Source organism: Mirounga leonina, unplaced genomic scaffold (assembly GCF_011800145.1).
Source record: "Mirounga leonina isolate KUSES-001 unplaced genomic scaffold, KU_Mleo_1.0 Mir_127, whole genome shotgun sequence".
NCBI lineage: Eukaryota > Metazoa > Chordata > Mammalia > Carnivora > Phocidae > Mirounga > Mirounga leonina.
The window spans coordinates 79,567,689-79,639,777 of NW_023270316.1; the positions used below are offsets into that span (position 1 = coordinate 79,567,689).

General features: G+C 44.0%; 2 protein-coding genes across 2 annotated transcripts; both read left to right on the forward strand.

Moving 5' to 3' along the window:
• The first annotated feature begins 2,990 nt into the window (after positions 1 to 2,990).
• Positions 2,991 to 9,395, forward strand: GJB2 (gap junction protein beta 2). Its single transcript, XM_035003745.1, has 2 exons — positions 2,991 to 3,425; positions 7,340 to 9,395. The coding sequence occupies exon 2, from the start codon at positions 7,357 to 7,359 to the stop codon at positions 8,035 to 8,037; it is 681 nt and encodes a 226-aa protein (XP_034859636.1). The 5' UTR covers positions 2,991 to 3,425; positions 7,340 to 7,356; the 3' UTR covers positions 8,038 to 9,395.
• A 30,280-nt stretch (positions 9,396 to 39,675) lies between these two features.
• Positions 39,676 to 59,114, forward strand: GJA3 (gap junction protein alpha 3). Its single transcript, XM_035003746.1, has 3 exons — positions 39,676 to 39,847; positions 40,306 to 40,365; positions 56,566 to 59,114. Exon 3 carries the CDS (start codon positions 56,583 to 56,585, stop codon positions 57,930 to 57,932), a length of 1,350 nt encoding a protein of 449 aa, XP_034859637.1. The 5' UTR covers positions 39,676 to 39,847; positions 40,306 to 40,365; positions 56,566 to 56,582; the 3' UTR covers positions 57,933 to 59,114.
• Positions 59,115 to 72,089: the final 12,975 nt, after the last annotated feature.

The following is a 72,089-nucleotide window of genomic DNA, read 5'->3' on the forward strand; positions in this document are numbered from 1 at the left end:
TAAACACCTGGGATTTGCCTGCTTGCTCCGAAGCACGTACATAAAAATATTAGTCATACGTCTCTTGGACACTCCGAAGTGACAAGGTGTGCCTATAACAGGTCCTCCTCAGTTAATCATCAATAGCTACTCACTAAGTGCCTGATTTTTCCTGGGAATTGCTTCATTCGAGATGAATTACTCCCGGGAATTACTTCATTCAAGACCAATTACTCCTGGGAATTGCTTCCTTCAAGACTAATTTTTCCTGGGAATTGCTTCATTCAAGGCTGATTTTTTCCTGGGAATTGCCTCATTCAAGACCATTTTTTCCCGGGAATTGCTTCATTCAAGACCAATTCAGGAGACGCCAGAGTTTTTTCCACAAAGCCAAGTCAAAAAATATTCCCTGTATTGCTCAGTGCCTACAAATTAATAAGACAAATGCAGGCCCATCAAGCAGTAGGTTCAACCTGAGCACCTAGCATGTTCTGTGGTCCTGGGAAGAGGGCAGAACTTTCTCTAGGAGCTGGTATGTTCAAAGATGAAGACATGTGAAAACAGGGCGACAAAATTAAGGCTTATTTTCAATGTTTACCTTTAACAAAATGATGCTTTTAGCCAAGAAGAAAAAAGTCAGCAATATGATTATGTTATTCACAAAATGATTACGGGATTTACAAAAGTATTAATTTGTGCTATGATCTGCTGATTGTATATATGTCTAAGCTCATGTGGAAATAACTTCAAATATCCAAATTTAAGACCCTTTTCTATCTTAACCTCTTCTTCTCTTCCTTCTCTACTCTGGAGGGCACAAAAACATATATTTAAGATTTTCTTCCTTACCAAGCCTGGTAAGGAAGAAAACACCAACACACAGAAAACAACACAAATCACACAAAACAGAACAAGGTTAAGACTTAAGAGCTGAAGGAAGTCTCGCTAGTCCCCAAATAGGAGGAGCTGTCATATACAATTAGCCACACACTAATTATGAAAATCAGGAGAGTAAGTCTGGGAAAACATGGATAAGGAAGTTGAACAGCAACCTATTAATCAGGAGACAGACACTAAAACCTAAGATGAAATTTTTCAATGGGGGAAAGTGAGTCAACTTTCAATCTCCAAACCATCTTTACCAGCAAGCTTCCTACAATGGTTCTAGAGCCTTCCTTCATTCCACCTCAGACAGAGTTCTAAACAGCGCTGCCCCTGCTGCCCCGAGCGGGAGGAGGGGGGGGGACTGAAAGGAGGGGGCTACCGGCCAGCACCCCACCATCCATCCTGAGACACCTCCCACCTCAACTCTGATGTGTGCTCAGACCCAGGAGGTTCCTCTACTCCACCCGGCTTTGCTTTGTAATTTCTAAAAAGCTGATTCAGCACGTCTCTCAGATGGGCCATGTAAAGGCTTTTGGCAGCTCTTGGGGCTTTGTCTCTTCATGAACGACACTCCCTCATATACTAAGACTTAGAGCGGGAAGGTGGAGTAGTAACCGCAGGAAAAAATTCACGTTCGCCCATACAAGAATGGCCTAAATTGGCCCATGGCAATGGCGCGCCAGTTTTACGAGGAAAAGTCAATGCTTTCACGCTAATGCTGGCAATCACGGGAATCCATTTCTGAGGCTAGATCTGCTCTGCCAGGGTGAATCATCATCTTTGCTTCACATAAAACTGACCTAAGGAAAGGTGAGCATGAGAGCGAGTGAGCATGCCTGCACTTCCACACTGGCTGGTCTTTGCAGGAATCATGAACCAAGTTACCTGAGCAGGTAACAGCCACTGAGACTTGATGCTCCTTCCCCAACGTTGCCTGGCCTGCTCTAGCAGTTTTAATTCTCCATCCACTGCATCTCGAGACATCAAAATACCCAAACAAATGTGGACAATGAGATCTCATAATCCGAGATCAAGCTTCCAGAAGAACTGAGCAGCCCAGGATCTTCTCCAAAAAGCCTATCCATGCTCCCCTTTCATGGTGTGTGTGTGTGTGCAGGGGAAGGGGGGCCCATAGACTTCATTCATACTCTTTCTTTCTTTCTGAATAATCAGAGTCTCCCCCACCCCACATTTGAGTAACTGCCTTGTGAAGGGAGGAGGAAGTGGGCAGAGCCCAGGTAGAGTACCCTCTGCCGAGGTGCAGATGGCTGGGCATCCACATCCAGGGCCCTCGGAGAAGCCCTGTGCCATCCTTGGCAAGAACAAAACTTGTCTCCCCCACCACCTCCAACCCTAACCCTTGGCATTTTGTTGAAAGTGGTCCATCAGAAAGGGAAGTCAAGGGGCGCCAGGGTGGCTCAGTTGGTTAAGCGACTGCCTTCGGCTCAGGTCATGATCCTGGAGTCCCTGGATCGAGTCCCTGGATCGAGTCCCGCATCGAGTCCCGCATCGAGTCCCGCATCGAGTCCCGCATCGAGTCCCGCATCGGGCTCCCTGCTCGGCAGGGAGTCTGCTCCGTCCTCTGACCCTATCCCGTCTCATGTGTTCTCTCTCTCTCATTCTCTCTCTCTCAAATAAATAGATAAAATCTTAAAAAAAAAAAAAGAAAAGAAAAGAAAAGAAAAGAAAAGAAAGGGTAGTCAAGTTGGCGTTGGCCTTTGGGGGAAGAAAGAAGCAGGAACTTGGCCAACCCTAGTGGCCCCACCTGCTCGCCCACTCTGAACCCAAATTCCAAGGAGGGAACAGACCCTGTGCCACCGCGCTGCAGCGGAGAGCCTCGCAAGGAACTGGAACCTCCACGGCCTGAACTTAAATCTTCAAATCGTTGGGAACGTCTGTTTTTCTAATAATTAAAAAATATATATATATATATTGAAGCAGAGCTTCAAATACAATAGTACTGTTGAACTAGTCCAAATAGAAATAATAATAACAGCAACAACTATCCTTTAACCCCACCCATCCCCAAAACGCGGGGAGACACAAGGCCTGGGGCTTTGCATCCTCCTCAGGTCACAAGGCTCAACCTCCCCTGGCTCTGACCCGGAGCGGAGGGGCTGGGGTGGCGAGGGGGGCCCGGGGCGCTTGGGGACCCAGGGGAATCCAGGGCTTGGGGGCACCACGGGGCCCAGGATCTCCGGTACCTCGGGGGGCGATCGAGGGATCCGGGTCCCGGGGAAGCTCTGGCTACCGGGGAGGCCCTGCCCGCCCCGCCCGCAGCATTGGGGGCGGCCGGGCAGCGAGGAGCCGCCCCCTCGGTAACCTTCCAAATAGCTTCAGGGAAGAGGCGGAGTGTGGGGTGCGGTTAAAAGGCGTCGCAGGGGCAGGCAGGTGTTGAGGATCCGACGCGCCCGGCGCGCTCCGCTCTCCCGGACTCGCAGCCAGTCGGCGGCGCCGCAGCCCACAGCGAGCGCCGAGGCGGCCCCGGCCGGCACCCGCCCAGACCCCGGGGAGCGCACAGCCGCCACCCGCGACCCCGCCGAGCGCTCCCTCCCGCCCAGGTGAGGCCGCGCCGCCGGCGCCCGACCCTCAGCGCCCCGGGACCGCCTGGGCTGGGGGACCCCGCGCCGGGAGGGACCCCGGGACGGCTAGGCCTCGGGGACCTGACCGCGGCCGGGGCACCCGGGTCCCCCCAGCTGGACCCGGCGTGCACTGAGTCCACTGCGCCGTCCTTGTCCCGGGCAGAGGCGACAGCGGACCTGGGGCGGAGGGCAAGGAGCGAGAGCGAACTTCTGGAAAAGGGAGTGAGTTCCTTCGGCCAAGTCCTGAAATCCGAATCGGGCTGTTCCGGCCGGATTTGCAGCGGCGCGCCGGGGAAGGGGACGTGGTAACCGAAGCCCAGAGGCAGTGATCGGGCTCGGCGCGCAGGGCGGGGGAGGGGAAGCCAGCCCGCCGGAGACGGTTCGACCTCGGCGTGATTGATCGTCGATAATATTCCTCCCGGGAAATCCTCGCACAGCCGCCGGCTTGCTTTAACTGCAGCCCCTAGAAGTTTTTAATGGGCTGAAGGCTTAGTTCCTGAAGAAAAATCCATTTCGTTTGGTAGCAGGAAGCCTTCACAGGAGGAAACTGACCTTTACCTCCTCGCACTGCCTTTGCAAAGAAAATCACTCAGGTCGAGGTCCGGCAGAGATTAACTAGAACTCCCTGCCGCCTGGGAGCCCAGAGCCCAAACCGCAGCCTAAATCTGAGCTGAGACTTTGGTTGCTTCTCTTTTTCCTTAACAGTCAAGAACGTTTATCTCCAGGTGGGCTTTTCCAGCCGGATGGAAAGCTTTAGGACATTTGTTTACAAATAAGGTAGTGTGCAGCTGAGAAGCGGGTTCTTTAGGACGGTTGCTTTAGCCCTTCAAGGTTCCCTCAGTGGAGGGGGGAAATAAGCCTAAATGGTGTGTGTCTTTCAGTTTTCTGACAGCCTGACCCGTCTGACCGTGACCATTTACTTGGTATGACCCTGTCTTGAGATGTTTGGTGACAGCCATGTCCCCATTAGCCCTTTGAGTCTCTTTCAAAACTAGTGCGCTCAGTGAGGCGCAATTACAGACGCCTCTGAGGGGGTGGGGGCGCTCTGTGGAGAGGTCAGCCGTCCAAAAAGTAAGGATTGAGAAGAAGTTAAGGGGTAAAGAATTCCTTTTGCCTTTTCGGCAACCTGGTGATTCACCCAGTGCCTTCCCTAAAGAACAGAAGCAGCTCCTCAACTCACTGCTGGCGGAGCTCCAAACAATTACAGGGTGGTGTGGGCCAGATAGGAGCTTGCCCATGACCCATCTGCCAGGTCAAGAAAGGCAGGAGAGTAGCTCCCTGGATGATTTGAATATTGAGAACAATGCCAGCTTGCTTGGTTAGTCCATCTTGAGCTATTACCCCTGTCTCATCTGGGGAGCAAATTTTAATTTGCTCCTCTTCCTAGAAGGATGTTTTAAAGATCCTTTAAAACATTTTGGTGGCAACTCAACCAAAAGCTTTAAAAAACAACAACAATATAGGGTGTACTTTGAACTGAATTTGTCTCAACTGTTGATGATTGGACTGGTTGATGGTAGAGCGTGAGATCCTTGGTACCCTGGAAGAGGCAAAGGCATAAGCCCCACCCCTCGATTTGTAGCCAGATGTATTGAATTAAACCATGGACAGTTTATTTCAGTGAGTGTTCTGCTTTCCAGTTGGTAAGTGCCGACGAGGAACTGGACTGTCTAATTTCATAAAATTGTTTGGTTAAAAGATGACTTTTGCCTCACCTAGGAACCTCCTAGACAGTCTGTGTCTGAAAGAGTCAGGGCTAAACCGGGACTAAACCCTGGTTTCTTCCAGATGATGTGTCTCTTTGTCAAGCTGAGTAGGGCTAACTGTTTCCCAAGCACATTTCAATCTTACCTAGTTTTTCTGTCTGGGACTCTTCTCCACGTCTCTCCTGGCTCCTCTGGCCAAGGTGGCATTGGATGGCTTCAGCCAGACCTTGGTGCCCCACAATAGTGCCCAAGATGAGGCGCAGTGATGAAAGGTGTTTGTTCCAAGCCTGCTTAAGAAGTCTATCAGGAAACAGGACCCAACTTGCTCAAAATGAGGAGAGAATTTAACATAAGAAGGAGGATTCACTATCAGCTTAGAAGGGGTGGAAAACAGATCACTCACCAGAATCCTAGAGAGGTGAAATCCTGTTTACAAAAGAGGTTGATTGAGACAGACGGGGTATAACTATGAATAAATGAAGACACCTCATATCCTGGGATGAAGAGAAGGCCACTGTCTCATGAAAGATTGATCCACAGGCTTCTCCAAATCCCTTTTCAGTGAGTAGTACAATACCCCAGCACGCTTTGGTTCTAAACTTCAATGCAGTGACTCACCCTGTAGGACCAGTGATGGGGGGGAATCACTGAGTTAAATTTTCTGTCATTTTTCTTAGTGTGCCTCTTTAAAAGGCTTCTAAATTAAAACCAGAGCCCTAAATAAAAATGTACCAGTACAATTACCAAACAGATATCCCTCAGTACTAACCGAGCAATCAGTCCCAGCATGGCAGTGAGGACCACTAATCCATATACAAAAAGTATGCCAAAATCCATGCAGAGTGGCTTTGCTGCATGGAAAGACTGATTCTAACCTGCACCTTTTTATGTAGAAAAAGGAAATGAAGGCTTTTGTGAAATTTTAACTTGGGAGTGCCTTAAATATAAACTTTACCATTGGTACCAGTCATTTTACTCCTACATTCCAAGTCCATGAATGTGAACTGAAATATTTTTAAGGAAAGTGGCTCAAGGGCACCTGGGTGGCTCAGTGGGTTAAGTATCTGCCTTCGGCTCAGGTCATGATCCAAGGTCCTGGGATCGAGCCCCGCATCGGGCTCCCTGCTCAGCGGGGAGCCTCCTTCTCCCTCTGCCTGCCGCTCCCCCTGTTTGTGTGCACTCTCTCTCTGTCAGATAAGTAAATAAAATCTTAAAAAAAAAGAAAGAAAGAAAGAAAAAGAAAAAGAAAGAAAGGAAGGAAGAAGGAAGAAGGAAGGAAGGAAGGAAGAAAGAAAGAAAGGAAGGAAGGAAGGAAGGAAGGAAGAAAGGAAGAAAGGAAGAAAGAAAGAAAGAAAGAAAGAAAGAAAGAAAGAAAGAAAGAAAGAAAGAAAGAAAGAAAGAAAGAAAGAGAGAGAAAGAAAGAAAAGAGGGCGCATGGGTGGCTCAGTTGGTTAAGCGACTGCCTTCGGCTCAGGTCATGATCCTGGAGTCCCGGGATCGAGTCCCGCATCGGGCTCCCTGCTCAGCAGGGAGTCTGCTTCTCCCTCTGACCCTCCTCCCTCTCATGCTCTCTGTCTCTCATTCTCTCTCTCTCAAATAAATAAATAAAATCTTTTAAAAAAAAAAAAAGAAAGAAAGAAAGAAAGAAAAAGAAAGAAAGAAAGAAAGGGGCTCTGCAGGGAGATGTCCCATTGGCCTTTAAGGCAAGGCTGGCCTCAGCTAGTATCAGTCCCACTGGCATCATCCAAAACTTGAGGCTAACAGGCAGATGCAACAGCTGAGTGCTGATCCAGTGCTGAGTAACTCAAGCAGAGTCTGCAGAGAGTGCAGAGTTGGGTCAGCACTAATGAATGCCTTTAAGTTAGTGACTGCTTTTGCTTGTGGTGCTCCTCCCCCACCCCCAAACCTTTATTATGTGCTAAACACTGGGTGAATTATTCCGGTGAATAAGCTGCTCTTTATTAGAGAACGCATACAGACATGTTCCAGGTGGTTTGGGAACTATACATCTAATCCTACGGCAAACTAGGCTGGTTTTGTTTTCACCTTTTTTGGTGAGGTTGTGTAAGAGCTGGTGTTTGCTCCAGAAGAGATTTAAGAATGCTGACTTACCTGGGACCCAGAGAAACTTCCCCAGTTCTGTGCTGACTAGTCACTCCTGTATTGTGTTCGCTTTGTCTTTTCCAGACCGCCAAGAGGAAAAGATGGATTGGAGCACGCTACAGACTATTCTGGGGGGTGTCAATAAACACTCCACCAGTATTGGGAAAATCTGGCTCACGGTCCTCTTCATTTTTCGCATTATGATCCTTGTGGTAGCTGCAAAGGAAGTGTGGGGAGATGAGCAAGCCGATTTTATCTGCAACACCCTGCAGCCCGGGTGCAAAAATGTGTGCTACGATCACTATTTCCCTATCTCTCACATCCGACTCTGGGCTCTTCAGCTGATCTTTGTGTCCACACCAGCTCTCTTGGTGGCCATGCATGTTGCCTACCAGAGACACGAGAAGAAAAGGAAGTTCATTAAGGGAGAGATAAAGAGTGAATTTAAAGACATCGAAGAGATCAAAAGCCAGAAGATCCGCATCGAAGGGTCACTGTGGTGGACCTACACCAGCAGCATCTTCTTCCGGGTCATCTTTGAAGCGGTCTTCATGTACGTCTTCTATATCATGTATGACGGGTTCTCCATGCAGCGTTTGGTGAAATGCAATGCGTGGCCTTGTCCCAATACAGTGGACTGCTTTGTTTCCAGGCCCACGGAAAAGACTGTCTTCACGGTTTTCATGATTGTAGTGTCTGGAATTTGCATACTGCTAAATGTCACTGAATTGTGTTATTTGCTAATTAGATATTGTTCCGGAAAGTCAAAAAAACCAGTTTAACACATTACCCAGCTAGTGGATAAAAGATAGGGTGCAAAGGATGAGGCACAGGTGCTTTGCTGTCAAGGCATGGTCACCAGCATTTCCCAAGATCAAGGTTCTTATCTTAAACGCAACCATCTGAAACTGCTCTAGATCTCAGTGAAACTCCAGATGCCTCCGACAGAGCGTTACTCTCCTAAAGCTTGAAAACAAAGGCATAATTCTATGCCTATACTGATTTTTACTACAATTAGTTCCAGTAAAACCCCGTGCTGGTAGGGGTTATGGGTGTAGGTACTCTCAATTTTTAAATAAAGGACATCAGCGTTTGTTTCTCTTTCTTTGAGGAAAGGAGAGAAATGCCGAGTTCTAAAGAGGACGCTGAGAAGTTTGGGTTGATCCCCTTAGGGCTCCCTTTGCCATAGTCCCTGAACTAAAGGTGGAAATAGAGATTCTTGATTCTTTTATTCGCTTGGGAAGTTTTAGTCTCTAACAATGGGCAGGGTTATCTAATGCTTCAAACTCTGTCACGCTTTTTTTTAAGTGAAAACTTTAAAATGGGATATGTTCTTTTGATCTGCAAGATGTTCTGAAACCATTAGATGTTCCTCCTATTTCAAAGGCTCAGATTATTATATGTGTGCAATTAGATACTATCACTGAATTTAAAATACGGCCTTCGGTTTTGAATAATTTGCAGTGCCTGAGAAGCTGTTTGCTGTATTAATTGTGGTATGTAGCACATGAAAGCATTCCAGCCTCTCACACATGAAACCACCTAGAAGAACTTAGTGATGGCTTATAATAGCAAAGGGCCTCATTTCCAAAATTTAGGTGTAATTTTGCATGAGAAATATGGACCGGATGGACCACCAACCACTACCAACTACAGGCTGGCTCAAGACAGCCTCTTTCCTTTACAGTGTTTGCCTTTTCCATTACTGTGGTAAATGGTAGGAACACTGATTGAAAGAGATTGCTTGGGAATATTTTATTGCCACAGTACAATTTAATGGTGCAGAACAAAATGAGGGGAGCGGTAGTTACCATTTTTAAAGAACAGATGGAAAGACTAGACTCTAAATTCTGATGATTAAAAAGTTTCATCTACTTCAAAAGTTTGTTTGCTTCCCTCTTCAGCATCCAGTTTTCTTAAGTGAAAATAGAATTGGTAGACCTTTGTTTTTAAATAGAAACTAGAGTTTAGATAAATATTTAGCAGTTCTGTAGGACAAATTGAACCCTGATATCATCATTGTGCTCGACATGTTTTCCAAAAAATGGTACTCAGCATACTTAATGAGGGTAAACATTTTCCTGTTGCCAAGAATAGCATTGTAAAAACATTTTGTAATAATAAATAATAGCTTTAATTACATGCTTGTAACTAAAATAATTTTGTAATGTCTCAAATGTCATTTAAAATATTAAAATATAATTAATTCATAAAATAGCTATTTAAAATCTATTACAGTTTTTAATAGAAGAGCAAATTTTAATTTCATCTATAGCCTGTTTTGTATGTTAATATTTTCTATTTCATAACCCCAAATGGGTAAGTTACCAGAGTATCTGTCCACTATTCTGGGATTCTTCTGCCCACTTACAGAAAAGTCTCTGTTACTAGAAAGCTTGGCAGGGGAGGGAGAAGGAGAGATTATTTTTGCCCAACCACATGCTCACCTCGAACTGGTTTTTGACAAACACACGTGAAGTATGATGTGTGGACTGGATTTGTAACCTGGAGAATGCCAAGTTGGGTTCATGTAACCACTTTGGCTCCTAGAAGAATTATGGAAGCTGACACTTAAAAATGTGATTCATGGTGAAGTTTGGCCGAGCCATTAGAAAAATTCTGTAAGGTGTCTTTTCTAGGAGATTTTCTTTCTGTATATTTGTATGTAATCAAAGCTGGTCTTGTGAAACTGCTTTTTCTTCCTTAGTGCCCACTTCTATGGGAAATAAGACCGACAGGTGAGCCTGTCCCTGTGTGTGTGAGTATCTGCCACCGGAAGGCCGGCCTGGCCCTCACGTGGTCTCCCCCGGTCGGCCAACAATGCTTCCGTCCTTTCAGTAGAATGAGCCTTCAGCCCAAGGACCTCAAAGCATTTTACACATATTAATACTTATGAATATTTTTACTGAGAACCATACACCATACACTTATTTTTTTAAAGATTTCATTTGTTAATTTGACAGAGACACAGTGAGAGAGGGAACACAAGCAGGGGGAGTGGGAGAGGGAGAAGCAGACTCCCCGCAGAGCGGGGAGCCTGATGTGGGACTCGATCCCAGGACCCTGGGATCATGACCTGAGCTGAAGGCAGTCGCTTAACCAACTGAGCCACCCAGGCGCCTCATACACCATACACTTTTAAAATGGATTTAAGAGGACAAAAAAAACCAGGGGTGCTTAGGTGGCTCAGTCAGTTGGGCACCCGACTCTTGATTTCAGCTCAGGTAATGGTCTCAGGGTCGTGGGATGGAGCCCCGCGTCAGGCTCTGTGCTCGGGGCGGGTCTGCTTGAGATTCTCTCTCTCCCTTTCCCTCTGCCCCTCCCTTCTGCCCCTCCCCTCCACTCTCTCTCTTTCTCTCTCTCAAAAATAAATAACTCTTAAAAAAAAAAAAGCAGACAAAAAACAGCCAACTTTCATCCAAGTAATAGAAAAGGGATAAGAAATAGTCCCTGGCCATTTTCCACTGTGCTCTGCATGCAGCCTGTTAAAACAACACATGACTTTTTAAGTAGATGTGTTCAGTCTTAAAAGCTATGAAGATTATTACTCTCAAGATTTTAAAAGACTGGGTCAAAGTAATTACAGATTATTGCTGATCACTTTTAAGAACTTATAGAGCCGTCTGGCCACATGCCTGAAAATTGGAGCTTGAACTCCGAACGTGAATTTAAACCTCAATATATACCTCAAGTTTATCCTTTGTGCTAGGTAAGAAAAAGCTTTGCTGGTTGGTTGGTTGGTTGGTTGGTTGGTTGGTTGGTTGGTTGGTTGGTTTTTAACGATTCTGCCAAAGGACCTTGTGTCCGGTTGGCTGCATCAGGGCCACGGCCTCTCTGGCCTCACACAGGCCAGCCTCCAGGAGGGCCTCAGCATTGACAGAGCATCACTGTATGTGACCTCGCGAGCTTATGAAGCAGTGGGTGCAGCCCAGCTGCTAATTCCACCTGGTACTAGGTTTATTAGTAAACGGGCACTCGTGATCTCAACTCTTCCGTGAATATACAACCGTCAAAAGGTGGATTGCAACTGGTATGAGTGAATCAGGGCCAACTCAGGAGGACAAAGGTAGTGTTCTCCCGTGTGGTCTGGCCTGAGCTGCCCATCACTGCTATCACTGACCTCAGTGGTCGACTGGAGAGCAATAGGCAACATGCTGCGACGGGTTTAGGGTGGGTAGGCAGAAGCGCACTTATTTCTCTGGACCTCAGTGTTTTCATCCTAGAATGGGCTGACTGAATACTTCCCAAGTTTACTGGCAACCAAATACAGTAATTCACGTAAAAGCTTTCTATGTCGTAAAATGCTAAGTAAAATACTGCCATCCCTTTTCCATTAGATAGATCCCAAGCTGGAAAGATGATCGGTGGTATTTTAGATAGAAATGACTCCAGCAAAGCTTGATAAACTGGAAGCTGGAAAAAACGCACATTTACGCAAAGCCTGAAGTAAGCACAATACAGAGGGAAGAGAGACTAGCCACATAGGATGGGAGAGGAGGGGCTGGGTGCGAATGTCCCAGCACAAGAAGAGTGATAACAGCTATGTTGCTCTAGTGAAAGAAAAGTCCACAGGGCCTTAAAAGTTTCCATTCATCTAGTTAGAGTCTCTGTGACCAAGTGTTTTATGCATATGATCTCATTTAATCCTCACAGCTGCCCTGGCAAGAATAGGCCTTCAGATAGTACTCTTCCTATTGAACGGACAGGGAAGTCGCCCCTCAGGGAGATAACATATCATACTCAAAGGCCAATAGCAGACAGTCCTATCACACAAAGGAGTGTGGTGGGTTGGACTTCTAGAATTCCCCCAGTGCCCTTAATTCCGGAAGCTAGTAGCCAACACCATAGGGACTCCCCATCTTCCCAGTGTTGATAGGGTTAAGGAGCAGTCCTGACTTCTTGAGACACTCCATTCCATTCCTGTGCATCTTGACTTATTTATTTACTCAGCCAATATTTACCGAGTAGCAACTGAGTGCCAGGAACTACTGGGCACAGAGACTGCCAGCAAAACAAAATCTCTGACTTCATGTTGAAGGAGGCAGACTACAAACAAATCCCTGTCGATTATATATGCTGCAGATAAGTGCAACGGCGAAAAACAAAAGTGCATAACGGAAATAGGAAGGGCCAGGGGCAATGAGAATTGCTGTTTAGTATAGGGTGGTCAGGGAAGGCTTCTCTGCTAAGAGCCTACAGTAAATGGAGAAGCAAGCCAAACGGATATCTCAGGGAAGAGTCGTCCAGGGAGAGAGAAAGTCCCGGACACCAGAGTCAGGGAGAGAATGGGAAGAGATGAGGCCAAAGAAGGGGCGGGTAGTACAGACCGCGTGGGGCTGGAGGCCATCAGAAGAATTCCCTATTGTTGTGCTGAAATCTGCCTGTTTATAACATCTGTTCTGCCCTCTGGTGGACCCAAAGTAAGTCTATTTTCCACTTAATAACCTTAAATAACTGAGAACAGATCCAACTTCAACCCCAACTTTATTTTCCAGCTCCACAGCTCCACATTTCCCAGCTGTCACTCATTCGTTCATTCAATATTAAGTAACTACTGTGTACCAACCTACTAGGTACCAGTAAATAAAAAAGAATAAAACAGAGGCGCCTGGGTGGCTCAGTCAGTTAAGCGTCTGCCTTCGGCTCAGATCATGATCCCAGTGTCCTGGGATCGAGCCCCGCATCGGGCTCCCTGTTCAGTGGGAGTCTGCTTCTCTCTCTCCCTCTGCCTCTCCCCTCCGCTCATGCTCTGTCTCTCACTTTCTCTCTCTTAAATAAATAAAACACAATTTCTAACCTCAGGCAGTCAGGCGCTAGCACTCCAGAGCCAGGAGTTTGCAGACCCCCCCTCAGGGCAGGGGGCATACTCTTCAGTACGTCAGGGTCCTCCAGAAGGGAGATGCAGCACTCCAGCATGGCGCAGCGCTGGGGTGACTCTTCTAGACACACTGACTCAAGTGAGCTTTTTGAACATTCATCACCTTTCTTCACCTTCAGTTACAAAACCACCAAGGTGATTGATGTAATTACAGAATTAATATATAAACATATTTGCATTGAAAATTAAATACAGAAGTATATAAAGTCAAACGTGAACGTCTCATTTCACAACCCTGCTTAGAAGTATTAACCTCTCCATGTATATCCTTCCAGACTTTTCTCTATGCCATTGCAGATACTTATATACATATACACACCAACATACATAACCACTTTGCATTTCCTACATATTTTTTTTCTGTGATAGCTTCTCATCTAGTACTATGCCTTGGAAATCTTTCCGGGTCAGTATGTGTAGAACTAACTTGTTCTTTTTAACAGAAATACAATATTCCATAGAACGACTGGGCCATAAATTGTTGAACCATTACCTTGTTCATGAACAATCGCGCTGGTTCCAAGTTTTCAGACTACTCCCCTTCCCCTTTCCTTCCCACTGTCCCACCCTCACCTCCTACCAAACTTTGTAGTATATGTGACATTCCAACCTACATGCAAGCCTCTACATTTTCCCTGTCAAAATTTCATCTTGCTGATTTTGGCTCATCCCTCTAGTCCATCCAGATCTTTCTGAGCCCTGTATTCAGTTCATTGGCAATTCCTTCCAACTTTATGTCATCTGTCAGTTTAATTAGCCTGCTTTCTCTATAGTCATTTAAGCCAATAAAAATGTTGAATATGGAACAACCACCCAAGATTTCCTTCCAGCTCAATGTCAGTTCATCTTATCGGCATGACTTGAGTTTGGAGTTTTAAGGATAAATGTACTTAGCTGCATCTAATTCACAAGTTTTCATCCTAATAGTAAGGATATTATGACAAATTTTGTGAAGGATCTTACAAAAATACTTAAGAATATTTACCATTTCATTATCCATTTTAAAAACGCATCTATTAGCTTCTCCTATGTGCAGAGCATTGTTCTAAGCCCCTGGCAAATGCAAAGATGATTTTAAAGGGTCACAGTGTAGAAGGCAGATGTGTATGAGCTGTTTACTTTACAAAACAGTACAGTATGGAACCAGCTGGATGTGACAGGCACACCAAAGCACCACAGAAAGAGTTCAGGGTGTGAAAAAGTTTCTTTTGGGGACCCACAGAAACAAAAAGTTAAATCATGAAAGATGGAAGACTTTTGCCAGGAAAAGACCTGAGACTAGTGGTTAGTTTGGCTGTTTCCATTTCTTTGAGAAGCTAAATAACTTATCAAAGACTTTTTCTACCACTCGAAGTTTCTCAGAAGCTCTTAGTCCAGACTAGAACCCCCCCGAGATGTGGAAAGCTTCTCTCTGCTGCCATCTGCTGTCAACCAGGGCAACTACAGGGCGTGGCTTCCCTCAGTGATGGCGGGGTGGGGGCGGCCGGGGGCGCCCGCCCAACTTCAGTTTTCTTAAAAATCCCCTACACCTAAACAGCCACATTTACCCCTTCATAAAAACCTCATTGCTTCCATTGCTCTGAGTTTTTAGTTCCAATTTGTAGATATCCAGCCACTGTTGTTTTGTTAGGGCAACCATAAAAAATTCACACATAAACATATACTATTTCCTCTCCCAAATAGTATAATAAGCAATTTTAGCAGACTTCTATAATCTCATGGTTATAGTCAGTGGCTTTTCACAAGTTTCTTATTTAGGTTTTCCCTCAGGTTTCTCTAAGTATTCTGTCACGTGGATTTTGAAATCTTACCATCTAGGACCATAAATGCCATGGTGAAATTATTTCTTACTCAACACTCATCTATGTGAATAGGTGAATCTCTTATCTAAAAAAAATTTTTTTAATTCATCATCTAATATTAATGCAGCAAATCTTCAAAGATTCAGGGTTATTTGGTTTTACTTCCTTATGTTGTAAGGAAGTATCCACTCTAATTTTTCAGGTTCCTTATTCATCATGATATCTACTTTTCAAAACCTGAAAAAAATGGGTTTAGGGCAATTTTGAGTCACAGTAACTCAAGAAAGCATGACTTTCTCCCACTTGCCCTGCCTTTTCCAAAAGAAAGAGATCTCAATCTGAATAGATATTTGAACACCTATGTTCATAGGAGTATTACTCACAATAGTCAATAGGTGGGAGCAACCCAAGTGTCCATTAGCAGATGGAAGAATAAAAAGAAGATGCCACATACATACAATGAGGTATTATTTGACCTAAAAAGGAAGGAAATTCTGACACATGCTACAACGTGGATGAAACTTGAGGACGTTAAATTCAGTGAAGTAAGCCACAAAAAAAGCAAATTCTGTATGATTCCACTTTTATGAGACACCTAGAACAGTCATATCCATAGAGACAAACAGTAGTATGGTGGTTTCCAGGCGCTGGGGGCAGAGGGGAATGGGAAGTAATTATTTAATAGGTTCAGTTTGGGATGATGAAAAGTTCTGGAGATGGATAGTGGTGATGGTTGCATGATAATGTGAATGTGCTTAAAAAGGTACACTTAAAAATGGTTAATATGGTAAATTTTATGCTACCTATATCTTGCCATAACTTTTTAAAGTGAAAAAAGAAAGATCTCTTTTCTCAACACAAGAGACAATGGATGGTATCCATTGAAAGACACCGATTGTGATCACAGTGTATTTAGAAATATTTTGAACTCAGACACACATCAACCACTGTTATTGTCTTTATTCTATTTTATTAGTGCTATAATGCACCAGAATAAATTCCTAAGCCCATATATATTAACCATAAACATTAATAGGACAAGTCTGAACACACAGCTGAGTCTTTCCCTGCCCTATGAAAAAACAGTCTTGTTCAAGTTTGATCAAGCCCTTTAGGAAAGAAGTACCAGAAAATTACTTTGCCTCAAATTCAAGTGGCATGCTAGAAGTGACCTTTCCCAGTCTCAAAAATATGTATAGTACTCTCTGTAGCCCATACCAGGTGAAATATTATGAATAAAAATTATTGTCAGGAATAGTGATAAAAATGGTGGGGGGTGAGGGGAACATCCCATGGCCAGCTCTTAAAGGCTCACATTTCTCTAAGTTCCTCTGTTGTTAATTCCCCTGGCAACTTATTTCCTGAAGCTGGTATGAATTAGAACTCATTATAGTAATCTGGTCTAGTTTTCATTTCTATCCCAAACAGAAGCAGAAGTTTTAATAATAATCATATCCTTTATATCCACGAGCATATGGGGGATTGGAAGAATTTGCTCCCAATAGCCAGCAAACTCCCAGCTGTATAAATGGTACAACAAATTTAAAGTCATAAATAGAAGTTTTTTTCATAGGATTTTCATTCTTAAGAGTCTTTTACCATCTTTGAGGGGCGCCTGGGTGGCAGAGTCGGTTAAGTGTCCAAGCCTTGATTTCAGCTCAGGTCATGATTTCAGGGTCGTGAGATCAAGCCTGGAGTCAGGCTCTGCACTGGGCATGGAGTCTGCTTAAGATTCTCTCTCTACCCCTCCCTCTGCCCCTCCCCCAACTCCCTCTCTCAAAAAAAAAAAAAAAAAAGAGTCTTTTACTACCTTTGGGTTTCCAAAAACATACTCCAATGGTCTAGGAAGTAGCAAAGTCAACGCCTTTATGAAAAACAGGGAATGAACACCTGTTGTTGTTGTCTGTTTTTTTTTAATGATTTCCTTTTGGCTCCTTCGGCTTTGTAATGAATGTTTTGTTTATTGGTCTGGGAGATTATCAAGGGTTAGCTAAGCTCCTGCAGGGTACTGCTGCCTCAGTGTCTATTTTGCTTGGCCAAGTGGCCTGTGGGGGCCTTCAGCTGACCCTAGCCCCTCATGCAAGCGCAAGCCCCCAACGGCAGCCGCAGAGTCACAAGTAAATGTAAGTTCCTGACGTGACCTTCCCAGCCTTGTGATCCACAGTCTCCCCACCTCCCAGGGCCTCCCCATTTTGTGTGCCCTACATAAGACCCCCATGGAGCTTACCAAAACCTGGCTCTTTTTGGTTTGAACTGACCAATCCAACCTTAGCCCAGGATCCCCAAAACACTCTACTCATGGACTCTAATAAAGGCATGTGCCCCAGGTCCTGCCTCTCTCTCTCTGCCTGTACCCGGCCTTGACTTCCTTGTGTGGCCCCTCGAGGTGTGCTGTGTACATGCCTCAGGACATGTGGGTAATAAGCTTCTCTCTCAATTTTTCTTGTGGTCTGTGGTTGAAATGCAGCTCACCATCTGTCAGGGCGTGCTCCATTTAACAAGTGTTAATTTAAAAAGTCAGAGCAGAGTTAAGATGTGGTTCTGTCAAAAAGGAGGAACACAGACTAGAATTGGCAGATGTCCAGCACATTTGATTTTATGAGTCACTCTGCGTGTGCAGAGAATAGTACAGGAAAGCCCAGAAGGCTCATGAGAAAACTCAGTTGACTCCAAGAATGAACTAACTGAAAGAACACCAAATACTTCTAGATTCATCAACTCAGTCACAGCAAGGCTCTACAGGAGTTTTGAAGACCTGTAAAACTCAGTCCTGGGCTCTGAGACCTTGCAGAGGAAGATGAGAGCAAAGGAAGAAGGAATGGTCACATTCCCTGCGAGGTGGGATGAGATGGGAATGGGGGAAGCACATTTCACATAGAGGAAAGATGTGAGCAAAGGTGCAAAGGGGAAAGGAGAAGCTTGGGTGTGTAGTAGAGGGTCCTGGAGGAGGGCGGGAAGGGGCCTGGGGCTGGGCTGTGGAGCCCGTAAGCAGAAAGGTAAAGAGAATGGAGTTTGTGCTCCAGGCAGTGGGAAGCCACTGAGTATTGCAGAGCTAGAGAAGCAGGCAATCCAAGCAGGGCTCCAGAAAGATAACTGACTCCAAGATGGTTGTAGAAGAAAGCTTGAAGGGAGACAGGCACATTGTTTGGAAAGCTACTAGAATAGTCACATATAGTAATATGTGGCCAAATTAATTTAGTGAAAGAGAGACAGAAATATATATTAAATAGCGGCCCCTGGCTGGCTCAGTCAGTTAAGTGTCTGCCTTCGGCTCAGGTCATGGTCCCGGGGTCCTGGGATCGAGCCCCGCACCGGGCTCCATGCTCAGTGGGGAGTCTGGTTCTCCCTCTCCCTCTATCCCTCCTCTCGCTCGTGCTCTCTCTCTCTCAAATAAATAAAATCTTAAAAATAAAAAAGAAACATATATATTAAATAATCTATTAGTAATAATCATGACTTGCCAACAGATTAATTTGGAGAGTGAGAGAGAGAATAAGACCCAAACATGACTAACTTTCATGCCTGAGCAATAGAAGTCAGAAATAAGCAAGTGGGCAGAGACTCTGGTACACTCTAGGCAGGAATGTAAAATTTCTTGAACTGACTTCATGTGGTACCAACGATTCACTGTAGAACGAATAGTACAAGAACAGCTACCTTAGTTTCTTTCATGACCATTAGGATTCTTAAGTTAAAAGATCTCAAAGCATGTGTCGATCTAAAAACAAAACACAAAAACCATGGAAAACCCTCATGCCTATTTGCAGAGAATGAGAGCTCCACCTCCAAAATTTGGGATGGCAGCCCCAGGGGCTCACCAGCAGTGTTGGTTTGGGCTCTGAGCCCCTTCTAAAATTGATAGTATGATCTAATTAGAGGGTGTATTTAAAGTCCGGGTTGGATAAAAGGATACATAGCTCTTCTGCCACGCTGTCATTGACTACACCACCACCCAGATTGGAAAGATACCCCCCTTCAGGAAGACTGTCCAAGTCATTTGCAAGCAACTTTTTAAAGGTTTACCATCAACATCAGTAATACTAGCTAATACATGTAAGCTGCTTTATAAGTTTCACCTAACACCTTTACTTCTATAAATTTATTCGAGTCTTACACACCCTTTGAGTTTGGTGGTATTATTCTGGATTCACAGGTAAAGAAATTAAGTTCAGAGAGATTAGCAGACTCCTCCCGTGGTTATACAACTTCTAATAATCACCAACATTTGCATTGACTTTTTAAGTGTTCAGATTAATTTTAAAAAATATCAATACAGGGGCGCCTGGGTGGCTCAGTTGGTTGAGCGACTGCCTTCGGCTCAGGTCATGATCCTGGAGTCCCGGGATTGAGCCCCGCATCGGGCTCCCTGCTCGGCAGGGAGTCTGCTTCTCCCTCTCCCATTCCCCTGCTTGTCCCCTCTCTCTGTCAAATAAATAAATAAAATCTTTAAAAAAAAAATTAGCTATGAATTAAACCAAAAGGCTGCCAGAAAAAGAAATGTTAGTAATAGGGCGCCTGGGTGGCTCAGTTGGTTGAGCGACTGCCTTCGGCTCAGGTCATGATCCCAGTGGAGTCCCCGGATCGAGTCCCGCATCGGGCTCCCTGCTCGGCAGGGAGTCTGCTTCTCCCTCTCCCACTCCCCCTGCTTGTGTTCCCTCTCTCGCTGTGTCTCTCTCTGTCAAATTAACAAATGAAATCTTTAAAAAAAAAAAATCAATACAAGAAAGCTCTTGGCAGTAGCCAGCACACAGTAGGTCTCCACAGAGCTAGCTGCTCCTTTCCCTTGCCCGCATTTTCCCTCTACACTGCTATTAACACAGGAGGGACCCCCACATTCCAGATGAGCACACTGTGCCTCAAAGTAAGGCAGCCAGCAGGGGGCCACGTTGGGGTGGGAAAGACCTTAGCCTTTTGTAACCTTCAAAAGTACAATTCAGTTTGAATCTATGCCCAGGAAGCTTTTATGTAACTGTATTTTAAGCTTCCCTAATATTTCAACAACTGACACTCAACATAAGCACATTCCCTGTTTTTAAAGTGGGGTAGCACCAGTGACTGACTAAAGCTTGTTTGGAAGGGAAACAAGGTTTGCAAAAAACCCCGCCATTACAGGGTCAAGAGTACATGTGTTTGAATTCTGAAATATTTATGTCAAGACAAGTAGAAGGAAACTGATCTTATGCCAATCCATACGCTCTCACTTCCTCTTGTCTGGAGGAGGCAGCCACGCTGGCAGAAGGAGGACGGCAGGAAGGGCCCTGTGCTCTGGGGCCCCAATAAAGTGCAGACCGAGTTGTGCTCATTAAATGGTTCCTTGCACCTGGGACGCACCCTAATTCCAGATCTCAGGCTGGAATGATTCAACATGTGGAAGGGAGGCCTTAATTAATGAAAATGCTAGGGTGTTATAGGAAGTGGTGGTGATTCAGCAAGCATTTTTACTTCTGAGTCAATCCCAATCATAGGCAAGCCTGGGTTAGGAAGGGTATTTTAAAAGGGTGGAAGGCTTCATCTTCAACAACCAACGAAGAAGCAGCAAAGTCCTCAGTGAGGAAGGAATAATAACAGGTTGGTGCCTTTAACTACGTGTAGAAGTGACTGGGGAAGCTGCAGTGATGGTGTCCAGGCCCACAAGCGCTATGCCCTGTGCGGACGACAGGCATGCATTCACGAATCCTCGCCAATGCGTGCTGAGGTAGACCAGCTACCAGGCACTGAGCCTAGGGGGCGAACGAGACAACCAGGGTCCAGGCCACATAGAACTTGGTCAGCAATAGACCCGACAAGGAGGCCAGGGCGAATTCTCTGGGATATCAGCAAATCATGTCAACCATGCCACTGCTGTGGCCTCAGGATGCAGCAGGGCACCTTAGGAGCGTCAGCCCAAGCCCAAGCAATTGGAGAATATGAAATCCAGGAGTTCGCAACCCTCGGTCCTGGGAAGAGGTGTTCCTGTCTCCCTCCCATTCCACTCACTCAAACGACACCTACCAAGCATGAACATTGTTGATTCTCCTCTTAAACGCTGGAGTGCAGAGGTGAATAAGGCAGCCTGCACTGCTGGCAAGCCTTCCACTGAAACTGAAAAAAATAAGCCAGAAGGACAATTATCACACAGTGTAAGACATGCTCCAAGTGGGACTCCATCCCAGCACTCCTGTCTCCATGAGGGTGCTCCTGACAGAACAGCATCGCACGTCTTCTCTCCCTTTCTCTCTCTCCCTCTCTCTCCTCTCCCGCCCCTCATCCATGCCTCTCCATAAGAGGACAGACTTAACTCCCCGGGGAGTCGGGAAGATGGAATGGGCCTGATGGAGCTCAGTGCCCTCTGGCCACTCCAGTTTGGTCTGTCTGCAGGCCGAGGAGTGCGTTCTGCGCCCGCTCTGTGCCGGGGGTCAGCTGACCCGGAGGGCTATGCCCCTGCAGAAGAGTCCAGCAGTCAATGAGCAGGTAGCTAATTCTATCCATTTTGGAAAGAAGAAAGAAGTATCAAAAGCCATCTTATCCTGCCTTAAAAAGCTGGCATTTGGGGCACCTGGGTGGCTCAGTCGTTCAGCGTCTGCCTTCGGCTCAGGTCATGATCCCAGGATCCTGGGATCGAGTCCCACATCGGGCTCCCTGCTCAGCTGGAAGCCTGCTTCTCCCTCCCCCACTCCCCCTGCTTATGTTCCCTCTCTCACTGTCTCTCTCTGTCAAATAAATAAATAAAATCTTTAAAAAAAAAAAAGCTGGCATTTTTATTTCCATCTGCCTATCCTGTGTCTTATTTCTCACTTGGTTCTGAACTTGGGAGGGGTGCTCACGGGGTTCCCCTCACCAAACCCTAACATAGACATAGGATTAAGCAAAACTTCAGGAAAGCACAAGGCTACTCTTCCCTTCCATTCAGTGCCAAGTGTCTGTTGAATCTATATCCACAGAATAAAGGAAGGAGTGGTACTCTCTCCCTGGGATGCCTCAGGATGCTTGACAGTGGTATGCTTTGAATGGAGCCTGGAAGGATGCTGGGTGAGGAAGAACTGTGTGCCCAGTAACTGCCAACCACAGGATTTCCCTCAGAGACCCGCTCACTTCCTATACCCTTGCCCAGAATCAGGGTCAGCGTTCCCTAGCTGGAGTCCACAGCCACTCTCTTCTGATGCCCCTTATGGCCACTGAAAAACCCTCTTGATTTTTCCCATTGCCTTTATTTACCCAACTTCGCGTTCAAGTGAAGACTCAGAGTCTTCCTGTCCATCTGACCCCTACCAGACTCAGAGTCTTCCTGTCCATCTGACCCCTACCACCACTTTAGGAGATCCTGGTGTAATCGGATGATGTGCCAACACCCTGATGTCACACGGAGTAGATATCTACTCTAATGATCTCCATCCACCTTTCTGGGTCATGGTCACATGACATGGAGCATCCTTCCATACCTCTGAGTGGTTCCCCTCTGCCGAGAACTTGCTTTGTTTGGGGGGAATTCTTGGCCAAAGAGATACAAAGAGACACACTTCTCTCTTTCAACCCTCAAAGTAAAAAATAGGTTAGTCATTGAGAAAAAAAGCTTATATTTCTAAAAGACAAAAAGAAACAGAAAGCTTTTAAGTGAGCTCTTTGTTTTCTAACTCAGAAGTCATAAACACTCACATGAGGAGCACCTGGGTGGCTCAGTCAACCGGTTAAGCGTCGGACTCTTGGTTTCAGTTCAGTTCATGATCTCAGGGTTGTGAGATGAGCCCCACGTCAGGCTCCACACTCAGCACAGAGTCTGCTTGAGATTCTCTCCCTCTTCCTCTGCCCTTCTCCCCATCCCCCCTTCAATAAATGAATAAATAAAATCCTTTAAAAAAAAAAAAAGGAACAGTCACATGAGGCACCTAGAATAGCAAATTTACAGAGACAGAAAATGTAATGGTGGTTGTCATGGGTTGGGGAGGGGGAATGAGAAGATGACCCTCCTGGCTTTTCAGCTCTCTGATGGCAAGGTGTCACCTTCTGTCAACAATGTTAAAGGGCCAAGTGGATTGTAGGGCCCCCACTATTTCTTCCTCAACTCACCCAGGAGGCCAAGTGCTACAGAAACCATTCAGTCAGTTGTGTGTCCCCTCCTCCAGCTAATCACTGACAGTGCTGACATTTAGTTACCATGCCCCATGTCTGTGGGGCTTGGAGAGGTGAGCATTCTTCGCCCTCTGACCAAGATACTCCAGGTGTGAGGTCTGCAACCCTTCTCAGCACAGGAGGTAAAGCATTAGCCAAAAGAACACTCCAAACCTTTCTGTTCCCTTGTTATAACTTACACAGAGTATCCTCTGGGAATCGAACGGTCTAATCCATACCATTTCAGCTTCTCCTAATAGCACTCCATCACGTTCAACTTTGTCACATGGCAGATGCCCAAGAAAGTCCAAGAGTTGGTACTCTCAGCTTCCACCGTTGCCATTCACTTAGATCTTCTCTTCAAGATCCTCCCAGTCCTCCCTGCCTACCACCCTTCCTAGCTTCACACCTCACCACCCAGACCCCATCGCCAAGACCACAACCTCTCGACTCACTGACCTTCAGACACACCCAGCATGGTGATCCCCAGCAATGAAGTGACTCACCATGCATTCTCTCTGCACACCTGTTCCAGCTGGGGAAAATTGCACAACTTCACTTGTCACCTTCAGACCAACCTGGGACTGCCAGTCTCTGTGTAACCTGGTTTTGTATAGCAGTCCTTTTACTCATTCCTGGCAGGTCTCTCTCTCGTAAATGACCAGTCTCTTGGTCCTGGCTCTTTCTGGGAAGATGAATTAATCCCATCTCTTCACTTCGGGGTCCACATGCATGGGTGGGGAGTGGGGGAGGATCCTCCCAGGATTTCCGGATTTCCTGTTGCCTGAGAGATAAAGTCCTGCCTCGCTGCTTTGTCATCCAAGGGCCTTTTGCATCTGATGCCAGTCTATGCTTCCAAACTCATCTTTCCTTGCTTCCTTAGTGAAGTCCTTCACACCAGCCCAAATGATCTCTTCCTGGACCTGTGGACATGCCCCGTTATCTTTTTTATCAAATGTGCTAAAATACACACAACATGTCATGTACTATTTTTAAGTGTACAGTTTAGTGACATTGAGTACATTCATATTGCTGTGCAGCAATCACCACCATCCATCTCCAGAACTCTTTTCATCTTACAAAACTGAAACAGCCCCATTAAACAGCTCTCCATCTGCTCCCCCTGCCCCCAGCAACCACTATTCTATTTTCTGTCTCTATGAATTTAATTATTCTAGATACCTCATATAAGTGGGATCATATAGTATTTGTCTTTTTGTGGTTGGCTTATTTCTTAATATAACTTAATATAACGCTCTTAAAGTTCGTCCGTGTTGTAGCATATTGCAGAATTTCCTTCCTTTTTAAGGTTAATTCATTGTAGTTCATTGTATGTACATATACCATAGTTTGCCTAACCATTCATCTGTCAACAGACAATTGGGTTGCTTCCATGTGTCAGCTATTATGACTAATGCTGACATGAACATGGGGTGCAAATATCTCTTTGAGACCCTGCTTTCAATTCTTTTGCGTATGTACCCAGAAGTGGAATTGCTGGATCATATGGCAATTCCATTTTTAATTTTTTTCCACAATGGCTATACCCCTTCACATTCCCACCAATAGTGCACTAGGGTTCCAATTTCTCCACATCCTTGCCAGCACTTGTTATTTCCTGTTTTTGTTGTTGTTGTTGTTGTTGTTAGTCATCCTAAGGGGAGGGAGGTAGTATCTCATTTCTGCTTTTGAATTTCCCTGACAGGTGATATTGAATATCTTTCCATATGTTTATTGGCCATTTGTATGTCTTCATGGAGAAATGTCTGTTCAAGTCCTTCGAATTTGTTTCACTTTTTGTTGTTGAGTTTTAAGAGTTCTCTATATATTCTGGATTTAATCCCTTATCAGATACATGACTTGCAAATCTTTTCTCCCATTCTGTAGGTTTCCTTTTCACTCTGTTGGTCATGTTCTTTGATGCACAATAGTTTTTAATTATCATGAACTCCAATTTGTCTGTTTTTTTCCTGTGTTTCCTGAGCCTTTGTTGTCATAGCCAAGAAACACTGCCAAATCCAATGTCATGAAGCTTTAGCCCTATATTTTCTTCTAAAAGTAACAGTTTTGTGTTATATCTTTGATGCCTTTTGAGTTAATTCTTGTATACGGTGTTAGGCAAGGATATAACTTTATTCTTTTCATGTAGGTATCCAGTTTTCCAAGCACCATTTGTTAAAGAAACTGTCCTTTCCTTACTGAATTGTCTTGACATGCATCAAAAATGATTTGGCCATATTTGCAAGAATTTATTTCTGGGCTCTCTAATCTATTCCATTGGTCTATACATACCTGTCTTTATGCCAATATCACATTGTTTGATTACTGTAGCTTTTCAGTAAGTGTTGAAATCAAGAAGTATGAGTCCTCCAACTTTGTCCTTCCCTTTTAAATTTGGTTGGTTTTTTTTTTTTTTTTTTGGAGCTCCTTGAGATTCCATATGAATTTTAGGATGGATTTTTTTTTTTTTTTTTACTTAATGTCTTTTGCTCTTTGCCTTTGCTACTTTTGTGTCCCTTGTCTTAGCCTTCCTTCCCATCTATGATTCAAATCATTCAAAATCCAGCTCAACTCCTACCTGACTATTCCCACTCAAATTGATTTCTCTCTCCTCTGCACTCCTACTTCACTCATTTCCCTGTACCGCTCAAGACAGCATCTGACTCTTCTCATAATCCCTTATCCCTTGATTCTCAACTTAACTGTCATCCAATCTAAAGTAGGCCTTTCTGTTAGTCTTTCTTGTAACACCATGTGCTTTTTGCGTTCTAAAGCACTCATCATGATTATCAGTTAATTAATTTCTAAGTTAATTCTCATACATGCAAATCTTAAGACAAACAGTTCTTTCACATTTTAACATCTCTGAAACAGAGGTTTGTGTCTTTTAATTGATGACATCTTACCATCATAATCATAGCTTTTATTTTGGTATAACATAAGTAATGGTATGTTTTATAATCAATGGTACTTTCAATTCGATGAAACACAGGATATGTCTGCTTGTATATTTACCCATTTAATGATTGTCTCATTAGACTGCAAAAGTTCCAAGAAAGGGGCACCTGGGTGGCCCAGTCAGTTAAGCGTTTAACTCTTGATTTCGGCTCAGGTCATGATCCCACATTGGGCTCTGGGCTCAGCGGAGAGTCTGCTTGAGATTCTCTCTCTCCATCTCTCTCTACCCCTAACTCTCTCTTTGTCTCTAAAATAAATAATTAAATCTTAAAAAAAAAAAAAGTTCCGAGAAAGCAGTGGTCAACTCCACTCACCATGGCACCTCTAGGCATTGCTCAGTCTCTTTGACCCAGCTATTTGGTGAATTGACGAATTATAAGTTCTTCAAGGCACCTAGTAAACACATCGTGCTTCCCCGGAAGTCCCACAACTCCGAGAACAGCACTACCTGCACTCGGGCACTTGCTGAGTGAACAATTTTCAAACAAGAGAGCATCTGGTGCCTGATTGGTCTGTGCTCTCTGACAGAAATAAAAAGATTAACATACCTCATTCTTTTAGAGGAAAAAGCAAGGTAAGACCTGTCAGCAGAACCAAATGTCTTATGCTTTCTTTTCCTTGGCAAACACCTGACCTGGCCTTAGTAAACAGAACGCTCTTTCTGAAATTTCTACACACACATACCCTTTCATTTTGCCTTTATGGCAACACACTTTTCCTTGGGGACGTTACAAGTCAATCTTTTAAAAGTGATGTCATTTTTTTTTCTCAAGAGGGTTAATGATATTATCCGTTAAGAAAATGACACACACTTCTATACTCTTGGTAGCTGCTAACTATTTATAAACACGATGTCCATTCATAGCAAATAAACCAAATCTTGGATAAGCAGAAAATTGCCTTTGTCCTCTTGTGAGGGGTCACTGAATCCTGGTCTGGGTTCAAGTTTGAATACACAGAGGTGGAGTTTGGGCCAGATGAGCACAGACAGATTCTTCAACAACTGCCCTACTAACAAAGTGCGACTTACAGAGGGGCAAAGGAAGAAAGAGGGGGACACAGATCCTCTTAACGGAAGCAAGGCTTTTGCATTTCTACCTGTTTATTCTCTGCCCAGAGTGAAATATGAGGCTATGTTTTGCAGTTGATTCTTTCAACACTTGAAGAATTCACTAATTATGTAAACACCTCTATTCAGAGTAAGCAGCTTTTGCAAAGAAGAGGAAATATGACATCTAGACCAGTGCTTCTCAAACTATCTGTAGTGAAAGGTTATGTTTTTCCTAATCTCTTGAAGACTGATACTTTTGTAGATTATAATACAAATGTCACAGCAATGACAAATTGCTACAAAAGTTTCCAAGTAATAATAATGAGTGCCATTTTTTGAGCAGCAACTATTTACCAGCACTGTATTCAACTCTTTCATATGGTGGGTCACCTTGAATCATCTTCAAAACAATCCTATGTGGATAATCTCCAATTTGCACCAATTTGGGCACGTGAAGCGTGCCCAGTGCTAGAGAGCTGATGAGGGGCAGACCAGTGATTTGAACTCAGACATTGTCTTAGTTATTCTGAAAAATATACTTGTGTATTGCGGCTGATGGCAGGGAGTTTGTCAGCAGGGATTAACTGGAGAGGTTTGCCCAGCACCATCTCTGCTCATTCCCGACACAGTTGGCAAGGGGTGGGGGAGAAGGCCTCACAGTCGGGGTGGGGAGAGACTAATCAGTGATGAGGAAATAGGTGTAATAGGAAATTACACATTAGGCAAAAGTAAAATTAAAATGAGAGGATTGCAAAAGGGCAAGTGAGAAGAAAATGTAGCCAGTAGAGGCCAAGAAGGAAGAGTAGAAAAGGAATCAAAAAGGTCATCTGTGAACAAAACCTGTTTAAGCAACACCGTGAGGAGCAGCGCCTCCAACCTTCAGTTCCAGAAGTTTTATGGTGTTATCACGCTGTCTGTCCTTCCTCTAAGAGCTAAGGTTATTTTAAGGAGATGGATCAGGAAGTTCAGGACACACCCATCCCTCTTCCGTCTCAGTCTCACTCAATACCTGCTGGACAGAGTCAAGTCTCAAGAACCTCAGGCCTCCCAGGGGGTGACTCAAAGACACACCCATTCCCCTCCTCCCACACATTACGCAAGACTGCTCAGATGTTCTTTTGACAAATTTCCAAAATCAACTGGGTCAGCAAGTGGGTTTTATTTAATGCTTTGACACAGTGTGCTAACATCGCCTTAATTAGATCTGAACTCATCCCTTCCTTACAGAAGGCTATCTTCCACCAGCCCTGCACAGATGCATTCCCTGACCAGGTTTTCAAAGGCATAGCCCCTCCTCAAACACTCCAGCTACCTCTACCACCATCACATCCTGAAGTCAGCCACTTCTTGACAACTCTAGTAGGGCATATGCATTGGATTGAAGCAAAAGCCATTCTCCAGTAACTTGTCCTAGGTCACAGTTGTCCCTTTGGAGGGCACACAAAACAAGCCTAAACTTTCTGGGATACACACACACACACATACACACCGCTGTTTAAGAGCAAGGGCTTGAGAGCCAGCAGACTCATATTAATATCCTTGCTTTGTCACTTATTAGCTGTGTGACCTTGGGCAAGTTACTTAACCTTTCTGAGCCTCCATTTCTTCACTGGAAAACTGGGGAGCCTATGAACTTCACTGGGTTCCTGTGAGGATTTCTTTTTTTGGAGTATAATTGAAATTACATTATATTAGTTTCAGTTATACAGTGTAATGATTCAATATTTGTATATATTGCAAAATGATCACCACAATAAATCCAGTTAACATCCATCACTATACATAGTTACAAAACTGTTTCTGTTGTGATAAGAACTTTCAGGAGCCATTCTCCTAGCTACTTTCAAATATGCAATACAGTATTATTAACTATAGTGACCATGCTGTACATTATCTCCCCATGGTTTAATTCATTCTATAACTAGAAATTTGTATCTTTGGACACCCCCTTCACCCATTTTGCTCACCCTCCACCCTCCACCTCAGGCATGAACTGTGGTGGGGTTGTGGGAGTGTTTTATGTGTCTTTTCTTCTCTTTTCTTTTTTTAGATTCCACATATAAATGAGATCATGTAGTACTTAACTTTTTCTGTCTGACTTATTTCACTTAGCACAATGCCTCAAGGTCCATCCATATTGTCATAAATGGAAGATAATTCATTCTTTTTATGGCTTAATAATATTCCTCTATGTGTGTATGCACCTGCCACATTTTCTTTATCCATTCATCCATTCCATGGACATGCTATGAGGATTAAATAGGCTTATATAAGGGGCATCTGGATGGCTCAGTCGATTAAGCTTCCAACTCTTAATTTCGGTTCAGGTCATGATCTCAGGGTCATGAAATCAAGCCCCACGTTGGGCTGAGCATGGAGCCTGCTTAAGATTCTCTCTCTCCCTCTCCCTCTGTCCGTGCTTGGGCATGCACTCTCTCTCTCTTAGAAAAAAAAAAATGAACTAATATATGTAAATTTCTTAGCCCAGTGCCTGGCACATAGCAAGTACTCATCAAATGGACTAAGAATCTCCTCTGAGTCTTTTCTCTTAGCAAAATATCCCTTGTCCATTCAACTATTCCTCATACTTTGTGGTTTTCAGTCCCTGCCCCATCTTTTTAAATGGGCCAGCCACCTTTTAAATGGGCAATGTCCCATTTAAACAACCTTTTGATTGGACTGTGTCCAAAACTAACTATACTCCTTGAAATATGGTCCAGGGGCCCCTGGGTGGCTCAGTCGTTAAGTGTCTGCCTTCGACTCAGGTCATGATCCCAGGCTCCTGGGATCAAGCCCAACCTCGGGCTCCCTGCTCAGCGGGAAGCCTGTTTCTCCCTCTCCCACTCCCCCTGCTTGTGTTCCCTCTCTTGCTGTCTCTCTCTCTCTGTCAAATAAATATATAAATAAATAAAGTCTTTAAAAGAAAGAAAGAAATATGGTCCAAACAGCAGAGAGTGGAAAGATCACACCTCCTCCTTCTGGATACTGGCTTTTAGTGAGTCCAAATCTGCCAGCACAAGACGTTTTCCATCAATACCATCCTATTAACACAAATGGTCATGTGCTGCTATTTGCCTTGATTCATTATCTGTGAAATCTTTTAAGAGGAAAAAAGAGGAACTTACACTTATACCTCCTAAAAGCCATCTTTCTTTGTGCTTTGATGATCATCCTAGATTGAAGGAAATCTGAGCCACCTCAGAGGACATCAGGAATTGGGATAGAGTGAAAGATTTCAGACAAGTGACCAGGCAGGAATGCTGATGTAGGCTCCAACCCTTGGGACCCACAAGCGTGGGAAAAGGAGTGGCTGCCCCCTCTTGACTCAGCTGCAAGCTATGCCCCAGGAGAGTGGGTTTCATAGAGGCAAGTAGCTAGGGAGGCCATGTGTACAGTGGGTCACGAAACACTCAGGAAGGGGCTTGATACAGGTGTGGTCAGTGGGGCAAGGGGAAATGTTAGCAGGGAGGAAGTGTAGCCCCACGTGCAGGTGAAGGTGAATGACCCTTGGGCTTTTCCAAAGGGGTCTCAGCTATAAAGCTGCAGCCTCAGCTGGTGGGAATCCCATTTTCCAGGTGGCCAGGGGAGAGGTGACTGGCTAGCTCGAAATGCCTTTTGATGACACCCGAAGTGGTTCCCAGTAGTTTGGAAGGGACAGACCACATTCCAATTACAATCTTGAAAGCCTCTCATGTTAAACTCAGTACTGAGGGAATCTTGACTAGGGCAGCCCGTTTGCCAGAAACCATCCAAGTTCATGTGTAATGAGGCTATGTCGGCAAACACACCAAATGCAACACATGCCTGAGCAAACTGCGTGAAATACCCCTTATGATATAACCGGGAAGGGCAGAGGAACCAAAACAGAATATAACTCCATAAAAACAAATCTCTTCTGAGGCTAATTCCAAGGTTTCCACCTTCATTGTACAGTTTGCTGTCCGGTTTCTTCTGTCTTTAAGACTTCGATCTGAAACATGTAATCCATTTTCCACTGAAGAATTTTGTCCTCTTAAAAAGTGATTTATCCTTTCTCTGTCTTGGTTTCCCTAATCTTCAAACAGGCAAAAATCATCCTAGAACCACAACCTGGCAACTTAACAGTGCTAATGCAGTGCTAGATGTTACCAAGACTCTTCCTAATTTATAAATGACTAAGTTCATTCCTAGTCAACCTCAGAAGTCTCACAAGTGTTAAACAAAAGTACTAGATCTATGATCCAAAAACTTGGGCTCGTAAGCTACTTACCAGTGGTGGAAAATGTTTGCAAACATTTCACCTCCACAACTCCATTTCTTCCTCTGTAAAATGGGAAATGATCTCTACTCTTCTTTTCTCACACTTTTGTTGTGAGGCTCAAGGAAAATCAAGCAACAAGGAGGTGTAAATGGTTATATTTTTATTTTCAGAGATAAGCCCATTCTCAACCACGAGCATCTTTATTTCTGAAGTGCATCAAGCACCAATGCTACCTGATGAACCCAACAGGCAAGACCTCTTACACAGTTGCATGTCTACAGTTTATCAGCCTTTTCCCCACTTGCTTTAGAAATCATGCTAACTCCCTTCAACCTGACAAGATTCAATCGCTGTCGTCACAGCCCCCCCAGTAACCGCTCCAGTCACAGTTTTTAGGGTCATAGAGAAAGTGTGGGGGTCTTTTTCACTTTTTAAAAATTGTGGTAAAATACACATCACATAAAATGTACTGTTGTAATACCATTTCCAAATATACAGTTCAGGGTCATTAAGCACATTCACATTGTTGCGCAGTCATCACCATTATTCACCCGTAGAATTCTTCTCATCTTGCAAAACTGAAACTCTGTCTCCATTAAACACTAACTCCCCATTCTCCCTTCCCAACCCCTGGCCACCCCATTCCACTTTCTGTCCCTATGAGTTTGACAATTCTAGGTACCTCATATAGGTGGGATCATACAGTATTTGCCCTTCTATGACTGGCTGGTTTCCCTTAGCATTATTCCCTCAAAGTTCATCCATGTTGTAGCATGTTGCAGAATTTCCTTCCTTTTTTAAGGCTGAATCATAGTTCATTATACATACAATATATCACAGTTTGCTTAACCATTCATCTGTCAATGGACTTTGGGTTGCTTCCATGTGTCAGCTATTGTGACTAATGCTGATATGAACATAGGGGTACAAATATCTCTTTGAGACTCTGCTTTCGATTCTTTTGAGTATGTACCCAGAAATGGAGTTGCTGGATCATACGGTAATTCCATTTTTAATTTTTTTCCACAATGGCTATACCCTTTCACATTCCCACCAATTTCTGGGTTCCAATTTCTCCACATGCTTGTCAATACTTTTATTTCCTGTTTTTATGTTAGTAGTCATCCTAATGGGTGTAAGGTGATATCTCATTGTAGTTTTGATTTGCATTTCCCTGATGATGGGTGATGTTGAACATCTTTTCATGTGCTTATTGACCATTTGTATATCTTCATTGGAGAAACGCCTGTTCAAGTCCTTTGCCTATTTTTGAATCAGGTTTTTTTTAATTATTGATTTTTAGTCTTCTCTACTTATTCTAGACATTAATCCCTTATCAGTTATATAATTTGCAAATATTTTCTCCCATTCTATAGATTGTCTTTTTACTCTGTGGATAGTGTCTTTTGATGCATAAAATTATTAAATTTTCATAAAGTCCAATTTGTCTATTTTTCTTCTGTTCCTTTGCCTTTGGTGTCATATCCAGGAAATCATTGCCAGATCCAGTGTCTTGTACTTTCTGTCCTATGTTTTCTCCTAAGAGTTTTATTGTTTTAACTCTTATATTCAGGTCTTTCATGAATTTTGAGTTTATTTTTTATACAAAAAGGTATCACTTCATTCTTTTGCATGTGGATCTACAGTTTTCGCAGCACCATTTGTTGAAGACTATCCTTTCCCCCATTGAATGGTTGTGGCACCCTTATCAAAAATCATTTGACCATATATGTGAGGGTTTATTTCTTTTTCTTTCTTTTTTTTTTAAAGATTTTATTTGTTTATTTGACAGAGAGAGACACAGCAAGAGAGGGAACACAAGCAGGGGGAGTGGGAGAGGGAGAAGCAGGCTCCCCGCTGAGCAGGGACCCAATGCCGGGCTCCATCCCAGGACCCTGGAACCATGACCTGAGCCGAAGGCAGACGCTGAACGACTGAGCCACCCAGGTGCGCCTGTGAGGGTTTATTTCTGAGCTCTGTATTCCATTCCATTGCTCTATAAATCTGTCTTTATGCCACTACCACACTGTTTTGATTACTGTGGCTTTGTAGTAAGTGTTGAAATTAGGAAGCGTTTGTCCAGTCTTGTTCGTTTTCAAGGTTTTGTTTTTTTTTTTTTTCTTTTTGGCTCTTCAGATTGCCTTGAGATTCCATATGAATTTTAGGATGTGGTTTTCTATTTTTGAAAAAAGTCAGTGGGTTTTTCATAGGGATTGCAGTGAACCTGCATATTGCTTTGGGTAGCATGGACATTTTAATAATACTGTCTTCCAATCTCTGAACATGGGATGTGTTCACATATTTCTTATGTCTTCTTTAATATCCTTCAGCAATGTTTTCTAGTGTTCATTGTACAAGTCTTTTACCTCCTTGGTTAATTCCTAAGTATTTTATTCTTTTGATGCTACTGTAAATTAAATTGTTTTTGTAATTTTCCTCTCAGATTGTTCATTGTTTGTGTATAGAAAAGCAACTATTTTTTGTGTGTTGAGTTTGTGTCTTGCTATTTTGCTGAATTCATTTATTAGTTCTAATAGTTTGTGTGCATGTGTGAGTGTATGGAATTCTTAGGATTTTTCTCACATAAGACCACACCATCTGCAAACAGAGATAACTTTATTTCTTCCTTTACAATTTGAATACCCTTTGTTTCTTTTTCTTTCCTAATTGCTCTGGCCTGAACTTTCAGTACTATATTGAGCAAAAGTGGTGAAAGTGGGTATCCTTGTCTTGTTCCTGATCTTAGAGGAAATGCTTTCAGTCTTTCAACATTGAGTATGATGTTTGCTGTGGGTTTTTCATAGGTGACTTTTAGTATGTTGAGGTAGTTTGTATTCCTAATTTGTTGAATGTTTTTATCATGAGAGGGTGTTGAATTTGTCAAACGATTTTTCTGCATCAATTGAAATGATCATGTGGTTTTTTTCCCTTCATTCTTTGATGTGGTGCATTGCACTGATTGACTTGCATATGTTGAACCATCCTTGCATTCCTGGAATTAATCCCACTTGGTCAATGCTGTAAAATCCTTTTAATATGCTGCTGAATTCTATTTGCTACTATTTTGTTGAGGATTTTTGCATCAGTGTTCCTAAGAGATATTGATTGGTCTATGGTTTTCCTTTCTTGTAGTGTCTTTGTCTGGCTTTGGTATCAGAGTAATGTTGGCCTTATATAATGAGTTAGGAAGTGTTTTCTCCTCTTCAGTTTTTTGGAAAAGTTTGAGAAGGATTGGTACTAGTTCTTCTTTCAATGTTTGGTAGAATTCACCAGTGAAACCATTGGGCCCAGAGCTTTTCTTTGTTAGATTTTTTATTACTGTTTCAATCTCCTTAATGTATAGGTTTATTCAGATTTTCTTTCTTCATGATTCAGTTTTAGTAGATTTTGTGTTTCCAGGAATTTGTCCATCTCATCTAGGTTATCCAATTTATTGGCATACATTATTCATAGTACTCTCTCAAAATCCTTTTTATTTCTGTTGATTTGGTAGTAATGCCCACCTTCATTTCTTATTTTAGTAATTTTAGTCTTCTCTTTTTTTTCTTAGTCAAAGAGACAAAGGTTTGTCATTTTATTGATTTTTTTCACTCAACTTTTGGTTTCATTGATTTTCTCTATTGTTTTTCTATTTTCTATTTCACTTATCTCTCCTCTAATCTTTATTTCCTTCTTTGTACTAGCTTTGGGTTTAGTTCTGCTTTTTCTAGTTCTTCCTCCATGCACATTTGTGCACAGCTCCCACAAGACCCACTGTTCCTCCACTGCATGTTATTCCTTTTGCCTTTTCTGGGCATTTTTTCCAGCATGGTTTTCCCAGCCCTACTGCATCCTGACTAGCCGAGCAAGCGATTATAGATAGTTAGAAAATATGCACCAGAAGAAATGAAAGAACAACTACAAATGAACTTTGCAGCAGATTAATCTAAAATTTCTGCATATACCACACAAACTTCACCAAAGAGGATTCAGTTAAAACACTCTACATGCTTCTATTAGTTGGATATAATCATTTGTGTAAGAATAATGTAATTCTTAAAGTATTCATGAAACTGTATGCTTCAGTAAGAAGATTAGTAGTCAAGTCCAGTTTATTTGCCTTATTGTCACTATGATTAAAAAGCAAACTCCCACAGGAGATGGAATCTCAAATTATTAGATTTAACTCTCTGCCAGAAATAGAAAAAGATTCTTTAAAATGTGTGTTATGCTGGGGCTCCTGGGTGGCTCCGTCGGTTAAGCCTTCGGCTCAGGTCGTGATCCCAGGGTCCTGGGATCAAGCCCTGTGTTGGGCTCCTTGCTCAGCAGGGAACCTGCTTCTCCCTTTCCCTCTGCCCGTCCCCCACTTGTGCTCTCTCTCTCTCTCCCAAATAAATAAATAAAATCTTAAAAAAAAAAAAAGAAATTATCTCATAGATTCTCATACTCTTGCAAGAATTAAAAGAGAAAACAGATGCTTAGGAACCTGAAGAACTATCTCCTAGTGAAACAGGAGCATGAGGTTATTGAATCATTAAGTTGGGCCATCTGGTTTGAAGGGGAATCATGAGGACTGACACTTCATGGCCCAAGACAGGTCTAGTGCTTAATTCAGAAGCAGAAACTCCTTCCTTTTTGCAGTGTAATCTATGCTGGCAGTACTCACCAGGGAAGGGAACTCTAGATTTCTAAACCATTATCAGGAAAGCAAGTTCTAGACTCTCCCCCACCACACCCCCAACTTCAGTCATGCAGCGAGAAGTTACTGAGTCAGCCAGCTGAGCTGGGGTCTGCAGAGCAGAGAGGTGGGGGATGTGGAGGCCAAAGGCAGAAAAAGATCAACACTATGACTCTTCACACTGGTTTGAAAACCTTAAGATGAGAGTTTATTCGAAACACTCATCCCATATATTGTGAATTGCTAAGATTTTGGCTCGGTCTTAAGAAATCCTCAAGAAATAGTAAAATACCAACAATAATGCTATATAGTAAATACAGACATTGTAACTTCCCAAGTAACTTCACAGTGTTCGGGAAGCAGTGGAGAGAGGGCTCCAAGGTGATTGACAGTATTGTTTCTGCAATCAGTGGACTCCTAAATGCCCTTGGGAAAATACTGGTCTGGGGGAGAATTTAAGTAAGTGACACTGGCTGTAAACTTTTGACTTAATCAAGGCAGGGCCGTTTTCAAAAACAGAAGTGCCCTAAAATCAATGAATTAAACTCTGTTGTTAAGAAATTCAGCAGAGACCCACACAGATGAGTCCTGCTCCTAATTGCCCAAAGGACACTTAACTTGCCTCCACCATGTATGTGTCTGATTACATCTCTTAAGAAATGTGTACAGAACATTTACAATTGTGCCAGAAGCTCTTTAAATTATTATGCTTTTTTATTCACTACTATTGCCTTCATATGAAGAAAATATGTTTCAAGTGTTTATTTGTGAATTAATACTTTGTAATTCAAACAGATTGTAAATTCCTCCAGGGGACAGAGACTGGCACAGAGACAATGAAATCTTTGGGTGAAGAAAGTTCTCATCTCCCTCAACATCCAGCCTATGGTCTCATATGAACAGAAGGTTAATAAATAATTGTTGAATTAATTTATAAAAATACTATAAAAGATATGTATATTTCACAAAGTAAGTAAAGTACTATGCATTGCCAAGTTGTATAAGTAGGTAATGAATTTAGTAATTTTAAACTAAAAGAAAAAAGTCAAATTACAGGGGTTTTTTTAATGCATCTTAAACTTGGGTGCTTAAAGAAAAGCACTATTAAATTCTGCTCTCACAGGATCACAGACAAGATAACTGTGTTACTCTGGGCTGCCACCTTTAGGAAGGACATAAATATTCAACAAATATTTGTTGAACTTTCATTAAGATGTGCAAAGCACAAACATTTATGCAGATTCAATTCAGACCCCAAAAGTAATTCCGTCCCTGACTACCAGGGGGCACCCTAAGCAAGCATATCTGAGTGGCTGGTAGAAAGGAAAAGAGGACGGGTGGTGCCTCTCCAACACCCCTGTGTGAGGCGATCCTAGCTCAGAGAACAACAATGCAGTCAAGTCTCTCTCCACTGTACACCTTTTTTGCTAGAAATGTTACTAGCATGTGGAAATGGGACCTGTCAAATGAGAATTCAGCTTTAATCTATTTGGCATACATGCATATGTACATATACATGGACATTTTCCCCTGAAATTATCCTAAATGTAATCTTTCTTGAAACTAAATGAGAAGCAAACAATCTTTACAAATAAAAAGTAAATCATATGATTAAGATCTAAGTTGTCTACCTAGAAAATATACAATGTGACAGATGTAGTAAAGAAATCACTGTTTTCTTAATTCTGCTCATCTTTACACAATATCATTTTTAATGTTTTTATTGTGGTAAAATATACATAACTAAAATTTATAATTTAACCTTTTTTAATTGTAGAGTTCTGTGGTATTAAGTACATTCACAATGTCCTGCAACCACCACCACCATCTGTGGGCCCAACTTTTTCACCTTCTCAAACTGAAACTCTATTCCCACTAAACACAAATTCTCCATTCTCTCTTCCCCCAGCCCCTGGCAACCACCAATCTACTTTCTGTCTCTATGATTTTGACTACTCTAGGTACCTGACATAAGTAGAATCATACAATATTTGTCTCTTTTGTGATTGGTTTATTTCACTTACAAACTTCCAGTTACAAAATAAACCAGTCACAGGGACAAAAAGTACAGCATAATGTATTATAGTCAGAAATATTGTAATAACTTTGTATGGTGACAGATGGTAACTACATTTATTGCTATGGCCATTTCATAATGTATATAATGGTCACATCACTATGTTATATACCTGAAACTAATATTAATATTGTATATCAACTATAGTTCAATTAAAAATAAAAATAAAGGGATGCCTGGGTGTCTTAGTCCTTAGGCTTCTGACTCAGTTTCGGCTCAGGTCATGGCCTCTGGTGGTAGGATCCAGCCCCGCACAGGGCTCTGCATTCACCCGGGAGTCTGCTTGAGATTCTCTCCCTCTCCCTTTGGCCCTCCCCCCGACTCACACATTCTCTCTCTGTCTCTCTAAAAGTGAATAAATAAATCTTTAATAATAAATAAATAAAATATTCTCAACTATTTGAAGACCTTATAGAACAGTATTTCTCAATTAAAAAAGAATTAAGTCTACATGACCACCACCTACTACATACATACACCTTCAAGTTCTAAAAGGAACTAGATATTTTAGATGTGCCTTCAGAAGCTTAGTTTTCTTTTGTCCCTGGGATAACCCTAAGTTCAGATCACAAATGAATAAGTAAATTCCCTAGGACAAGCATATAGCTAATCAGAACAGATCTAAACTCTAATAAAGATGACCAATGGAAGCTGTTCCTGGAAATTTGAAAACAATCAAAGACTCTAATTTTGCCACATTCTTGCAATAAATCCATCACTCATAAAGGGAATTCTGGGATCATTTTCAGCTTCTAGAATGGTCAACAAAATTCTTCCTACCTTCCTTCCTTCCCTCCCTCCCTCCTTTCCTCCCTCCCTCCTTCCCTCCTCCCTCCCTCCCTCCCTTCCTTCCTTCCTTCCTTCCTTCCTCCCTCCCTCCCTCCCTCCCTCCCTTCCTTCCTTCCTTCCTTCCTTCGATATCTTGCCCAGGCCAGGCCCCATGCTAAACCCTGAGGACGCAAAAGCAAATCCTGAGGCGCGGAGGGAACACAGAGTCGCCTAAACTGAGCTGAGACAATAACAGACAGGGATGGGATTCCTTCCTTACTCGGTGGCCTTTTGTAGTTGGCTTTGCTTTGAAGTGTGTGCAATACCAACTCTGGGGAGGAAAGAAGATGTTAAAACCTTCACCCCAGTCTGGGCAAGCAGGCTAGGCCTTGCTCTAGCATCTGGTCACTAACACCAATGAGAATGAGTGCCCTGCAGGGACACCTTCCCTGTCACCTCGGGCAGGGCCAAGTCTCAAGTGCATCGGAACAAGTTCTTTAAAAAAAAAACACACACGCACATACACAAAAGAATCCCTGTGACCGCCGGCTAAATTAAGTGTGTTTGACGGGAACCAGGCTCGCGGCCACTATTTATAGCTCCTCGGCTCCCTTCCCGGGACGCGCTCCAGCCTCCGCCCGGGCGCGGCCCTCGACAGCATCCACGCTGCGGCCCCGGCTCTTCTTTGGTAGATTCGGCCAGGTTACGTGGGAACCCCCTGCTCAGTGGCCCGTGCCCCGCGCTGGCTGTCTAGAACCGCGTCCCCCGGCGGCCCAAGACGCCCCAAAGCCCACGCATCCCCCGGCTCAGGAGCGCCCCCAGTGCTGCGGCTCGGCCCTGCGAGGGCGGGCGTGAGCTGGATCGCGGGGCGGGCGCACGTGCGCGCGACGGGCGCCCCTGGAGCCGGCAGGACGGAACCAGTGCGCCCTTTGCTCGCCCTCGCCCCCCGCCCTTCGTCGGTCTTGTGCTTTCAGTGGAGACAGACGCGAGGCCCGCGGGAGCCCGGCGGCGGGAAAGAGCCCCTGCTCCACATCCGGAGCAGGAGGGCGCTCCCGTGGGTGGGGCGCGGGATGCAGGTGCGGGTGGGAAAGCCGGACGGTTGCAGGGTGACGGGGGGTGCAGGGGCGAGTGGGAATGCGGATACGGTTGCGGGGTGATGGGGTGCAGGTGCGGTGCAGGTGCAGGCTGGCGGGACGTGATGGGGACTGCGGGTGCGAGGCGGGAAGCGGCTGCAGGTGGGTGTGCAGCATGGGGAACTAGGGGCAGGGTGCGCGTGCGGGACGAGAATGCGGGGCGCCGACCGGCGGCGGGGCGGGGGCCTTGCGCAGCGCCCTGGCACCGCCCCCGCGCGGCCCCCAGGCTGAGGTGGAGGCGGCGGGGGCGTGGCACGGCGGCCCGGGCTGCGGCTTGGGGGCGCCGAGCGCGGGGCGCACTGGGGCCGCGGGGATGGCCGCCGGGGCGGGGAGGCCGGGCCCTTGCGCGGGGCGCACGCGTTAAGTTGCACCGCACGTGTAAGAGAAATTCTCCTTTTCAGAGCGGCCGGGAGCCCTGCTCGAGAAGGAGCGCACCCGGGTCGCCGCCGCGGCAGAGCGGGGTAAGCGCAGGGCCGGGCGCCCCGGAGGCCCAGGCGCCGGCGGCCGGGGGCAGCCCCGGGGCGGAAGGACGGGCGGGACGCCGGCGCCTCCGACCTCCCCAGACGGGCTCGGGCGGGCCGGGGCGGAGCGAGCCGGAGCCCGAGCCCCGCTGCCCGTTTGCGGCTCCCGGCCTCTTAGAATTCTTTCGGGAATCTTGGGGAAGTGGTGGGAGCGGCAGGGCTAGAGAGCGGGGCTCGGGAAACTTTCTGGAAAACTTTGGGAATAATTGATGTTCCTTTGCTCCCGGAGATCTCTGCAGAGCGCCAGTTCTCAGCTGTGTAATGGCTTTCTTTGGTGGATGGCGGAAGGCTGGGTTGAAAGTGTTTCCTTGACGGTGTTTTCCCCCTTGAGTGGGGAAGCTGGAGTGGTTCTAGAACTTCAGATCTGAGGGATCTTAAGGACTGTTTAAATACTTGAATATTCTCAACAGATACCACAGCCGCAAGGAATGGAGTTCAACTGCTGGCGTTTAGCATCGCCACGCTTTCTACAGAGTTGTGTTGGTGTCTTTTAGGAACGATGTTGGCTCGCCTCCTTACTTTAAGAAAGTTTTTGAAATTTCTTTTTTTCTTTCTCTTTCTCTTTTTCTTTCTTTCTCTTTTTCTTTCTTTCTTTTTCTTTCTTTTTCTTTCTTTCTTTCTTTCTTTCTTTCTTTCTTCTTTCTTTTTTTTTTTTTTAGAAACGTTTTAGTTATAAGTACCACGATCTAATTTCTTGACCCGTATGCTTGTTATGGTGTGTTTGAGTATAAAGAATTTACAGAAGAGTGGAAAAACACTTATCTGCATTCTACAGTAATCCCTTCTTTTAGGGGCTTTTCTCACAGTGAATTGCAGCGACGCGGGTGTATTTGCCTTGCAGTCTACACTCTAGTGAGCAGAATTCATCCCAGTTTGCAGAGCTCTCAGTTCATGAATATTTGTGACTGGGACTTTAGGGACAAGTGGAGTTCTCCAGTTTTTACTTTACCAAGATACCGCCAAATATGTCACTTAAAGATGGTTACATACGAACAGCTGAGGCGTGAATTATGCTTTGGTTTATATTACTCAAGAATTCAAATTGGTGATTTATGATATGTGCATCACTTCACTGACAGTCCATCAGTGTCCTGTGAAACGTATTGCAAAACAAACAGTAAAGGATTAAAGAGGAAAAGGGGGGACTTATTTTCCAAGGGTCAGTGTGTTCAAAGTGAACAACAGCTAATTTGGCACATATTCCACTGGCTCAGCAGTTTGATCCATGTTGAGATAAGCATCTCACAAGGGCAATGCACGTGTTACTGTAGTGTAAAGTAATTCACAAAAACTTTACTACTATAACAAACCAAACAATGCTATTTAGGTTAACCAGTGGATATTTAACAGGCTTAAAGCCATCTGAAGATAGTGAAATGTGGTTAACAAAATGTCACTGTTTGCAAATAAGAAAAAGAATTTTGACACAATTTCCTTGAATGTTATTTACATTTTAAGTTGTGTTCCTTTTCTTAACAAAATAACTTTCACACTACACATTTGAACCTTAAAAGTAATTGTGTGTATGTATCACAGCCATTTTATAAAGCCTCATGTATGTAAAGAATTTAAACTATAATTAGTCTTCAGATGCTACCATCACTTGAACATGCACCTAACACAGAATAAATAAGATATATGTATTTTTAGGATTTTACCTCAGTATCACACATAATTATATGAGTAAACACATAGTTTTTGTACTGTACTAAAATACCAGAACATTCTAGACAGTGGAAAGGCCTTTGAGAAGTATTTCACCCTGTATAGATAGCATGATTTCTGGGATCTCTGTATTCAGAAACAGCCAAACTCATGATTAACATACAGTGCCCTTCTCTCCTCCACTCCACTGTGTTGTGGCCATTACCAATACTATGTAACACTTGTCATACTATATTTTGATTCGTTTTTTTTTTTACAAGTCTGCCTCACCCATAGATTGTGAATAAAACTCCTGAGAGTAAGAACCATCTCTTTTTTTAAAATTTTTTTTATTATTATGTTATGTCAGTCACCATACATTACATCATTAGTTTTTGATGTAGTGTTCCACGATCCACTGTTTGCGTGTAACACCCAGTGCTCCATGCAGTACGTGCCCTCCTTAATACCCACCACCGGGCTAACCCATCCCCCCACCCCCCCTCCCCTCTAGGACCCTCAGTTTGTTTCTGAGTCCATAGTCTCTCCTGAAGAACCATCTCTTAATTAGTAGCACAGGGCCACACACATATGATAGGTGTTTGATAAGTGTTTACTAAATTGAAGTGGGAAAAAGAATCCAATACATGTGATCATTAACAGCATACACGTGTCTCTAAAAAACAATATGTTTTTGCCATTTCAATATAATGCATAAAGGGAATAAAATAGTGATAAATTTTAATCTTACTTTTCATTCTTACAGTGGTGGGAAATTCTTCATCATGATAACTGGGTTAGTACTCTGTTGCTTTTTTAAAATCTCTGGTCTTCAAAAGTATGACTTCGTAATGGTTGACGTGAACAGTTTCTGCACTCTTACATTTTCTTTAATTTGAAGAATTAGTGGCTTCCTTTAAATTTACTGTTGACAAACTAATGATACTAAACGTAAAAATCACCTAATTTTTTTCTTTCAGACCACCTGATTATCTCCATGAGTTAATGCTCATTTTATTCGTGAAACTCCATTTTGTATTACCCTTAAAATAAATCTTTTATTCTAGAACATAGAAGGGATTTCTATGTTGTATCCTAATAAAAGTGGGTTTGAATAAGAAAAGTGAAATTATATTGATTTTTTAAATATTTTATTTATTTATTTGACAGAGAGAGATAGCGAGAGCAGAAACACAAGCAGGGGGAGTGGGGAAGGGAGAAGCAGTCTTCCCGCTGAGCAAGGAGCCCGACGTGGGGCTGGATCCCAGGACCCTGGGATCATGACCTGGGCCGAAGGCAGACGCTCAATGACTGAGCCACCCAGGCGCCCCTGAAATGATATTTATACTATAGAAATTATTATTTCAAAAATAGAAACCATTTTGACAGATGTAATTTGTGTCAGTAATATAAATGGAAAAATAAAATATAAGTAATATAAATGGAAAAATAAAATATATATAAATATAAAAATATATGAGGTTTTGTTCACTAAAACAAGAGTAAAGATAATATGTGAATTTGCTTTAAGATGACAATGTCAATTTATATGATGGAGTAACAGGACTGTTCTTAGCATGTCAGTAATATTTAACAATATTAGCCACTTTGGAATGGAAGAAAAAGAGCAAAAGCTTAAAATGTACTCTAACCCATGTTTCTAAACCCATGTTTTAAAGTGTGGTAGAGCAATATGACTAAAGAGGCAGCTCTTCTAATCAATAATCGGCCTGGTGCATAATGCACGCGGGAGGGGAAGGTACGTCCGCCCGAGAAGAAAAAGGCAGGAGTTTTCGTGCTGGCTTCAGCACTGTGGGCTGTGTAGCCTTCTGCGAATCACAGTACCCTCTCGGGGCCTCCATGTCCCCATGTCCCCATGTCCCCATATCCCCATCTGTAACATGAAGAGGATAAACTAGACCACTTCTGAGGTTCTTTTAGCTCTAAAATGCTGTGATTCCATACTTCCTCCATGGATGAGCAAGATTCCTAAAGGATGTAATTTGGATTTATAGAGGGAAATTACCTTTTAACTGACCAGACAGTATGAAATCAGTGCTTGGCATACTATTCCCACTGCCTGGTCTGTGGTTTAGACGTGCTAAAGCACCCCTATAATTTTCTTTATTGTTATTTACTCTTGCTTCAAGCCACCCTTCAGGAAGTATTGGTAAATTGAATTTTACTTCAAGGGTATTGACTTTTTTCTTTATTATTCAATTATTAAAAGTTTGAGAACTAATGTTGAAATACATGAAAATCATTGCTAAATTACACTAAAATGTGTAAGTAAAATGTTTAAATAAGTGAAAACTTCAAGTGGTATTCTTAGGTCTTTTACAGAGGTTATTTTAAAAACTTTTAATGCCATTTAATAATTGGCAGGAGAAACTGGAGGACTCCACAGGGTAATGGAACAGGGAACACAGTTGGAGGGTTTAAAAAGGAAGCCTAGTATGGCATGAATAGTATTGGAAGACAGTCATGTTTCTAATTATGCTCCAGACTATTTACATTTTTCTGTCAATTGAACTGAAGCTCAACCAGCTGTTAATTGTCTAGCTTAATATTAGAACTCTAATTGTGGAAATGGTGACTTAATACTGATTTCTGGTAGGAATATTTATTTTATTCAAGTATTTCAAGAAGAAATACTGTGGATAAAAAGCTAAGGGTATTTTTAATTTTGTCATTCTTAAATATAAAAATTGAAGACATTTGTTTTTAAACTAATACAGTTGTTTAAGTTGCTTCCAACTTCCAATTAGCTCTCACTTAGCTTTTCAGTTACAGAATGTCAAAAACAAAAGAAAAACTGAGTTTTTCCCTTTGACTAAGGATGAAAAGTGTTAACGATAGTTACCTTAGCCAAGTAAAGACTTAAAGAGCACATGACTTTTCAGGTATTTATAAACAATTTAAAATCCAACCCCCCAAAGAACAATTAAAATTCCCACATAAAAGAGAAAATAGAGGGATAATAATAATAACACATGGATGGCAGGTGTTTTCTATCCATTCTTATTTAATAAGTAAAATAAGTAGAATAAAAGTATAATTTAAGGTGCACCTGGCTGGCTCAGTCAGTGGAGTGTGCAACTCTTGATCTTGGGGTTGTAAGTTTGGGCCCCATGTTGGGTGTAGCGATTACTTGAAAAATAAAATCTAAAAAAAAAAAAAAAGTATAATTTAAAACAATTTCATGTTTCTGGAGACTTGTTCTCTGACAATAAAAATATATAATTCTAGCAGTGCTTTAAAATTATTGATTAAGAAGTTAGAAAATTAGTGTTTTATAATTTCATTAAAGCAGTTGGTCTGTATGAGAGACATCACTCTGAGTTATGTCTCCTGCCAGAGCATGAGATTACTGAAAAGTTAAGTAACAGAAACCGTGTACTTTTCCATTTAAAATAAGGAATCCCCTGGAACTGTATAATAATAAACAATTTTACACTAAGATAAAGAATACCCTTAAATTATATATGTATATTTTATAATAATACTAGCAAATACTAAAATCACATTGTCTATTTAAAAGATCCATGGGGAGGGCACCTGGGTAGTTCAGTCAGTTAAGTGTCTGCCTTTGGCTCAGGTCATAATCCCAAGGTCCTGGGTTCGAGCCCCACATTGGACTCCTTGCTCAATAAGGGAGCCTGCTACTCCCTTTCCCTCTGCCCCTCCCCCTAGCTTGTATCCTCTCTTGATATCTTTCTCTCTCTCAAATAAATAAAATCCTAAAAAAATAAAATAAAAGATCTATAGGGATTTTTTTGTAGATATATTCTGTATACTATGAATGTAGCATATGTGATAAGACATTGGAAAAAGTAACAATAAACTCTCATTCTTTTTCAAGCATATCAAAATTGGTTCTTTAGCTAAAGAAAAACCAACAAGACTAATTTAAAAACTTCAAATAAACAATATTTGGAACCAAACAAAGGAATCTAAGTACGAATACCATAGAGTTTCAAAATCATAAGAAAATACCATGAATAATTTTCTGCCAATAAATTTGAAATGGAAAATTTTCTAAAAGATAAGAACTATCAAAATTCACTTAAGAAATAGCAACCCAACTTATGCAGATAACAGTTAATGAAATTTAATTTTTTTTTAAGATTTTATTTATTTATTTGAGAGAGAAAGAGAGCACACAAGAAGGGGTAGAGTCAGAGGGAGAAGCAGACTCCCCGCTGAGCAGGGAGCCCGATGTGGGGCTCAATCCCGGGACTCCGGATCATGACCTAAGCAGAAGGCAGTCGCTTAACCAACTGAGCCACCCAGGCACCCAATGAAATTGAATTTGTAATTTAGGCTTCCCCTGGCCCCCTCAAAAAGACATTAATCCCAAACTCTTTTATAGGAAATTCTTATACAAGCTTATTCAGAGAATTTTTGATTTTTCAGGCTAAAATAGCTTTCTTACCAAAATCCAATGGTAGTACAAAAAATTGAGACCAATCTTAGGTATGAACAAACAATCCAAAATAAAGTAGTGGCAAATTGAATGTGATAGCATATTAAAAATAAAATCATGACCAGTAGGGTGCTTCACCATCTAAAAAACACAATAACAGGAAAAAAGTATTTTACTAAATCCAATACTCATTCATGACTTAGAAAACAAAAACCGGGCGCCTGGGTGGCTCAGTTGGTTAAGTGACTGCCTTTGGCTCAGGTCATGATCCTGGAGTCCCGGGATCGAGTCCCGCATCGGGCTCCCTGCTCAGCAGGGAGTCTGCTTCTCCCTCTGACCCTCCTCCCTCTCATGCTCTCTGTCTCTCATTCTCTCTCTCGCAAATAAATAAAAATCTTAAAAAAAAAAAAAAAACAAAAACCAACAAACCATTAACAAAGATTGGAAGAAGACTTCCTTAGCCTGATAAAAGTTGAAACATCATGCTCAATGATAAAACTTGAGAAGCATTCATGTTAAAGACAAAAATGAGAAAAGATACCACCATCTCTACATTGTGCTAGGAGTCCTGGCCAGTACAAGAAGACAAGAAAAAGAAATAACAGGAATTAGAACTAGGGGAGGAAGAAACAAATCTGTCCTTAATAGCAGAGGATATGATTATGTGTTACTTGGAAAATCCAAAGGAATCTCCTAACTATTTGAACTAGTAAGGCTTTCTAACAGGTGGCTGGATACAAGATCAATATATAAAAACAATGTTCCTAGAAAATAAACAAACAAACAAAAAACAGTGTTCCTAAGTACCAGTAATAACCAATCAAAAGTTATAATGAAAAAAAGAAAACTATTTGTAACAAAAAATTAGAACAAGTATAAATTAGGACTATATCTAACAAAAGATGTGTAAATCCTTTAGGAACATTATCCTAAAGCACTATTGAAAGGCATGAAGAAGGTCAACATCAATGGATCAGTTATGCTTATTGGTGGGGAAACTAGATTATAAAGAGCTAAATTTGATTCATCTATAAATTTTGTGCAATTCCAATCAAAATCGAGTCTCAGATTTTTGTGGAACTTGACAAGCTCTACCTAAATTTCATATGGAAAAAATAAAAGGCCAAAAATTGCCTAGACAAATATGAAGAACAAAGTTGGGGAACTTGTCCTACCAGATATCAAGTATATTTAGAACTGTTGCCATTAGGTGTCCTTCTGGTTGGTGTGATCAGTCGTCTTCTGGAGATGGAAAACAATGCCACATGTTATTTAATCTGAAACTTCAGAGGTTCCGTTTTTTTCCTCTTTTATGCTTGTCTATGTGGTTGAACTTTTCCCAGTGCTGTGGTATTGCATTTGTAAGTGGCATTGAGCCAGCTTTTAAAAGCCTAGTTCCCATCTTGTTCTTTAGTCTTAGAAGCTCAGACAAAGCTAAATATTGGAGTTGATGCTATAGAGTAAAAGAAGAAAGGGTCTTTTGTTATTTTGGTGAATTTATTCTGAATTCTGGTTCCTTTTTAAAGAGTCAGACCAGAATTATGGAAAAAGTGTGGTAAGTACATAATACCATGGGCTAGGTCCCATGGCATCTGGAAATTACTATCTTAAATGTGAACACTTGAAATAGGCAGGTAAGGTGTAAAAGAAACTAATGGAAAACAGTCTTTCCACCGCTAAAAAGATAACTGGATAAGCCATTTTTTTTCATTGTATCATATTTGTGACTAGCTCAGCCTACCATGTTCTTTTAAATGTGTGCCAAGTCAGGGATGGCAAAAATTAGCGTTTGGGCTACCACTGCCTCATACCAAACCCTAGCAGACATTACTAATGGAACATAGAACTCTTTCTGGCTAAGCTTATATGTGACTCTCAAAATCCTACTCAACAATGTTCCAGGCAATCACAGACAGTTAACACAAAATTAATTTGCCTAGCCATACTCCATGTTATATTACCTCTGATTTATAAACCAAGTAATAATGTTTTCAGTGTCAAAATATTGGTACGAAGGAGAATCAAGTAGAATACAAATGATATATTTTGGATGTTATTCCATTCCAGAGTCTTAACTAAAAGTTACATTTCCTAATAAGCAGCTCTTTGGCAAGTTTCTCCTGTAGTCAACCTGCAGATGCTGGAGTACCCCAGGGCTTGGTCTTAAGCCTCCTTGTCCTTCTCCCCTGCCCTTAGATAATCTCAGTCCAGTCTCAGGGTTTGATGATGACTCCCAAATGTTTATCTCTAGCCTTGACAGTTGCGTATCTAATAAGTGTCTCAGACTTAACATTTTCAAAATAGAACTCATGATTCCTATGCCTTTCTGAAACCTGTACCTCCTCTGGTTTCCCCATCTTGGTAAAGGGCAGTTCCCTTCCTCCTGTTCAGGGCAGAAACCTTGGCCTCTCCTCAGTGCTACCCCAACCCTTGACCTGTCAGCACATCATGCTGGACCTACCTTCAGGATCTGTGCAGACCCGGCCATTTGTCACCACTGTCACTTTTCTGGATTATACCACAGCGTTCTCACTGGACCCTCTGCTTTCACCCTTGCCCACTGCCCCCTCTACCCCATGCCTGTTCTCGACACAACAACCAGAGGGGATCTGTGAGGATGTAAGTCAGATTATGTCACTCTTCTGTTCCAACCCTCCAGTACATTCTCATCTCACTTGGAGTATAAGCCAAAGTTCTCCTCTCTGTCGGCTGTGATCTGTCCACCTCCCCACTTCCTCTTTGACCTGCTTGTCCGCCTGTCTGCTCCCGGCTGGCTTTGCTTCCCGCATTCTGTCCTCGCCATCCCGAGCACACCAGGTCTGCTCCCCGCCGGAAGCCTTGCTCTGCCTGGAATGCTTGTCCCTCATATCTGAGGCCCAGCTCTTCACTTGGATGTCACCCTCTCAGGGAGGCCCCTGTCCTCAGCAGCCCCTGTACTTCCCTCCGCGCTGCCGCCCCAGCGCTCTGTCTGCCCACAGCACTCAGCACCTGGCATGTCTTAACTTCTCTTCTGTGCACTGTCTTTCCTGCTGGAGGGTGTGTTGCACCAGGCAGCACTTCTCCGCTTTGCTCAGCGCTGAGCGCCTCGCATGTGGTAGCTTTCGCTCAGCCCTCACTGAGTGGCCACAACTTGTACATAGATGTGAGGTCTGGCTGGGCGAGGAACTCGGGGAGCCCAGTCCCTTTCTCATCCTCTCAGTTCCCTGGTTATCAAACTTTTTTTCTTCTCAGGAGCCCAAGTCCTGCCCTCACCTGAGAAGACGACCTCCTGCTTGAGCTCACTGAGAAGAGTCTTGTCATCACTTTGGAGAGCGTTGGCCCTCTCAGCCCCTCTCCTGCCCTCTTTCCCCATCCTGGTGCTGGGCAGGCTGACTGTGCCTCCATCCTCCTGTCCCCATGACTCCACAGCTCTGATGCCAAACAACCACAGCCCTCCCTATCTCGGAAATGCCTCCTTTGGGCCTTATTCCCCCACTTTTTACCCATTTTGTGTCTCTCCTTCCCTTAAGTTCTAGACTTATTGAACAAATGCTCTCCGTACCGTGTCTCCATTTCTCTCCCACATTCTGCCTCTTTAACCACTGGCCTGGACTTCTGTTTCTTTCCCAGTGCTCCCACTAGACTGGGCATTTAAAGACCATCAGTGCCTTCCTTGTGAGATCAGAGGGCCTTTTCTTTATGTCCATCCATCTTGAACATGCCGAAGAATGTTGACACTGTTAGTCACCTCTTTCTTCAAAGTCCTCCTTTGGCTTCCTCACTTCTGTGTCAGCCTAGTTCTCCAGTCTTGTTGACCGCTCTCAGAGAATGTGCCTTCTGGTGTGAACAGTATTCTCAGCAGGTGAGGCCCTGCTGCTTCTCGGGCATCCCCAAGTACAATGTAAAAATTCAATCTTAGTAGCTCAGGCAAAGCTAAATGTTGGGGTCAGTTCTATAAAGAAGAAAGGGTCTTCTCTTTTAATATTATTTGATATTATTTTGATAACAAAATAAATGCAGCCCAAACAATGTGAACCTGTCTGGCAGAGCTCATCGGGGCCCTACCGAGGAAGGTCCCTTCCCTCCATGCCTATCTAGGGGTTGCTGCTGTCTGTCATTGCTTAGTCTTAGGCTCTTACCCACTTGGTCAGTCCGGCCATCACTGAAGCACCGACCGCCCATGGTGCGGGCAGTGAGTCCCTTCCTGCCCTGCTCTTCATCTGTTTTGCTGGATTTTCCATGAAGTCCGTCCTTTGTGCTTTGCTCTGTCGTCTCCACTAGGGAGAGGTGGAGCTACACTGAGGACCCTCTGCCCAACCTTTTCTAATTCTGTGTCTCCAGCTTCCTCCTGGACACTTTCACTCGTATCTTCCACCGGTACTTTTGATCCAGACAGTCACAAAACCAGAGTCTTCATCTTTTTTCCAATCCCAAATTAGCGAGCCTCCCCACTGTTTTTCTCTTCAAATGGCCCCCTGATTGTCCCACTCAGGCTCAGAAATAGGAAGTTTGTCTTTAATTCATGCCTCTCTCTTTCATTCTCTGACTAGGCAGACTCTTCATTCTGCTTTATTTTTGTCTCCAGACTGTGTCTCGTTTCTGTCCGTCCTTTTTCCATTCGCCCCTGCTGTCATCCATCCTGGGCCTTCAGCACTCACTCAGAGATTACCACTCTTCCTGAGCCCCTGTTAGAGGGGCCCCTTCTTTTCTGAACAGCACTTTCAGCATATCTCCCTGCTCTCCAAGTGGTTCAGTGGCCCTCGATGTCCTTTCATTCATTTGTCCCACCCGTGTTTGCTGAGCGCCTATTATGTTCAGAGTGCAGCCCGTCTAGCTCTTCTGGGCAGAAGCAGCCATTTAAACTCGCCGCTCTAACACAAAGCCCCTATTTGAGCCACACCGGCTCACACTGCCGCGGGAATGCCATTCTGGCCTTGAAATGCACCCCCGGCCCTCTTCTCCTATCCAAAGCCACCTCTCCCAAACCCAGCTCTAGTGCCACCCTTCCCTGGCTAGCTTTCCCTGGCTACGTGCTCTGATATTATTATCCTTTTTCTCTGGAATCCCTCTGCACCCACATAGCTCCCCATTTTCCTGAATTTTCCCATCTCCACAAATAGATTTCAAGATAGAGACCATGTTTTTACTTCCACTGTATTCAACAGAAGGTGCGGCCCAGAGTTGAGCACAAGACTGTCACTGACTAAATAGCCATTGATGGATCTGAAGGGACACTCAACATATCCTGAAGGCCAAGGGGAAACTGTGTAACTTTGAAAGGGAAAGTATAACTGTCAGAAGAACATGGAAGCAGCCATGTAAACTATGCAGCATAAGATCTTGTGCTGCAGTAATGTCAGAATCAAAGTTTTCATTGAGATCAAAGTAAAAACCAGTTAAATGCCATCTCATGGAGATCATTCACGTCGGCATCCAAGTGATAGAGAATCCCATGGGTGCCGCGGTAGATGAGTTAGCTAAAAAGTGCGCAGTCTTGTAGCTGTGGTGCTCTATAATGAGATCACACGCACCTTACAAAGTGAAGCACTCACAGTGTGAGCTTTCAGGAGCTGCTCTAGTTTTGTCCTGAAATGGCCCCGTACGTTGACGATAGGAATAAACCCATTTTCCTCTTTCAAGCAGAAGGATATTTCATTCAGTCACCGTGTTTGTCTCACTTGATGTCAGCCCACAGTGGGTCACGGGGTCCCCTGTGTGGCCCATTGTTTGTACTTAGCCAGCAGAGCTTTGCTGCTCTGGGTGTGCTTCACTCCTCTGCTGTCATTTTCTCACTGAATTGGTCTTAGGGATATGATTAAAAAGTGATCTTGATAAAACACCTTAAGACCGCCTGCATGGTGTCTGGAGCACACTCTGATGGCTATGAAGAGAGGTGGATGTCGCTTCTACTTTGGAGGCTCCCATTTTGAGCTGACCTTGACCCATACTGCCAGCCCTCCCATAGATATTCGGTCTTCTGGTTAATTGTTTTATTCATTCATGCATGCATTTTCCAAAACAAAACCCAAACTGTGGGGCGCCTGGGTGGCTCAGTCAGTTAAGTGTCTGCCTCTGGCTCAGGTCATGAGCCCAGGGTCCTGGGATCGAGCCCCGCATCGGGCTCCCTGCTCAGCGGGAAGCCTGCTTCTCCCTCTCCCACTGCCTGCCGCTCCCCCTGCTTGTGCTCTCTCTCTCTTTCTCTCTATCAAACAAAAAAATAAAATCTTTAAAAAAAAATAAACCCAAAGTGTGAAGTGTAGTAGTAGTAGGACTCAGCAGTGAGTGACGGGATACAAATAGCCTGGCCCTCGCTTTGGGCGAAACTGGCAGACTGCCATGGCAGGAGAATCCAATTTACACTCTGTGTCATCAATGATAACCATTGTCAGGGTTCGTGTTGCATCTGAGAGATCCCAGGATCAATCTCCTCTAACACTGTGCTAATAACGTCGTATGTATTGTATTTGTCTTTTGTGTGCTTATCAGGGGCATGATTAAAGAGATCTCCGGAGTAGAAACCATAATGAAAGAACAATGAGAAAGGAATCAGACTTTTTCAAAAACTAGAACTTTGAAACATGAAAGTCATGACCATTAATCCTTTATGATGATAAATGTGATGTTGTTACAGAAAATGCAAAGAAATATGAAAAGACAATGAAAATCACCCAGTTCAAGAAACACTATGGTTAACATTTCGGTATCATTCTTGCCCTTCCTTTTGCATGTATGAATGTGTGTAAAACATTTGATATCAGACCAGAGTTTTGTATTAGGCTTTTGTCATTTATCATTACAGCATGAAGATCTCTTCAATTCATTGATGATCTTAAAAATTATATCTAGTGAATACCTTGTATTTCAGTAGTTAAGAATGAACCATAGCTTTTCATTTATGCCTGGCCTTATTCTATACAGAATTAAAGAGAATGTATCAGTTAGGAATTCTTTTGTCTGTAGGCCATAGTAAACCTAACTTGAACAAATAGAGTTTTTTCCTTCACATTAAGTCAGGAGATTGCTGTTGGGGTTGATCCAGCAGGTAGGTCCACAGTGTCACAACAGGTGCCTTGGACTTTCTCGACCATTCCCTCACACTTATTGACACATGCTTGCAAGGGGACTGCCCAGCTCCAGGCATCACATCTGCATTCACTATGGGAAGGGGAAGGGACAGCAGAGGTAGCATCTGCCCTTTTATTAGGAAACCAAAGCTTTCCCAGAAGTTCCCCAGCCAACTTCTTACACCTCATTGGATACAACAAAAGGAGGTAGGAAAGCAAGAATTTCCCTTCCTGGTCACATTAGAGGCAGGCTAGGGAGAGGAAGACCGGGAATAGGATCTGGGTTAAGGTCCTGGTTTAACTGGTCGTCCTTTAGTGGACACTTCTGTTTCCAATTATTCCTTCTTATAAGTAATTCACAGTATATATCCATGTTCATCCATTCATCAGAATCTCTGATTATTTCCCAGGTATGATGTCCCAGGAGTAGAATTACAGGTTAGAGGTAGCATGGCTTTTATATCGCTTCATACATCTGACTAAACTCCTTTCCAGAATGGTCTTGCCAGTGTGTGCCACCACAGAGTGCATGAGCCATGGGTGTCCCCCCTTTAGGACACATTGTTAGTCGTCCCCATCTTTAGGACTTCCTGAGCCTTGGCAACTGCCAGAGTACCAGCTAAGTACGTGGACAGTGACACATCATGATTCTGTAGGTTGCAATCAGAGGTCATGATGGGATTATAAGGGTGCCTATCTGAAAGTGTTTTGCAGCACCTGGACCTAAAGAACTCTGGAGAGGCTGAGCCAGCGAAGAAGAGTAACAAGATGCTACAGGCACCTGCCCTACCCTCCTCGTCTGATTTACTAGTTGAATAAATATTTACCTAGCCCCGTGTTTCTCAATAGGTGCAGAATGGGCTTTGGGGGCGGGCCAGTTCTTTACTGTGTGGGACACTCCCATCACTGTGGAGCATTTTGCCTCCCTGGCCCTGCAGGGAAATGCCAGCAACACTTTCTCAGGCTCTGTGACAAGCAGACCCTCCCTCATGGTGTCATGTGCCACCAGCCTTGTGGGGAGAATCTACCAGGCACATTGCATTGACTCCTTTTCAGCACGCTATGCTGTATTCAACAAGGCTGGGAAGGTAGCAGGAAGAAGTATTAAATTCCCCCACACTGGTCTTTTCTTCGAGACTTCCAGAAATGCACATTGCCCAACTGTTCTGCCTGCAGACATCAAGGAGGAAAGGCTACACATGCAAACCCCAACCTCAAAACTAGAGTAAAGGAGAAAGTCCACAAGCAGCCAAGGTGGTTAAAGGTGGTTTTCTGTAGAAACTCAGAAGGCTGTGCTTGTCTGGGGAGAGCAAGGAGAGACGATGCCGTTTGTAGCTTAGCAAGGTAGGAGGGGTGGGAGGGTGGGAAATACCTCCTGGAACGTAAAGGAAGGAATGGCCATTAAGCCAGGGCCGTGATAAGTGGGAAGAGAAAACACAGGGCCCCCATGTTAGCCTGAGTTGGCCACTCTTGAGGGGAGAGTGGAGGTAAGTGACAGGTCAGTAGGCCAGTCCCTGGATTGGGGCCAAGTTTGAAGTTGAAGAACTAGCACGTGCAAGGGCGTAACGGCAGGGTCCCATTGACCACGGGAAGTTTGGCATCAGCAGTGTTGGATCAGGGACTGATGGGAGGTCCACACTATGCGAGGCTTTTGTCCTGTGCCCCAGAGGAAAATCTCCAGCAGACTGAAGGGAGGGGCTGGGGCTATGGGCAGAGATGCCATTCAAAACGCTGTGACGGTCTGGGGTTGAGGAGAAGCAGGATGTAACCTAGAAGGGTCCCCTGACACCTGCCATCCTTCACGGAAGAGTGGGTTGTTTCACCTTCAGTAATTAAGTTTCTGAATTAAAATATTTTACCTTCTAAGAACATGCCAAATAGAATAGCTGCCAGTCACAGTATGGGACAAGGAGGCTGGTAGGATATGTGACTGGTAATATTTTTCTAAAGACCTCAAATGACCACAACCAAGGCTTGAAAGTTTATTCTAGGAGAGGGTTAACGTTTGTCTATTTCTTTAGATCATGGTGAGTAAAGTTTTGTTTTATTTGCCTTTGAACCCATTCATAAAAGTTAATATTTTTAAACATTTTAACATTCAAAATGAGAAGAGTGTTCTTTAAGGCTGCTGGAACTCGTACATACACTTACAGCTTGGGCCGCTCTCCTTAGCGAAGAATGACCGAAGAACAGAGTTCTTTTGGTTCTAGTTGGAAGCATCTGGCCTGTTTGAGCAGTAGCAACAGGGAGGACGCCTTGTAACCTTGGTCCCCTGCGTCTGAGGAACATTGCCACCTTCACAGAGGAGGCCTGCAGGCCCTCCCTCCGTCTAGGAAGCAGCTCACGGCACATGACCCAATGACCATCGTCCCATCTTACAGATGGGGACATGGGCTCCTGCCTGGGGACGTGCAGTGAGTTAACCATGACGGAATATTTGCCAAGTGAAAAAAGAAAGTAAGTACTAGAAGAGGTAGTAGGTTAGTATGTGGCAGAAGTTATGCAGGAAAGTTACCGTAACCTCACAGGAACCGAAAGGTGGAGGTTAGGAGTGGAGCCAAGCTGTGTACCCCGCAGCACCAGAGCTCCTGGGAGACTGGGCCCTGGAAGAGGACAGGATGGGGAGTTAGGAGCCAGGGGAGAGTCACATTCCCCTCAGGCAAGTCATTTCTCTTTGGAGCTCCAGGTTCCTCATCTCTGAAGCGAGGGCTTCAGTCGCCCGAGGGCATCTCCTCGGCGCCAGCGCTCGTTAGTGTAACAGGAGCTCCGTGTCACGCTGGCGCTGCGGGCGTTTAGCTAACCCTGCTCAGCGCCATGGTGGAGACGCGCGCGCTCACGCACACACACCCCTGCACACGCACACTCGTGCTGTGGAGAGCTCCGCAGCGCCTCCCTCGTATGGAAGTGGGGCTACAGCTCCCCCGGGGAAGATTATCCCAGCGCCACCCGCCAAGGCCTGCCCCTCGGGGTGCTTGGACTGGACAGCTCGCCATAAGCTTCCTATTAACCAGCAATGTTCCCTTGCAGGTTAGCAATCTGAAGCAATGGGCGACTGGAGCTTTCTGGGGAGACTATTAGAGAACGCACAGGAGCACTCCACGGTCATTGGCAAGGTTTGGCTGACGGTCCTGTTCATCTTCAGGATCCTGGTGCTGGGCGCCGCAGCCGAGGAGGTGTGGGGGGACGAGCAGTCGGACTTCACGTGTAACACGCAGCAGCCCGGCTGCGAGAACGTCTGCTACGACAAAGCCTTCCCCATCTCCCACATCCGCTTCTGGGTGCTGCAGATCATCTTTGTGTCCACGCCCACCCTCATCTACCTGGGCCATGTGCTGCACATCGTGCGCATGGAAGAGAAGAAGAAAGAGCGGGAGGAAGAGCTGCTGAAGGGCGACAGCCCGCACCACGGGCCGGCTGCACGCTGTGGGCCGGGCGGCCACAGCCAGAAGGACAGGCCGCCGGTGCGGGATGACCGGGGCAAGATCCGAATCGCCGGGGCCCTGCTCCGGACCTACGTGTTCAACATCATCTTTAAGACGCTGTTTGAAGTGGGCTTCATCGCCGGGCAGTACTTTCTGTACGGCTTTGAGCTGAAGCCGCTGTACCGCTGCGACCGGTGGCCCTGCCCCAACACGGTGGACTGCTTCATCTCCAGGCCCACGGAGAAGACCATATTCATCATCTTCATGCTGGCCGTGGCCTGCGTGTCCCTCTTACTCAACATGCTGGAGATCTACCACCTGGGCTGGAAGAAGCTTAAACAAGGAATGACCAACCACTACCGCTCAGACTCCCCTGAATCCAGGGTGGGGGCCACAAACCCGGGGGGTGTGAGCCCACTCCTCCTCCCCTCCCACTCTGCCCCGCCCACGGTTACCATCGGATTCCCGCCTTACTACACTCACTCTGCCTCTTCCCTGGCAAAGGCCACGGCCGCCGGCTACCCCGGAGCCCCTCCACCAGCAGCAGACTTCAACCTGGCAGCCCTGAACGAGGCACCGGGGAAGGACCACCCCGCCAAATTCTACAACGGCAACCACCACCTGCTAGTGACAGAACAGAACTGGGCCAACCAGGAGGCCGAGCAGCAGACTTCTGCGAGGAAGGCCTCCCCTCCAGCGTCGGCTTCTGCGACCCTGAGCCCTACAGGCAGCGCCCAGCAGCTCCCTGAGAACGGTGGCGCGGGAAGCAGCGCGCCCGGCCTGTCGCTGAACGGGCACGGCAGCAGCTTGGGAGAGAGCAAACTGGCAGTGACTCCCGACGACGGGGAGCAGGCAGTGACCACCGCGGTGGAGATGCACGCGCCTCCTTTGCTCCCGGCAGAGCCGGGCCGATCAAGCAAGGCCAGTAAGTCCAGCGGCGGCAGGGCCAGACCCAGTGACTTGGCCATCTAGCGGTGGTCTCTCCAGACAGCTTTATAATAACCTCTTTTCTAGCAACCAAAACCAAAGTGCAGTTCCAGTCTGCAGGTAGAGAAAGCCTGGAAGTGAGAGAGCACTGGAGTGGAGGAGGGGACAATCAAGCGGAAGAGAGCAGGTTTCTGTGTGTCCATGCTTGCTGTTCTTAACACTGTGAGGTAGAGTGGGGAGAAGGTCCACGCTTGCTGAGATGGGGAGGTAGGGGCAAAGTGGGTGCAGGGGCTGTTGACCTTTAAAGATATTCACAACAACCCAAGAGTCCAGCAACCTGGGCCACCTTTGCAGGTGTTGCTGCCCAGCCTTGGGCTCCTGCTGTCTCTGTGGGTGACTGTTCTCCTGTGGTAAAAGCAGGTGGTGTCTGCAGTCACTTCAGTTCGGGGCAATTAGGCTTTCCATTCCTATGCTCTCCAGAGCCTCTGGGCAGCCCAGAAAGTCACAGACGCACTTAGCACTATCTCTGTTTGATACTTTTAACTTAGAGTTGAATTTCATTTGGGATATTTGCCAAACTGCACTAAAAAAAGATTTAGAGCAAGTCCATATAGTGTCATTTGAGTTTCTGAAATTGCCTGTGAAGCCCAGGATATCAAACTGTATGCTTCATGACAAGTGACAATGAGCAGCTACCCTCCAGAGGTGGATTCAGCGCAGGCGAGAGCCACAGAGGTTGCTGGTAAGAAAGCAGGTAGAAATGCAGCGACACTCGAGATAATTTTTAAACAGCTGAGGAAATTGAAATAAAAGTGTGGCAGGTATGCCTTAGGTATTTATTTTTTAAATGATATTTTGTGCTTTGATCTGAATTGTACAGGTATGCCTATTTCCCCCCACTTTCTTTCAGGAGAAATGAAAGAAAAATAGTACTATTAAAATGAATACTGACCAAGAGAATGCTAATTTGTCCCATTACATACTGGTAAAGATTTGAACCTTCTTTTAAAGAAACTCTTCGACCTCATGAGTCAGCTAATTGCTATGCGAATGTACTATATAAAATAAAGGCAGGGGAAATTTAAGTGCATTTCCAATACTTGAAGTTGTGAAGTTTTTGAATGGAAGGTTAAAAGTTAACTACTCTTGCCAGAAAAATTATTTATACAGATGAATCGATGACCTACATTTTTTTTTTTAACAGTACAAAATAAAACTCTTTGAGTTTCCTAACCATTCTTTGTGGGCAGCCTGTTTGCTTTCTAAAGTATAAATAAAAGTATCTGGGTTTTACTTCCTGTGTAAGTGCATGTGCTGATTTCGGACGTGTGCCCCATCTGTCACCCACGCAGACTGCTGCACTGACAGGGAAGGCTCTTTCTCTGTGCGGGTGTGGCTGGAAGGTGGCAGAATTTTCTGTACTGCACACCCTGCTGTCGTGTCTGAGTCGCTGTTTGTTTATAAACCGATGAACAGTGGTAATGCTGAGCCCGGTCCTTCTCACACTCCAACTTCCACTGAGTACTGTCAGCCCTTATTCAGCAAAACACCACACACTTGCCAATTTGATTCATTCCTCTGTGCGAATCAACACCAACTTCCTGATGATCTGGGGCAACGCTCCAAAACATACTTTGTGTTTTATATCATAAAGAGTGACCCACTAGCAACCTGATGAGAAGACTGGGATTCCCATTCTCAGATTAGCGCGTGCGACTAGTTCATTAGAGCATTATGCTTTGCGGCAGAATGAACTGGGATAATCTCCTCGGCTTGAAAAATGCTCACTTCCCATAAATACGGTTTCAGCCTTTCTCAAACAGATTTGAGCCTTACAGAAAATTATCTGAGTGACCATTTTCTCAATTCCCCCTAGGCTGGTGCATAACTCGTGCCACTATACGATGCAGAGGAGAGAAGTTCATTCATCACCTACCGTGGATGCCTTAGGCTTCAGGAAGTAGGACCTAGTGCCCCGGGGTGAGAAGGGCCACCAGAAAATCCTAGTTGAAAAGCATTTTGATGGGGCGCCTGGGTGGCTCAGTTGGTTAAGCAACTGCCTTCGGCTCAGGTCATGATCCTGGGCTCCCGGGATCGAGTCCCACATCGGGCTCCCTGCTCGGCAGGGAGTCTGCTTCTCCCTCTGACCCTCCTTCCTCTCATGCTCTCTGTCTCTCATTCTCTCTCTCAAATAAATAAATAAAATCTTAAAAAAAAAAAAAAGGCATTTTGATAAAAAAAAAAAAAAGCTTTGGTAACAACTCAGTTAACAGACAGCCAAGGTGGATGTGAACACAGGCTCTTTAGGTTCTACCAAGATAAATGTTAATAATAAGCTTCTGATTTACCCACGATTTGATTTTAAGTGGGGTTGGAGATGAGAGTGAGAACTATAATTATATTTAGTTTTCACATTTTAAAATTGGGTTTTATTCACCATATGTTGATGAAGATGCCAATATTGTGAATTGACCATAGTCTAGTTGGCCCATTTAGTGCATGGGTAGGAGTGTGAAATTAGATTCACCTCCTTGGAAACCACTAATTTATAAAGAAGTAAAATTCTATGATACAACAGTGCCTATAGTATTTTTTCAAGGTAGTGTTCTGATTTCAATTCATATAAAAAATGAAAGCAGGCGTTCCATTTTGTTGCTATTTGAGGTATCCATGACCCTGAAGGCTAGGGTCCTTCTCCCTCGTGGGGATATAGGAGTGTGAAAGGGTGCTCTCTATTTAGCCAGTCACTGTAAGCATTAATATGTGCAATAAAAGTAGAAATCACCTCTCCCTATGGTCAAGATTCCAGATATGTTTTTTCTCTAGTCTGTTAATTATTCAGAAATTTCACTGAAATTATTGTTATCTTATTTAATGGAAAATTTTTTAATTCAACTCAGATGCTCTACCTAACATATTTATGCACCTTATCTTTTAATCTGCAGTATGCAAGACAATTACTTTCTTGCATCCGTATTTGCAGAAGCTCAGTCATCCTATTGGCACTACATAATCTGTGATAGTTCTAAAATGTCAGGCATTACTAATCCATCTCCAAATCCATTTATTAAAATTCTAAAACATTTCTTAATCATTCACTTTCTCCTTTTAAAACTTTATTTCACTGAATTATTTTTTCCCATGAAATTAACAAAAAAAGATACGTTAAGTTTCAAAAGAAAATAAAAAGGGGAAAAGAGCAAGCCAGAATATTTCTGACCCATCCTGGCTTTCCTTGATCACTAAGTAAGTGGCTAGATCATAGATTTCTTATGCAAGAACACCTAGAATTAGAATTATGAATACAAGTCAAACATCCTTTAAAAAAATTAAGTTCATGAGATTTAGGTCTCTTTTCAATATAGGCTTTTTTTTTTTTCCTATTAACACTTTAATTCTTTAGTATTTTTGAAAAAAAGTCCTTTTGCTGAATTTTTTTCTTTTGAACTTTTCCTTCTGGTATTTGTAACATTGATTTGTGGATCTCCACCAAATAAATTCTTATACAAAGTACTGCGTGATTTCAAAAGAAAAATGTTTCTGTAAAGATCAATAGATTCCTGCCACTGCCCCACCCCCACCTCGATGGAGTTCAGGACATTCTCGAGATAACTTTTAAATACAATCAAACACGAAGGCATTGTACATTAAAGTCCGGAAATGTATTTCTCATTCTAATTTTATATTATTACACTGCAAAGCTGAGGTTTATGCATTCTAAGATTTCTCATTGCCCAAAATATTTTTTTCTGTTAGCCTTATAGAATGTCTTAGCAAGACTTTTTATGGTCAGCTAGGAATATAAATAACACTAAGAGCAGTGAACTGTTTCTAGTATTATATTTGAAGATGTTTGGTATGTAAATGTAACTTAGATCATAATATTTACAAAACTCTTACTAAAACTTTATTTTTTGTGTTATAATAGTATCTTTCCTAGACTAAATTGTAACTGAAAATAAGCATGTTATAATCTAAGTAGTAAAAAGTGGCCTTAAATATAAATCACCAGCACTGTAGTTGATTGTTTTTATTGATAGAATCCTTGAGCAGGTTTTCAGAGTAAAAAAATTTCATCTAGATAGAATAAGGAGCAACAACTTTCCTACAAAAGAAGCTTGAGAAATTTCTGCAATGGCTGTTCTGTCTTTTCACAGGTACTTAGGAACTTCAAGTAGCCTCTCCCAAGGGTTCCTGTAGCATTGTTACTACCTCTTGCTATATGTTCTCCGGAAGAAATAATGTGCACGTTAACCTCGTGGGTCTCCTTAACTCCTCCTTCGGGCACGAACCTGCTAAGCTGTAATGGGGTTTCAAGAGCCGAGAGATCACTTTGTCTCGTGAGGCTGGAATTTATCGTTCTCGGCGACCACTTTTCTGTATATAATTACAAGTAATGGTGTAGTTGTCATCTTTGCTTTTATGACGTTTGGCCATACCTGCAATGTGTCCGACTCCAAGTCCTTAATAGATAACGCAATTCGCACTTTCGCTGTTCCCGCTCTACAAATCCACTTTGGGGATGATTTCCAGGGACGCGGTGTAACAAGAGGGCTGCTTTGGAGGCTCTAAGGCAACGCAACTTTCAAAATTCAGCCCCACCAAACACGAATTGGTGAAAATTTCCCCCATTTCCGACCATAAGTGCCAAAGCCTCTTCTGCGGGAGGTTTCGGCAAGAGGCGCGGCCCTCGGGTGCGGGGCCGCACCGTGGCGGCCCCCGGAGAGGCGGCCCGACCGCCCCCAGCCCGCGACCCGGCGGCAGCGCCCACGAGGAGAAGGCAGGGGAGGCGGCGACGGTACCCCGGGGACTCCCAGGAGGGCGACAGGCGGGGCGGGGCGAGCAGAGACGGGCTGGGCGCGGTCGCCGGCCCCAGGCCGGAGCCGGGCGGCCTTCCGCAGACGCGCAGTGCGGAGCGGCCGCCGCGGCACGACCGGCCCCGCGCCCGGCGGCTGCAGGCCGCGGAGGCAGGAGCGCGACTTTGCAGGCCCAGCGCGGCCAGCCCCGGCGCGCACACCCCGGGCGGGCTCCTGCGCCGCCGCGGAAGCCAGGCCGATCGCCTGTCGGCGCTGCGGGGACGTGCGGCTTCCGTGATGCTTTGTGAGGGACGTGTCCCTTAGCAGGCATCCTCTCGCTGGGGACACACAAGCTTCCTGTAGGGTGCACTGTCCCACGCCTCCGGCCGGCCGCCTCCAGGGTCACAGACAAGGGTCAGAACTCTGCACCGCGCCTTTGCAGCCACGTGATCTCAGCGAAGTTAGTTAACCTCTGACTTTGTAGCTGGGTTTTCGCTGCGGAAAAACGAAGTAAGTTTGCGAGGAACAAGTGAGAACGGACAGAACACACCTCGCCTAGTGCCTGACCCGTGGTAGCACTCAGTAGAGCCTCAGTGAAAACCCATGAACGTAACCCTGGCCAAAATCTTCTGGGACTGACACAGTTGTACTTTTTTTTTTTTTTTTTAAGATTTTATTTATTTATTTGAGAGAGAGAATGAGAGACAGAGAGCATGAGAGGAAGGAGGGTCAGAGGGAGAAGCAGACCCCCTGCCGAGCAGGGAGCCCGATGCGGGACTCGATCCCGGGACTCCAGGATCATGACCTGAGCCGAAGGCAGTCGCTCAACCAACTGAGCCACCCAGGCGCCCCAACACAGTTGTACTTTTTAACTTTATTTTTAAAACAAAACCGTTCTATACATACAGTGGAATATTATTCAGCCCTAAAAAGGAAGGAAATCCTGTCACAGGCTACAACATGGATGAAACTTGAGGACATTACGCTAAGTGAATAAGCCAGTCACAGAAGGACAAACACTGGATGATTCCACTTATTTCGTCTACCTAGAATAGACAGAATCATGGAGACAGAAGGTAGCATGATGGGGAGGTTAAAACCGGGAGTTGCACAGTTAGGGAAGATGACAAAGTTCTGGGGATGGATGGTAGCCACGCTGCACAGCAATTCGAATGTACTTAATACAACTGACTTAAAAATGGTTAATATGGTAAATTTTATGTAGTGTGTATTTTGCCATGATTAGAACTTTATATATTTTTCAAAAACTAAAAAACATTTTAAATTGAACTAAGATATACACATATAGGACCCAACACCCAAGTATACAATGCAACCCATGCATTTGAACACACGTAGGGAACACACCCAGAGCAAGAAACAGCTCATTTCTTCATTCCAGAAGTCTCTCTCTCTCTTTTTTCTTTTTTACATCACCACTGTCCACCCTTTTTCTGTTGTCATTATTCACTCTAAAATTATTCCTTATGGAAATGAAGGAGACCATGGGAGGGAGAAGGAAAATCGTGGAAGGAAACAGGTCGCGAGGGTGCGACTAGCGCAGTTGGCGGCGGACTGCCACACTTGGTTCAAAGCCATCCAGCTGAGGACCAGCAGGTCCTAAAAAGAAGTCAGCTTGGCAAGCTTTGAACCTATCCCAGAAAACTACTGTGGTCCCGATTTGGAATCTTCTTTAAGCCATTTTATAAGTTTTCATTACCTTTTCAGTGGGAAAAAATAGAAAAGTTTAGTTTTTTAAATGACTTAGAGTTTTATTAAGTTGTCAAAAAATACGTGCTAAATATTGAACAAGTGAATATGAATGCTTACCTCGCTACACACCGAAGGGGCCAAACACATCCAGGCCATTGGATCAAAACTTGCAACTTCTGTAAGAACCTCTTTTAGGTTCTAGTAGGTCTAATAAGTCCCTCAAAGAACAGGCTGTAGATACCACTTTCCCCGGAAAAGTTGATTCTTACTCATCTATCTGTGTGCAGCATTAATGTGTGTGTGATGCATCCAAACATAAACCTGGACATGTTCTGTTTCCCCACAGAATTGCAGGGCGTGTTGTCCATAACATGGGCGGGGGCCCCCACATTGCCCTCGCCAGTTACGCAGCCTGGAAGGGCTCCCACGGGGCTGGAGTTTCCAAATATGGAACTATACACTTTTTTTGTGGACTATAAGAGATGCCCTTCCTTCTGATTTCCCCTGAAAGTGTAAGACAAAATAAATGAGAAAAAGTCATCCTCAAAAGACAGACTGTTTTGAACGAGCTCAGAGGAAATACATACATTTTTATAGTAAACCTTCCAGAAACTCCTACTCCGTGCCACAGCCCATGTGGACAGGAGGAGGCAGGCAGCCAGGACATGGGTGGAGAGGAACCAAAGGCCACCGAAGAGGGCAGAGCGAGGGCACAGCCCCCCAGCCCCGGGGCTCCCGGCCTTGCATCTCATCATCCCTAGCTTACCGTGTCTGCGGCGAGACAAATGGGATGCTGAGTAGTACCTGAACATGTGCAGCGGGTCCCCTGCACAGAATAAAGAATGGTCTTAGAAACATACCTGAGTTAAGAATTTTATGTCCAACATCCTCAAAAGACATTCGGAAAGCACAGTATCCCTGCCTACATTTTAGCATTTATCTAAAATGTGTGTGTGCAAGTGTGTGCATCAGTGTCTGAGTGTATGACTGAGCATGTGTGGACTCCATCCTTCCTCATTGCACTTCCAGGTGTGTTCTTAAAATATTTAGGACCTGAGCCAGGCAACACATGAGGCAGATACAAAACCCAATCTCTTTGCAGGCCTTTTGCAGCTGACGGGAGCTGTGGCGAGGGAGCTGGCGGTCACCAACCCTGGTTGAGCTTCTGTTTCTCTTGCTCAAAGGTGCTATGAAAACACCTTAGCTGTCCTAGGGTATCCATCAGCTGGCGGGGGCATTAGTGTGTGGTGCCATGAACCAAGAGCAGAACGTTCAGAGAGAAGGCAGTGGGGTCTGGAAAGGAAGAATTTTTTTCTTCTCTTAAGAAAAATCCAAGCGCAAGTAGGAAGGTTTCCCTTCCAGTGTTCACTCAAGTTTAACTTTGAGAGCTGCCCTGTTATCACCGTGACGATGTCATAGGAGGCAACCTCCTTCATGCCCCAGCCCCCGCCCCACTTCCGCAGTTTGGGAGAGCTGCTGCTATGTAAAAGAAACCTGAAGGCCTAGAGTCAATGACTGATGGTGAAGTGTGAGGATGTCCGGCACTATACAAACCAGAGGAGGAAGAATGAGCCTGTGTGTGCTTGGGTTTGTTTGTGTGTATGTTTTAATGAGCAAGGGGGACTTCAATGTACAGAAAGGACTTTACAACTACTTAAATTTCAAATTGGTATTTCATTATTAAAGTTCAAATTTAAAAAAAAATAAAGTTCAAATTCAAAATCTTGTTTTCCTTTAGCCTTTATGTTCATTGTACAAACTTTGTTATACTATGTATAAATCTGGTAAACTTTAAATAAAATAAAAATAATCACCTTAGTTGAGCCAATTAATTAGTTGAACCAATTAAACTCTTACAATCAGTTCATTTAATTCTTCTCAATATTTTGAACTGCATTTATAAATTTAATATACTCATTTTATTCTTAACTATTTCAAATGCCTGAATGGCTCAACCTATACCTCGAACTCACAAAACTTTACAACAACCTCAAGTAACTCTTTAAAAATTGAATAAATTGGGGGTGCCTGGGTGGCTCAAATGATTAAGCGTCTGCCTTCGGCTCTGGTCATGATCCCAGGGTCCTGGGATCGAGCCCCGCATCGGGCTCCCTGCTCGGCGGGAAGCCTGCTTCTCCCTCTCCCACTACCCCTGCTCGTGTTCCTGCTCTCGCTATCTCTCTCTCTCTCTGTCAAATAAATAAATAAATTAATTAAAAAAAAAAAATTGAATAAATCAAAGTAATAAATATAGGAACTTCAAAATTCTTGCATACATTCTAATATCAGTCACACAGTCAAATGCTCTTAAACTTTTTAACTGAAAAGTTATGAGTCTAGGGGCGCCAGTCAGTTAAGTGGCTGCCTTCGGCTCAGGTCATGATCCCAGAGTCCTGGGGTGGAGCCCCAAATTGGGCTCCCTACTCCGCGGGGAAGCCTGCCTCTCCCTCACCCTTGCTACTCCCCCCTCCCCCGCTTGTGCTCTCTCTCTTGCTCTCTCTCTCTCAAATAAATAAATAAAATCTTAAAAAATTATGAGTCTAAAATTATTATACATTTCATATAGAAATCACAAGTCAATTTTGTCAGATTCCCTAATACGCCAGATTGCCCTAAAGATGACAAACATACTAAATACCCAATATACCAGGATGTTACGCTGACAGAGGCAGATCAGTGATTGTCTGAGATCAGGGTTTAGGAAGGCCTGACTGCAAGAGATGTATGGAAACTTTCTGGTGAAATGAAATGTTCTCTATCTTAACTGTGGTGGTGATTACACAAACACACACATTTTTCAAAATTCATTAAACTGCACCTTTAAAATAGGTTCATCTTACTGTATATTATTTATATGCCAACAAAGTTGATTTAAAGAAAATATGTATGTGTATATATTCATACATATATATATATACTCAGTGAATACAAAACCTAAGATTAACACCAAAGTACTGAATCTTAAGTTTGATTTATTTTATCATCTCTATATTTAATTCTAAATAGTTTTTTTATCGTGAAGATAAGGTCTGAGAGACCAGGGATGAGGGAATACCAGACCAAGGGAATACCAAACCAAGGAAGCAGCCACGGCCATTTGTGGTTCTTCATCAAGGGTGAGAAAGGCAGAAGCAAGAAGTTAGACTGCACTTGAATTTCGGCCAGTTTGGAACCAGCTACCACAAGCCATGCTGGTGGACTAGTCAGAGACTAGGACCGCACACACCTGCATGCCTAGGGAACTGTCACTGAATAGCCAGAGTGAACATTCGTCTCCTGGGGCTGCTGTGACCTATTACCACTAGTGGCTTAAAACAACACAGATTTCTCTTCACACTGTTCTGAGATCTGAGGCCTGAGATCAGTTTCACCGGGGTGAAGTCAAACTGTTGGCAAGGCTGGTTCCTTCCAGAGGCTCCAGGGGAGAACCCACCACTCATCTTTTCCACTTCATTCATTCATTCATTCATTCATTCATTTAAAGAGAGAGAGCACAAGCAAGGGGCACAGCAGGCAGAGGGAGAGGGAGAAGCAGGCCCCCCTCAGAGCAGGGAACCTGACGTGGGGCTTGATCCCAGGACCCCGGGACCATGATCTGAGCCGAAGGCAGACCCTTAATGACTGAATCATCCCGGCGCCCCTTGTCTCTTCCACTTCTAAAGGCTGTGGCATTCCCTGGCTCCTGGCTGCATCACTGTAATCTGTATTTGCTTCCATGATCATACCACTTTATTCACCTCTGTGACTATCAAATTTCCCTCTGTCCCCCCCATCTTACAAGGACACTGATAATTACACTTAGGAATACCCTGATTATCCATGATTATCTCCCTAGCCCAAGACCCTTAACTTAGTCACATCTGCAAAGTCCTTTTTTCCTTTTAAGGTAATATTCTCAAATTCTGGGGATTGGGGAACCATTAGCCTATCAAAGGAGTCAGTGTTTGGGAGTAGATAGACACTTTTCATGACCTGCCTGAAGTATAGTATGCCCTGCGCCATCCTTCCTCAACATTTGTACCATGATATGGATGAAGATACAAAAAGTGTGTTCACTAAATAGATAGGTAACCGGACAGAAGGAACTTGCTGAATGGGATACTCAATCTTGTCATCCTGGACTGTTGGGCCATATCCAACTCAGTGAATCTACATAGAGATCAAGGTAAGAACCTGTATTTAAGTCCAAAATCCAGCTGCATAAGTAAGAGATACCCTGGCAGGAGCACGTGTGAGAAACTACGACCGAGCTCCTATGAGCCAACAGTGCGACATGCCTGGCAAGATCCGTGACAGCCCCAGGCCCAATCATGGAACACAGGCCCTCCCACTTCTCTTCTGCCCTAGACAGCAGTGAGGCTGAAGGGCGACATTTTGCCAGAGTGTTGAAAATGCTAGAACTACTCCAGAGAGACCTGGAAACCATAGAGGAAATTGGTGAAGGAGCTGAGCTGTTAGGCTGAAGAGGAAAAATGATCGCTATCCTGTGTATGGTCATATTTGAAGGACTGGCATGGAAGATTACACTCAGCTGTTTGACACCAAATGGGGGAAAACTTCAGGGAGTTAGAAAGGTCTGTGTAACAGGGACAGCTGTCCAAAGAGAGAACCACTTCACCCAGGTTGGAAAGTTGTCTGTTCCCTGCTGCCTTGGGGAGGCTCTGCCGTGCTGGGCACGCTCCACTCACACAGGTCCCTTCACCGCTGATGCCACCCCACTCGGCCCCCAAATCAGCCCTGGCGACAGGTCAGCAGGCCTCACTGCCTAGTCAGGGGACGCGTCTGAGGGCAACTGCCCCGACTCAGCCTCCAGCCATGCCGCGTCAGCCGTTTCACACCGGCCCCAGCAACGTGGATTCCTGACACTTGAAACCAAACACAGGGTTGCTTTACTGAGTCTGAAGCCCTGACCCCTTTTATAGTTCTTTACATTCTCACACCCTTTGGGTGTCTGTAACTTACAGGTGACTTCTTTATATTTGTCTCTATTTTCTGATGTTTCTTAATTTACGTTGCTTTCATAATTTTTTAAAAGGCTATTTTCATTTTTTAACATGAACTTCAACTCTAAGAGAAATTTATTTTGAGGTCACATTTAAAAACAGAAAAACCCAAATACTAGATATACGTTTTATTTTATTTTTTTAAGTTTTTAATGGCTTTCCTAGATTTGTGCATGCATATGACACTTCAATAAAAAGTTTCCTTAAAAAAAGGCAGCGATCACAAACTGAAGGCTCACGGGCCAAATCCACGCTCGGCGGGCTTGCTCTGGCCATTCTGAATTAGTGGCCACTATCAACATTGCATATCTGGGGCAGGAGAGCGCCTGTGTGCGGCTCACGCCACCTAAATGGTCCCTGCCCTATCCTTCCAGGTTTGGGTTCGCCCTTCCCTGGCAAGAGAGAAAGTCTGTGCCACAGAGGGAACCGGGTCTCCAGTTTGCTGCCGCACTCGGCCACCAGGCCTCATGGGCTTTGTGGTTTGACGCCCTCTCTATCAAGCATCAGCCTCGCTTTCTGGTGAAATGTCCACACTTCAGTGATCAGTGCCAAGCTCTACAACTGTGCTACCCGCTCAGTTCAGAAACCCCGTCTCCTGGGAAGCCCTACCTGACCTCCAACCCTGCGGCTGTCTGCTGAGAGGAGCGCTCTTCTAGAAGGCCCTGCCTCAGCTCGTGGGGGCTGTACTCCTGCCCCATGGGTTTGCAGGACAAATCCAGGCAAGCCTGAATGAAATGGCGTTGTTTATAAATTAAACATCTTAAAGAAAGTCTAGAAGGAAAAAACAATGATTGTTTCTGGCTTTACAGATCAATTTTATTTTACTTTTCTCTAGTTTCTATAATAAACTAAATACTTTTAATATCAGATATAAGAGGGCAGATACTAATACACACATTTGTAATACAAAATTCAGTGGCCAGGAAGGAACATCCTGTGAGAAAAGAGTGTGATTTTAATTCATGGATGTTGTGATGTATGTTATGGGAGACCCCAGGGACAATAACCTCTTCAAACCTCTGGGACCATCTGGGTCATTATTATTATTAATCCTTATAATTAACTAGTTACACATTTTTGTGTAATTATAATTAATTATGGTATCCAACTATTATTCTTCTCTTTTCATGAGAAGTAGGTAGGCTGGGGCGCCTGGGTGGCTCAGTGGGTTAAGCGTCTGCCTTCGGCTCAGGTCAAGATCCCCGGGTCCTGGAATGGAGCCCCGCATCAGGCTCCCTGCTCAGCGGGAAAGCCTGCTTCTCCCTCTCCCACTCCCCCTGCTTGTGTTTCCTCTCTTGCTGTCTCTCTCTGTGTCAAATAAATAAATAAAATCTTTAAAAAAAAAAAAAAGAAGTAGGTAGGTTAACAGAGGTAAACCTCATCCATGGTTCTTAAGCAAGCCAACCACAGGGCTCTAGGCCCATTTCAAAAAAGATGTGTTGCATATTCACATTATCATAGAACTTCTAACATTGCAAACCTCCTGCTTATACTTGCTTTGTTTAGAAAACCTGCTTCCTTTCATATATTCTCATAAATATGTATATATATATATATACACACACATATATATATATGAGAATTTTCTACCCCCCCCAAAATAATACATTGTCATTGTCAGTCTCCATGGGACCCTAAGGGACTAACGAGTCAGAGCACCCTCCTACCACCACCTCCCACCCCACTTCCTCCCACACTCTAAGAGAAGGATTTGCCTTGAAGCTAATTGAGTGTATACCTCAGACCTCTCACTTGCCTGGATTCCCTCCAAGGCCTTCCAAGAGGCTGTAGCAATCTGTTTACATAGTCAGAGGTTTTGTAAAATTTGCAAAAGTATTTAACCACAGTTGGCTCAACCCCCATCTCTCCCACTCCAACTCCGAGCACACCTCCATTCCTGACATATGGAGTGCTGGAGGGCATTCTAAATAGGCACTCCTCACTGAATTCATTTCTAAATAAATATTTTCACACCTAACTTCCTATCTGCACTTTCACAAATACAAGTGGGTAGTCAAGAGAACCAACTCTGAAGCCAGATCCACACTGGAGTCCTGGCTCTGTGACCTTGGACAAGTGCCTTCACACCCTGTGCCTAGCCCCTACGTGTAAAATGGAGGTAACAACAGAACCCACCTCCTAGAACTGTTGTAAAGGACTCAGGGCAGTGGTCGTGTTAGTGCTAATATTTTTACATGTGGTCTAATTTGCAGCTTCTCCCTCTGTACAATGGCCATGATACTATCTTTCTTGCATGGTTGTTGTGAGATTAAGCGAGATGATTCACACAAAGTGCCTGACGTATTCAATAAATGAAAATTACTTATTGGAAAGTTTTATAGCTAAGTATATAATGGTAAAAATAATTAATTTGGGGTGATTCTTTTAAACCTAAAATTATATATTATTTTCCCATTTTCAATTTGGATGCAGTCAGTTTACGCATTCTCTGAGTCTCAGTCTCACCACAACCCCATGAAGGGAGGATCCCTGTTGCACTGAAGGAAGGGAAGCTTGGGAAGTTTAACTAACTTGGCAATATTCCTGTTATAAAATAAAGGCAGAGTAAAATTTGGGGCTTCTGAAAAATATTTTTCCCATTGTCACCTGTATGTGTTTTCTGTTGCTGCTGCCACAAATGATCACAAATCTAGTGGCTTACAACACCACAAATTTATTATAGTCCTGGA

Excerpts from the sequence above, each read along its gene's own strand:
- GJB2 (XM_035003745.1), top strand. The coding sequence starts at position 7,357 with ATGGATTGGAGCACGCTACAGACTATTCTGGGGGGTGTCAATAAACAC.
- GJA3 (XM_035003746.1), top strand. The coding sequence starts at position 56,583 with ATGGGCGACTGGAGCTTTCTGGGGAGACTATTAGAGAACGCACAGGAG.